This window comes from Bos grunniens, chromosome 15 (genome assembly GCF_055505025.1).
Source record: "Bos grunniens cultivar Pamir isolate PY7600 chromosome 15, Bosgru_T2T1.0, whole genome shotgun sequence".
Taxonomy (NCBI): Eukaryota; Metazoa; Chordata; class Mammalia; order Artiodactyla; family Bovidae; genus Bos; species Bos grunniens.
In genome coordinates this window covers 43842226-43894557 of record NC_141179.1, presented here as the reverse complement: position 1 = coordinate 43894557, position 52332 = coordinate 43842226, and the positions used below count along the sequence as shown (strand labels likewise).

At 38.5% G+C, this 52332-nt stretch overlaps 1 protein-coding gene and 1 pseudogene across 1 annotated transcript; one reads left to right on the top strand and one right to left on the bottom strand.

Annotated features, from left to right (window-relative positions):
• Window positions 1-8799: 8799 nt before the first annotated feature.
• Window positions 8800-36546, bottom strand: TMEM41B (transmembrane protein 41B). The gene is made up of 7 exons (XM_086340115.1): window positions 36242-36546; window positions 23488-23605; window positions 21263-21391; window positions 14708-14801; window positions 13971-14075; window positions 12700-12838; window positions 8800-11165 (listed from the first exon to the last, which is right to left on the bottom strand). Exons 1-7 carry the CDS (start codon window positions 36360-36362, stop codon window positions 10996-10998), a joined length of 876 nt encoding a protein of 291 aa, XP_086196241.1. The 5' UTR covers window positions 36363-36546; the 3' UTR covers window positions 8800-10995.
• Window positions 36547-51087: 14541 nt separating this feature from the next.
• LOC147357765 (large ribosomal subunit protein uL23 pseudogene) overlaps window positions 51088-52332 on the top strand; it is a 4898-nt pseudogene continuing 3653 nt past the window's right edge.

The window sequence follows — 52332 nt, the reverse complement described above, 5'->3', positions numbered from 1 at the left end:
GCTCCTTTGCCTTTCCATTGAAGTTGTAAAATAATCTTATCTATACCTACAAAATATCTTGCTGAGACACTAAGGACATCTGTATAATGTTGAGTCTCCCAGTCCATGGTGATGGTATGTCTCTTCTTTCTCAACAGCATTGTGTTGTTTTCGGTGTACAAGTCCTGTATACAATTTTGAGTGATTATAAATGGTATTATATTTTTAATTTCAATTTTCATGTGTTCAGTGCTAGTATATAGAAATGTAAACTTAAAAAAAAAAAAAAAAGACAGAAATGCAACCTTGCTGAACTCACTTATTAATTCTAGGCTTTTTTTTTTTTGGCCAATTCCCTTGCATTTTCTTCAGAAATTATCTTTTCATATGGAAATAGGGACAGTTTTGTTTCTTCCTTTATGATCTGTATGCTTTTTATCCCCTTTTCTACCTCATTTGACTAGCTAAATCTTCTAACACTGTTAAATAAAGTGGTGAGAGTGAGCATCCTTGCCTTGTTCCTGATCTAGGGGAAAACATTCAATCTTTCACCATAAACTGTAATAGTAACTGTATTTTTTGAGTTAGCTATTGTTTTCTATAACTTAAAGTTCCTCTTTATTATTATCTTTCTGAGAGTTTTTGTCATGACATGCTGCTGAATTTTGCCAAATGCTTTTTCTGCATCAATTGAAATGATAAATGAATTTTCTTCTTCAGACTGTAAATATAGTAGATTATGTTGATTTTTCAAATTTTAATGTTGTTTTCTGATGTAATATTTAAGTGTGTTTAATGCTCAAAATTCTCCAAGCCAGGCTTCAGCAATATGTGAACCATGAACTTCCTGATGTTCAAGCTGGTTTAGAAAAGTCAGAGGAACTAGAGATCAAATTGCCAACATCCGCTGGATCATGGAAAAAGCAAGAGAGTTCCAGAAAAACATCTACTTCTGCTTTATTGACTATGCCAAAGCCTTTGACTGTGTGGATCACAATAATCTGTGGAAAATTCTGAAAGAGATAGGAATACCAGACCACCTGACCTGCCTCTTGAGAAATTTGTATGCAGGTCAGGAAGCAACAGTTAGAACTGGACATGGAACACCAGACTGGTTCCAAATAGGAAAAGGAGTGCGTCAAGGCTGCATATTGTCACCCTGCTTATTTAACTTCTATGCAGAGTACATCATGAGAAACACTGGACTGGAAGAAACACAAGCTGGAATCAAGATTGCCGGGAGAAATATCAATAACCTCAGGTATGCAGATGACACCACCCTTATGGCAGAAAGTGAAGAGGAACTCAAAAGCCTCTTGATGAAAGTGAAAGTGGAGAGTGAAAAAGTTGGCTTAAAGCTCAACATTCAGAAAACGAAGATCATGGCATCTGGTCCCATCACTTCATGCCAAATAGATGGGAAAACAGTGGAAACAGTGTCAGACTTTATTTTTTGGGGCTCCAAAATCACTGCAGATGGTGACTGCAGCCATGAAATTAAAAGATGCTTACTCCTTGGAAGGAAAGTTATGACAAACCTAGATAGCATATTAAAAAGCAGAGACATTACTTTGCCAACAAAGGTCTGTCTAGTCAAGGCTATGGATTTTCCAGTGGTCATGTATGGATGCTAGAGATGGACCATGAAGAAAGCTGAGCGCTGAAGAATTGATGCTTTTGAACTTGTGGTGTTGGAGAAGACTCTTGAGAGTCCCTTGGACTGCAAGGAGATCCAACCAGTCCATTCTGAAGGAGATCAGCCCTGGGATTTCTTTGGAAGGAATGATGCTAAAGCTGAAACTCCAGTACTTTGGCCACCTCATGCAAAGAGTTGACTCATAGGAAAAGACTCTGATGCTGGGAGGGATTGGGGGCAGGAGGAGAAGAGGACGACAGAGGATGAGATGGCTGGATGGCATCACTGACTCGATGGACGTGAGTCTCAGTGAACTCCGGGAGTTGGTGATGGACAGGGAGGCCTGGCGTGCTGCGATTCATGGGGTTGCAAAGAGTCGGACACGACTGAGTGACTGAACTGAACTGAACTGAATCAATCTTACTTTGAGTACTATGCTTGTGTACTATGCTAATTTGTTCCACAAATTTTAACATATTTGTTGTCATTCAAGTATTTCATAATATCCTTTATGGTTTCCTTTACTACACTAATTGGATTTTTAAGTTGTCTCTTTGTTATTAATTTCTATATTCACTGCAGTATAAAGATCGTCTGATACCAATCTTTTGAAACTTACTGAAACTTCCTTTGTGGTCCTTTTTTGAAAGATTTTGCTTGTGTTCAGAAGGAATGTGTATTCTTTTTTGGGTGCACAGTTCTACATATGTATCATACATATGTGCATGCGTGTGTGCTAAGTCACTTCAATCGTGTCTGATTCTTTGCAACCCCATGGACTGTAGCCTGCCAGGCTCCTCTGTCCATGGGATTCTCCAGGCAAGAATACTGGAGACGGTTGCCTAGCCCTCCTCCAGGGGATCTTCCCAACCCAGGGATTAAACCTGTGTCTCAACTCCTGCATTGGCAGACAGGTTCTTTACGACCTAGTGCCACCTGGGAGGCCCATCATACATATATATGCTTTAATTTATTAATTTCCTTTTCATGTATTCAATGTTTGTTAATCAGTTTCTGAGAGGGATGTCTTAAAATCTCCAACCACAATTAATCTATCCATTTCCCCCACAGTTCTATAGGTGGTAGCTTTTTATGTTTTGAAACTGTTTGGTTTTTTTGAAGTTATGTTTTTAATGCATCTATGCTTAGAATCAGAAAAGGCAATGGCACCCCACTCCAGTACTCTTGCCTGGAAAATCCCATGGATGGAGGAGCCTGGTAGGCTGCAGTCCATGGTGTCGCTAAGAGTCAGGCACAACTGAGCAACTTCACTTTCACTTTTCACTTTCATGCATTGGGGAAGGAAATGGCAACCCACTCCAGTGTTCTTGCCTGGAGAATCCCAGGGACGGGGGAGCCTGGTGGGCTGCCGTCTATGGGGTCACACAGGGTCTGACACGACTGAAGTGACTTAGCAGCAGCAGCAGCATGCTTAGAATCGTTGTATGTTCCACTCTGTTCTTTTTTCCTAGCATATAATATGCTTAACAGCTATGGTATTTTTGACTTTAAGTCTGTTTCATCAAATACTCCAGCTTTACTTTTTTTTTTAAGTTATTTATTTTTAAATTGAAGGGTAATTGCTTTATGGAATTGTATTGGTTTCTCCAAATATCAACATGAATCAGCTATAGGCATTCTAACTTTCTTTTGATTTAGAATTACATGGCTTATCTTTCAATTCTTTCACTTAAACATATATTTAAGTATTCATCTATTATATTTTTATTTCAATTATTATATATCTATTTAATATTTTACCTAGTTCCTTATTTCTTATTCCTATATTAGTAATACATTTACTATTTTGAATACATTGTTTAAAATTTATCTGATCCAATAATTCTGTTTTAAGCATTATACATTGTTCAATTTTTTGTCTGTCAGTGATTTTTTTTCTTAGGTGTCTAGCTATCTTGGTTAATGATCTCATGTTCTCCTGGCATTAGTTACTCTTTCTGTTAATATTTACTGGGCAGGGACTGAAGGCCAAGTCTCAGTATCTCTCCTAGTGAATTTAAAGAGAGAGGATGGAAGAATTTCCAGGGTAGAAAGCCTTAGATACCAGGTTCCTTTAACTGCCACTTTATTCAGTTCAGTACAGTCGCTCAGTTGTGTCTGACCCATGAATCGTAGCACACCGGCCTCCCTGTCCATCACCAACTCCCAGAGTTCACTCAAACTCATGTCCATCGAGTCGGTGATGCCATCCAGCCATCTCATCCTCTGTCGTCCTCTTCTCCTCCTGCCCCCAATCCCTCCCAGCATCAGAGTCTTTTCCAATGAGTCAGCTCTTCGCATGAGGTGGCCAAAGTACTGGAGTTTCAGCTTTAGCATCAGTCCTTCCAGTGAACACCCAGGACTGATCTCCTTTAGGATCTCCCTGCAGTCCAAGAGACTCTCAAGAGTCTTCTCCAACACCACAGTTCAAAAGCATCAATTCTTCAGCGCTCAGCCTTCTTCACAGTCCAACTCTCACATCCATACATGACCACAGGAAAAACCATAGCCCCGACTAGACGGACCTTTGTTGGCAAAGTAATGTCTCTGCTTTTTAATATGCTATCTAGGTTTGTCATAATTTTCCTTCCAAGGAGTAAGCATCTTTTAATTTCATGACTGCAGTCACCATCTGCAGTGATTTTGGAGCCCAAAAAAATAGTCTGACACTGTTTCCACTGTTTTCCCATCTATTTGGCATGAAGTGATGGGACCAGATGCCATGATCTTAGTTTTCTGAATGTTGAACTTTAAGCCAACTTTTTCACTCTCCACTTTCATCAAGAGGCTTTTGAGTTCCTCTTCACTTTCTGCCATAAGGGTGGTGTCATCTGCATATCTGAGGTTATTGATATTTCTCCCGGCAATCTTGATTTCAGCTTGTGCTTCTTCCAGCCCAGCATTTCTCATGATGTACTCTGCATAGAAGTTAAATAAGCAGGCTGACAATATGCAGCCTTGACGTACTCCTTTTCCTATTTGGAACCAGCCTGTTGTTCCATGTCCAGTTCTAACTGTTGCTTCCTGTCCTGGATACAGATTTCTCAAGAGGCAGGTCAGGTGGTCTGGTATTCCCATCTCTTTCAGAATTTTCCACAGTTTATTGTGATCCACACAGTCATGACCCAGATAACCACGATGGTGTGATCACTCACCTACAGCAGACATCCTGGAATGTGAAGTCAAGTGGGCCTTAGGAAGCATCTCTATGAACAAAGCTAGTGGAAGTGATGGAATGCCAGCTGAGCTATTTCAAATCCTAAAAGATGATGCAGTGAAAGCCACATTCAATATGCCAGCAAATATGGAACACTCAGCAGTGGCCACAGGACTGGAAAAGGTCAGTTTTCATTCCAATCCCAAAGAAAGGGAATGCCAAAGAATGTTCAAACTACCGCACAAAATTATATTCATCTCAAGCGCTAACAAATGCTCAAAATTCTCCAAACTAGGCTTCAACAGTGTGTGAACTGAGAACTTTCAGATGTTCAAGCTAGATTTAGAAAAGGCAGAAGAACCAGAGATTAAATTGCCAACATCGATTGAATCATAGAAAAAGCAAGAGAATTCCATAAAAACATCTATTTCTGCTTTATTGACTATGTCAAAGCCTTTGACTGTGTGGATCACAACAAACTGTGGAAAACTTTTAAAGAGATGAGAATACCAGAACACCTTACCTGCCCCCTGAGAAAGCTTCATGCAGGTCAGGAATAACAGCAGCAGACATGAACAACAGACTGGTTCCAAGTTGCAAAAGAAGTACATCAAGGCTGTATATTGTCACCTTGCTTACTTAACTTTTATGCAGAGTACATCATGTGAAATGCCAGGCTGGATGAATCACAAGCTGGAATAAAGACTGCAGGGAGAAATATCAATAAGCTCAGAAAAGCAGATGACACCACCCTTATAGCAGAAAGTGAAGCAGAACTAAAGAGCCTCTTGATGAAAGTGAAAGAGGAGACTGAAAAAGCTGGCTTAAAACTCAACATTCAAAAAACTAAGATCATGGCATCCAGTCCCATTTCTTCATGGTGAATAGACGGGGAAACAATGGAAACAGTGACAGACGTTATTTACTTGGGCTCCAAAATCACTGCAGATTGTGACTGCAGCCATGAAATTAAAAGATGCTTGCTCCTTGGAAGAAAAGCTATGACCAACCTAGACAGCATATTAAAAAGCAGAGACATTACTTTGCCAACAAATGTCCATCTAGTCAAAGCTATGGTTTTTCCAGTAGTCATGTATGGATGTGAGAGTTGGACCATGGAGAAAGCTGAGTGCCAAAGAATTGATGCTTTTGAACTTTGGTGTTGGAAAAGACTCTTCAGAGTCCCTTGGACTGCAAGATCAAACCAGTCAATCCTAAAGGAAATTAGTCCTAAATATTCATTGGAAAGATTGATGCTGAAACTCCAATACTTTGGCCACCTGATGGGAAGAACTGACTCAGTGGAAAGGACCCAGATTCTGGGAAAGATTGAAGGCAGAAAGGGATGACAGAGGATGAGATGGTTGGATGGCATCACGGACTCGATGGACATGAGTCTGAGCAAGCTCTGGGAGTTGGTGATAGGGAAGCCTGGAGTGCTGTAGTTCATTTCGTTGCAGTCAGACACGACTGAGCAACTGAACTGAACTGAAATGAACATGACTAACAGATAAGGAATGTATTTATTTCCATTGCCCAGAACTTTACTCAGGTCTGTAAACTCAATTCCAGCTCAGATTTGAACTGATCCCTCTCTTCCCAACAAAGCTGGCTAGAACTGTTATCTAAAGATAAGGAGTGTGACATCCTGCTTCTCCACCCAAATTTGAGACCTAAGAAAGATGATTCAAGTGTCTTCCAGGCCTCAGGTTGAATGTGTTTCCACATTTAAATGTCACTAAAAATGGATCCTGTAATGTTTGCTTCCAGGTAGGCCTGATGTCCCAAAATGTATTTGACAGCACCTTTTATCACATGACTCGAGGCAAAGTCTCCCAAGTCTTACATATAGGTAGAGATTTTTCCTATTTTTGTGTAGCCATAGACATAAATTCTGACAGTTATTCACATTACCAAATATCTTACTTACCACTACCACAATTCTTCATGACCATGTATAATTCTAATTGTTTTTCTATCAATCACTATTGTTTCATCATTTCCAAATTCCACCAGGAATTCCAATTTTTCTCTGCAATACCTGTCACTATTTCTTTTCAAAACGTCTTAAGAGTGGGCACGTAGCCTCATAGCTCAGTTGGCAAAGAATCCGTCTGCAATGCAAGAGACCCCAGTTCAATTTCTGGGTTGGGAAGATCCACTGGAGAAGAGATAGGCTACCCACTCCAGTACTCTTGGACTTCCCTCATGGCTCAGCTAGTAAAGAATCTGCCTCCAATGCAGGAGACCTGGGTTAGATCCCTGGGTTGGGAAGAACTCCTGGAGAAGGGAAAGGCTACCGACTCCAGTATTCTGGCCTGGAGAATTCCATGGACTGTATAGTCCATGGGTTCGCAGTCAAACACGACTGCGTGACTTTCACTCTCACTTTTTTAACAGTAGCCTATAACCTTGTATTAGGACTCTCCAAAGTAACAGAACCAGTAGGAGACATGTATAAAGTATTGGGTCATGTGATTATGGAGACTGAGAAATCCTATGATCTGTAGTCTGCAAGTTGTAGACCCAGGAAAGTTGGTGGTATAGTTTGAAGGCCTGAGAACCAGGAGTACCCAGGGCAGACAAGTTGGCACATACAATTACACACAAACTTTGACTGCTGTTCTAACATGAATTCAAATGCAGGCCCCAGAGTGTTCATCCAGTCACCAAGAAACCCTGTCGCAAAGGTAAAAGTAAGGTAGGGGTCTTAACTCAGCACACTCATGTCTGCCTTGGGCCTGTTAGCTTTCCAGGAAAGACAGGTTTCTAGGAAAGAATCCATTTTTTTCAGGTGATGCTGGGCAAAAGACCATCTTCCATACTATGATTTTGTGATGAAGATTTTCATAGATTCACTCTAGAGAGAGAATGCTATGTGAGCGGTTTTCCATTCAAAATATAGTGTATTTCCCTCTCAGCTTCCAGTTTTATATTGATCTCAAGAGTAGTTTTCAAAAATTCCATTAGACTTTCAGGTGGCATTCCAGAGCTATCAGAGGCTAACACTGGATCAATTTCTATTCCCCAGCACCTTTATCTAACAGTTCAGTCATGATGATGAGTGCCCACTTGGCAGATCTCCAACTGCTAGATGATACTGAACTTTAAAGCTCCCCAAATGTAATATAGGAGTTCAGTGACTTCTCCCACATTTTATTCTCAAAGTATCATCCCTGCTAACTCGAAGTGGTCATCAAACTTGGGATTATGGTTTCTGTTTTTAACACCAAGTCTTTGCTAGGATGAAGACTCTTCAAAAGAGTCCTTTCAGTTCCTTTAACAATTACTATTTTACCCTGTTTTATACTACTAGTAAAGTAACCAAATGGGAATAGCTTTTGCTTTTTCTCAAGTATTTCATTACAAATGAAATGGTTAATTTATCAAAATGTGATGATGTGAAAGCATACTGTCAGCTATAAAACGAGCTAGACAAAGGATTGCTTAATTTAGTATTTTTAGTTAGAAGGGCCTATTAACATATCGCATTAATTTCAGAAAAATCCTATCATGTCTGAGCTGTAAAGAACCTGGAGTTCACTTATTCCAGATGAGAAAAATGAGGCCTAGAGCTTAAACAACATCCCTTTAAGTCACCCAGCTTAGCAAGTTTTTCCCAGGAAAGGAAGAAAAAAGGGAAAAGGCAAAAATCAGAATAGAGTATCGAAACTGCAATAAGACCCACCTTCAAACACCTAAACTACAATCAATGAACAATTATTTAAATACCAGGAAGTTTCAGCCCTTTTGACTTATTCTACTCATTTTCAAAAAGCCAAAGAGAACTTTAAAAAGATGGCTTTATAGAGAAATCATTACATATACCACTTATATAAATGTTTACTTGTACTTACCTCTACAATTTAAAATTTAAATGCTTTAAGATTCTCAAAAGCCAACTATAAAAATTAAAGGTTTAAAATTTTTTTTCTTTGTTCTTAGAGGTGAAAATGTGCATCAGAATTTCAAAAGAATATTTTTGTTCAATATAAATACTTACATGAAATAAATCCCAAGTGCTATATTTGAGGTTTTTTCAGTACAATTTATTCTTCTTACATTTTAATTTACATTTATTAAATACCTTAGAAATATTACACTCAAAGTTAATAGACTTCCAGACAGAGACCATTAACTAAGAAGGAGCAGTCTCACTAAGTCAACTTCCCTAGTTAGTTTGCTGGCCTCCTCACTATTCACATGCTCTCTGGTGCTTATTACTATGCAACTGTCTTCAAGATGTGGTTGAAGCTTGAATCTACATCTGGCATCAGGCCAAGTCTGTTAATCCATGAATATTGGCCATCAACTGCATTTAGGGTACAGCCTGCAGAAGGCTCTTTCTTGACAGTCAATGATGATGAATGTGGAAAGACTGGATATTCTCTTGGGAGAAGAAAATATACCCCACCTTAAGTGACAGCTACAGTTTCCTAACAGAAAAAACAATTAGGAAAGGGAAAAGATCAATGATAAGAATAAGGAAAATACTCTGAGAATAGAGTAAGTACATATACATAATGGAGTAAATAGGCTGCTCCTGAGTCCATATGCTTACTTTTATTTTTAAAAGTCTGATAAAAATTTACTCAATTACATTTTATACAGTAATATTTAGTGAGCTTTGTCCAAAAAGGCTATGTTTTAAGTTTGCTTGTAAAAATAACGAAAGCTTTATCAGTCTCTGGTCAATAAGAAAGGAAGAAAACCTTGCTAGAAATAACAATAAATAATTTCACACAAAAGGCCAGGTGACATAAGAATAGTATATTAATGAATATATTTTCTTTGTATTTACAATAAATCCATTTGTTAATACTGTGATAGAAAAAATAATCAGTCCACATTATACAGTAGAAACAGGCTTTGAGGCTGATCATACCTGTCACAATAAAAACATACAAGGATTTCTTCCACAGCTAAAGTACTTTTCAACATGACAGTCTTGGGTGAAGGCAAAACTGACCGAGTATTTCACGTCTTAGAATCGAGGAATCGAGGGTGTTACCATTAAGCAAGCAGCAAAAAGCTGTTTGGGTTTTCCAGGACTATTTAAATATAGTAGTTACCATATGAGAATTTAATTTTACTTTGAGATATAAAAAGTAAAAACCCTCAATAGGGAAACTGCATTAATCAAAAGCAGCCCCAAACAATAAAGCCATCAATAGAGAAATGAAACAAGGCATTCTTATGTATCATGCATAAAAAGGATAATTACATCATACATACTTTAATGACCAGATTAATAAATAAATGTGATAAATGTTACAGTCATTGGAACAAATAAACTATGTTCAACTACTTAAGTGTTATGCTGCCACTGCTTCTGTTTCAAAATATTAAGTAATATAATTAATCTAACATCTAAAAACTGCATACTTTGAATGTTTGCTTTTTTGATCCCCTCTTGAGACAGTAAAGGGGAACCATGTAATAAAATATTATCTGAATATAAATTATCAACACCAATATGATACAATTATCATGTAATTGGAATTTTTGTATATGCACAGTGTAAATATTTTGAAAACTGGAAAAAAAAAGATGAAAATAGACTGGTCAGAATTTTAAATTTCAGACTAATCCATGATAATCTAGAACAGAAGATAAAAATAAAGTTCACCAAATAGACATAACTTGATATCTTTTCCAAATTCAGTAGTCCACTGAAGATGCGACTTCTAAACAAGTCTATTGTCTCAAAGGTAAAAAGAGGAGGAAAATGTAAATCTCTTTTGAGCTTTAGTTTTCAAGTTTATGCTCTCAAAAAAGGCTTGACATTAGTCAGAATAGCAATACTATATCTTTGTTTTTGAACTTTGTATTTGCTTTTCCTATTTTAGCTATAGTACTGAACAGATAAATTATCGAGTCAAGGGTAACTATTTACGGCAAGCTCATGAAATATATTAAACTGAATTAATCAGCTGGGTCAAGAATTTCCTACTATCCTGCTATGTTTAATACCTACAGTCTTGGAACAGTAATTTAGGAGATGTCTATCATAACTACTGACAGCACTTTTCATGCTATACCAATTTCCACTTTTACTTTCTTCTCTCCTTTGCCACTTAAATGCATTATTTTAACCATCTGATAAGATATTTTATTTTACAAACTCCTGTTCCAATTACTGAAGAGGTGATTGTAACACATAAACCTGCCAATCCTGAGATGATGATGATGATGATGGTTAAATTAAAACCCAGAGGATTATTCACTCAAATTTCTGCTTTAGTTTTTTCTGGAAGATGGCTGGCAGAATAGAAAGAAGAGCCAAAATCATTAGAACAAATACTGAGTTCCAGGAAACAGCTTCCCCTGCTGTTGTAAGCTGGTATAGTGTTGTTCCTGCCTTAATTGCTACAAAAGAGGGAGGTGCAACACCTAAAATGAAAAGTAAAAACACACATTAGAAAAACAATCAATTCTCGTTAAAAATTAAAATTCTGTGTGTATAAAATTTCTTGTAAGAATACAGTGACTTACATTTTTTTAACTTTTAATTTAATTTAAAGCCCCTCAAGTTTATTTCCATATAAAGAATTCAATTTTTCATAATCACCTCTTAAGGATATTGAATTAAAAAACCCAAGGAAAGTTTCCAGAAAATAATTTTACAAAATTGATCAACAGCCTTAAAAAAAGAAATGTGCTATGATTCTCCAATTTCAACTTTAGGAGATACTAATGTATATAAGCAAAGATCTGGTCTCAAGGATGTTCATCTAAGAATTATAATTTAAAAATCTGGGAAAAAACCTCCATTGTTGAAAATAAGATTGAGTAAGTTTTCATTCACTCTTGACAGAGTACATTTAAAATAAAAATGAGTGGTAGGAGATACTCAGAAATAGAAAGATACTCAAAATATATGAGTAAAAAGGGCACTTTATACAAAAGAATGGTGAAACAACCATATTTTATTAAAAATCAGAACTGGAAAAATTACTTTAGCCAAAGCTGAAGTTAATTTTATCTCTAGGTATTTCATCTGTAAAATAAAGAGACAGTACAAAAACTCTCTCTTCTGATCCCATAAATGAAATATTATTTTACAAAATCCAAAAGTACCCCCACTAGGATATTTTTGCCACTTTTATGGAGAACCTAAGACTTTCAGCTTTGTCTATGAATTCTTCTAAAAGTAGCAAAAAAAATTAAGTATTAACTTAAAGGTTTAATGTAATACACACTCAACACTTGAGGAATCTGCTCATTTTGTTGATATCTAAACAATTCAACTTAACTTCAAAAGAAACACAGAATATTCTTAGTGAAAGAACTACCAGAATTCACAAAATACATAAATGAATCTTTACGTCCACTGATTAATTTCAAAACTAGGTGTTAGCTCCTTGAAAGCAAGAATCTTTTTGTTGATCCTTATTTCCCCTATACTTTTGGTAATGCCCATAATGAGTACTATGTCAATAAAAAGAAAGATAGGATCAATTCTTTATCGAAAATTAAAGTTCATTATTTAAGTACCTGATTAGAAGACAAAGAAGAAAGTACTCAAAAGAGGCACTTTCATTTTTTTTTCTCTCCACTGAGGGAGAGAATGGAGTTAAGAAGTTCTGCATAATTCTGTATGACTAAAAGAATATCCAGCAGACAGTGCTCTTATTTTTAAAAAGTAACAAAAAAGATGTAAATCAACACAATCCAACAAACAATTCTGAACATTAATTTACACAGACCAGGCTCTGTGACCACCAGTTATATAAACCTACTCCAGCTGGACACGGCTAGACATGTACACAATGAGTTCTGTAACGTGCATGAATTCATAGACAAAGATAAAAGTCTTAGCAGGTTCTCCATAAAAGTGGGAAAAAAATCTTAGTGGGGTACTTTTGGATTTTATAAAATAATATTACACTTATGGGATCAGAAGAATGAGAGGCCTTGGCCTTACCTAGAAAAGTGCCAATAAAGAAGACTTTCAAGGGCACATTTATCACAGGAGATGTAATATTAATAAACCAATTAGGCAGAAATGGTGTTATTCTCAAAAATATAATGTAGTTAATGAGATGTTCTCTGTGACGTTCAACCTGTGACAAGAAAGAAACAAATCAGTTTGAAGACAAAGCCAATCCTGAAAATAAACTGCTTATTATAAAATACCTTATTTCAAATTCTTATCCCTGATAGCTCAGCATTTACCCAACAGAAATTATCAAAAAAGGAATTTGGAAATGACAATGAACTAGTCATCAAATGTTCATTATCAGAGCTAAATAACATCAGATGAAAGTTTTTATGATTGTGCTTACAGCATAATGTTACACTATTAAAGATGGTTCTACATCAGCCAGATAATATGGCTCAACAACATTTTAAACCTAAAAAGGCAAAATTAAATTTATAACTATATATAAGATATCCAATGGTCAACTTTTTAATGCCTTTAACTTCCTATAAAGGAAGGGCTAGTATAGTACATCAATAAACCTAGCCTCCACTTTTTAAAAAAATTTCAGATAACCTTTGTTATTACAATTTACTTCACATTCATCACTGATAAATGAGATTAAATAAGCAAATGGAAACATTCAGCTGATTAAATAAAAGCACTGAATGCAGTTTATACTTCCTAGATCTTGCTATATAAATAATGATTTTGATTTGGGGCAAAATGCTTAATTTCTCTTAATTTCCTAACCTATAAAACAAAGGGGCAAATATCTAAAATTTCTCTGATTTAATAATCTGTTTCTTCTGCTTTTTTCTTAGAAACACTATGTTAGACTTTCCTGTGTAGTAGTGTTTATATCAATATTTATCAGTGGTAGTCTTTGCAGAGATCCTAACAGAAGATAACAGTTTTTCCCACTAATGAAATGCATTAAAGAAGTTGGCTGATCCAAGCTTTTCAGAGACCCACTGACAGCATCCTGCATCAACACAAGTGAGGTGTTTAAATACATGGATGCCTTTACATTGACACTTTGATTTTTCTGCTCTGACTAAACTTACTAGGAATACAGAATTTACTGTTATAGACACAAAAACTTCATATTTGAAATTCTTAACATTCATTATTTGCCTACCACTTAATTTTATTTTGGACAAAAGATTATTTTTATCAAAGCTCTGAGTCTGAGTTCATTTATGTAGATATTATACACTGACCTCCCAAGTAGCCAAAGAATTACATCAAATAATTTAAAAATACATGTTTACCTGCTGTGACCATTTTACTGCTTTCTCCGTTAGGTATTTATATACAACTGGCCTCCCAACTAAATAGGAGAGCATATAGCAGAATGAAGCACCAAGTCCAGAACACTAGAAAAATAACAAAAACTCATAAGCATTTTGTACTTTTCCATCTTACTCACATGGATATATTCCTCTAAGGCAAAACTCAACTAGTTTCTTTCTTTTGGGGTACAGGGAGGTTACTTTGCATAACACCTCTAATGCAGAGAGCAAGAACCCATCTAATCCAGTCCTTTCTCTCACCAAATTATAACTAAAATGAGACCAGCTAAAACAAACTGGAACTTGTGATTAAACTTACAGACTATATCCAAATAGTTCACGTTAGCCATTAGCCTATGAATAAAACCTCAAGAGCCAATATGTTTTCAATTGCTATGCTTGAAAACACCACCCCCATTGGGACTTAACTCCTTGTGCCCACCAACAACGTTCTTGGACTGTTTGAATTACAAAACAGTACTGGAAGCAAAGGCTAGAACAGAGCCTATAAATGCAATTAAGTCTGTGATATCCCTGTTCTAGAAAAGAGACAAACTATAACATCTCCTTATGGAGGGACAATTATTACTTTAACATTAAACAGCTCTTAAAACTAATTAAGTTTATGCTTCCAGAGACTAGAATGCCATCATCATTCCATCATTCTATTTAAAGTTATTTTTTTCTAGCCTCCCAATTTCATTTTAAATACTTACCAAACAAACAAGAAATAAGGCTAGTGGAAAGGGATAAAGGAACCCTGAGAGTATACTGAGAAATATAGAGCCCGGAATAGCAAATGTTTGCAAGCTGTTAACTTCTAAGTTAAGGATTAAAACATAATTAAATGGATTTTTCAACCACAAATCCAACAATCCAGAAAAAAAGCATCAATGCAGAAGTTATATGTTAATAAGATTATATCCATATTTCAATATTAAAAAATTAAGTGAAATTACACCCCAAGTTTAAAAAACACATGATTACTCAGTTGTAATACCTGTAACTTGGAGCTTACAATTTACTAACATTATCAGAAATCAATGCTAATTAGAGTGCGTTACTAAGAGAAAACCAAGACAAATGCCGAATGTGTACCGGACAGAGAAGAACTAGGCACTTTAGGGGAACAGGGACACAGAAAAAAAGAAGAAGAGAACAGAAAAGGTCTTCAGTAACCTTGTAAATAATATACTTCTCTAAATACATTGGATTTTTACTCTCAAATACTTTTAGGAAACATGATTTCTGTAGACACACAGGCACACAGAAGATTTACTATGCCTAATTCAATGTGTGGACATTTACCTCAACTTACTACTCATTAAAAAAAGGACAAGGGTCACAAAAGACAGTAAAGTTACAAACAAGTCTTATTTTTAAATTAGATCTTTTTTCTACTTCTCTGATTCCTAGTTTGGGCCTGCACCTCTGCATCAACCATAACATGATTTACTTACAAGTCAGAAAGAGTGAATTCCTTCAACATCTCTGTACTTTAAAATTTGTATCTTCACTCAACCTGTTTGTTCCCTCTAGTTTGCACTTTACTCTTATTTTTGTTTCAATCTCCTTCTTCCTGGGTTCTTTAACTTCTTGCTCTTTGACAGATTCCTCCTGCATAAAACTATTCAGATGCCTATAAACTAAAGAAAACCTGGGCTTTTTCCTTGAGCAAGGTATCCTATCCAGCTATTTCCTCTCTCATCTTCACTGCCTTAGATTCTCTCCATGTCCCTTGCCACCTGGCTTACCCATCCGCCACTCTACTGAAACCTCCTTCTGGCTGAAAGTAATGACTTTTTCTTAGTAAGAATTTTTTAGTAATTCCTGCATAAGATTCGGAGAAGGCAATGGCACCCCACTCCAGTACTCTTGCCTGGAAAATCCCAGGGACGGGGGGGCCTGGTGGGCTGCCGTCTATGGGGTCACACAGAGTCAGACACGACTGAAGCGACTTAGCAGCAGCAGCAGCATAAGATTAGATATCCTTTAATGTGAAACTCACGTCCAGTGAACTGTATTTTTCGATATTACAGATCATTCCTTCTCTAGCTTTTTTCTTCTCCTTACCCTCAAATCTGGAGATTGTTAAATCCATCTCCTCTCACTTTTGATAAATTCAGCTACTTCCACGTATATGGACGCACACATGGCTTCAAGTATATGGTCATATGAATCTATAATTTTGAATTCTCTTACCACTCTCAAATTTCCCAGCTGTTTATTAGATACCTCCACTAAAAAGTTTAAAAATTACACTTATTTATTTCAGGGCTCTTTAGAATCTTTTAATGGAAAGTCTCAAACACATATGAAAGATGAGAAACTAGTACTATATACCCATACACAGTTTTAACAATTAACATACAACCAATCTTGCTTTCTCTGTATCCCTTACACACAATTAGATTGAAGCAAATCCCAGACATACCATTACAACTACTTTAATACCTTTAAAAGATAAGGATTTCTTTTCTTAACACAACTATAATAACATTGTCAGAAATTAACTATAACTTCCAATTGGTCTAAGTAGCTATTTAGTGTGTTCACAATTCCCACATGCCTTTTTTTTTTTTGACAGTTGGTTTGTTCAAATCAGGAATGAAAGGGGTCCACACATGGTATTTGCTCACTATTAGCAAATAAATACAGATTTTTTTTTCCCCTTGCAATTTACTTATTGAAGTAATTAGGTCATTTGTGGAGAAGGCACTGGCGACCCACTCCAGTACTCTTGCCTGGAAACTCCCATGGACGGAGGAGCCTTGCGGGCTGCAGTCCATGGGGTTGCGAAGAGTCGGACAGCACTGAGCGACTTCACTTTCACTTTTCCCTTTCATGCATTGGAGAAGGAAATGGCAACCCACTCCAGTGTTCTTGCCTGGAGAATCCCAGGGACAGAGGAGCCTGGTGGGCTGCTGTCTATGGGGTTGCACAGAGTCAGACACGACTGACGTGACTTAGCAGCAGCAGCAGCAGCAGGTCATTTGTAGAATTTACCACTTTTTGAATTTTGCCTATTGTATTCCTTAGGGTGGTTTAATATGTTCCTTTGTCATTTTTTAAGATTAATCTTTGTTGGCATACACCTGATTTACAGGGACTTCCCCAGTGGCTCAGTAGTAAAAAATCTGCATGCCAATGCAGGAAACATGGGTTTGATCCTTGGGTCTGTAAGATCCCCTGGAGGAGGAAGTGGCAACCCACTGCAGTATTCTTGCTTGGACATCCAATGGACAGGGGAGCCTGACAGGTTACAGTCCATGGGGTCTCAAAGAGTTGGACACGATTAAGCAACTGAGCACGCAGGCATGCAGTTCATCTACAATGCTGCATTAGTTCCTGCTGCACAGTAAAGTGAAGCAGCTATACATACATATATTTATATATATTGTTCCTCTGTCATTTATCTTGTAGTAACAAAGCCATTTTCTGTGCACAGGGATATAATTTGACCTTAATTTCCCAGCTCTGTATGGATTGTGTATTTTTTTCTCTAACACTGAAAAATCTTGGTTCTTAATACCATAGCAAAATTAGCTATTTCCTTACATATTAATATATATATACACATATATATGTATGTGTGCATATATGGGCTTTCCTGGTGGCTCAGACACTAAAGAATTCACCTGCAATGCAGGAAACCATTAGTATTACATATTTTTAAATTTCAGAACAATACAACTGAAAAGAGTTTAAGATTTCTAATTTTTTTTTGTCCTTAAGATTTATCCCAGAAGGGACACATAACCAAATTAGTTTTTTCAAGGATATAACTAATTCCTCTTGATAGCCAAATCCATATCAACTCAATATATCGTTAAATTTATTTCATTTTGCTTTAGATTTTTTTTTTTTTGTTAAAATATACTGAACGTAAAATTTACCATCTTAACCATTTTTAATGTATGGTTCAGTAGCATTAAGTACTTTCACACTGTTGTGAAAGCAATCTCCAGAACCCATTCCTTCCTCCCCCACCCCTCTGACAACCATTCTTTCACTTTCAGTCCCTATGAATTGGGCTACTCTTACGCATGTGCCTAGTCACTGAGTCGTGTCCGACTCTTTGCAACCCCATGGACTGCAGCCCACCAGGATCCTCTGTCCATGGGGATTCTCCAAGCAAGAATACTGGAGTGGGTTGCCATGCCCTCCTCCAGGGGATCTTCCCAACCCAGGGATTGAACCCAGGTCTCCCACACTGTAGGTGGATTCTTTACCATCTGAGCCACCAGGGAAGCCCACTTTTCATGTGAGTGGAATCATACAGCATGTCTTTGTGACTGGTTTATTTCACTCAGCATAATATCCTTAAAGTTCATCTATGTTGTAATATGTTTCAAAATTTCCTTCCTTTTAAAGCTGATAATATTCCATTGCATGTACATAGCAAACTTTGTTTATCCATTCACTGGTTAAAGAACACTTGAGTTGCTTCCATTTTTTGGCTATTATGAATAATGTTGCTATGAACATGAGTATACGAATATCTCTTGAGACCCTGCTTTCAATTTTTCAGGTATATACTCAGAAATGGGACTGCTGAATCTTGTTTTTAATTTTTTGAGGTAACATCATATTGTTCTTCATAGTAGCCACACTGTTTTACACTCCCATCAACAGTGCACAGGGGTTTCAATTTCTTCACATCCTCACCAACACTTGTGACTTTCTGGGATTTTTGCTTGTTTTTTTGATTAGTAGCCATCTTAACGGGTGTGAGGGTACTTTAGATTTTAAAGATTCTTGTTTCTTTTTTCATTTTGATTTAGTTGATTTTATACCTGTGTGAAATTATTTACTTGGTTCTAAAGTCAACTTTACACAATGAAGTACACTTGAGGAAGTTCCACTTCCATCACTGTTTCATCTCTCTCTCCCCCACAGGTAAACATTTTTATTAGTTTTTAAAGATATCCTTTCTATTGTTATCCACAGCTCAAAAGTCCTCAATGACTATCCAATACCAAATAATATTCTAAATTCCTTAGCCTAGTACTCAAAGTCCTCTACAATCTGAGTGCAACGTCCAGCCTATCTTTCTAAACTTATTTCTCAAATCCTCCCCTTCTCACTTCCTATACACCAACAAAACTGGACTACTGATCACTTCCTTACCATGCCCTGTGCTTATAAGCCCTGCTCTAGACTTGCTGTGTCTAGAATGACTGTACTATATCTCTACCCATAATTCTCATTATTCCAGATGGAAACAGTTGTTTTTGCTTTTGAACACTTAAACTAGACTGTACTTAGTATATAATTAGTACTTAAAAAAAAAACCTGGCTAAATGGATGAAATCTAAGTTAAAACTAGTGATTATAACATAAAAAGTAACAGATACATGAGTTTGAATTAGGTAACACCAATGAAGGAACTAGTACTGCACGCTGAACACAATGGCTACCAGGCAAGTGTGCTGTGAAGACGAGACGCTAAAGCGTGCCTGGTCTGAACTGAGATGTGTCATGAGCGTGAAATATACACATTTCAAAGACTTGGTACCAAAAAAAAATGTGAAATACTAATAATTTTTATGTGGTTACATTTTGAAATGATATTTTTGACATTTCAGTTCAAATAAAATATATTAAGATTATTTTACTGGGGACTTCTCTGGGGGTCCATTGATTAAGACACTGTGCTTCCAATGCAGGGGACACAGATTCAATTCCTGGTTGGGAAACTAAGATTCCCACACGCTGTCTGGCCAAAAAAAAGAAGGCTATGCCAACATCATTATAATAAATATTTTTTAAAATTGTTACTTTTTCTAATGTGCTAACTAAAAAATTTTAAAACTGCATGTGGGTCACATTATACTTCTATTAATCAGCACTGTACTATTAATTATATGCCTTATATACCCTAAGATAAGTCTTCTCCTGTACACTGAATTTTAAAAAGTATCTTTTTAACACCCAGAGCTTATGATTCAAAAGTGTAAAATAAATAGAAAATTATAAGAAAATATGGAATTAACACATTATCCTATAAAAAAATCTAAAACTATGCAGAATCATTACAATTAATTATTAAGCAAATAGTTAACCATATGTTATCAAACCTGAACTGACAATATTAACCAATGATTTATTTTTATCCAATGTATTTATAGTAACAAACCTATTCCTATACTTTCAATTCACTTTCTACAAGGCACTTTATTCTTTCCTACTAATTTGCATATGAATATTAAAGACAACTAGGCTATAACATTTGTTCTCCCATAGATGATCAATATTCACTTATGCTAACTGGCTGATTTGCCATATGAGTGGGAAACCCTTTTATCCTTCAGCCATGAATCCCTCCCAAAGCTAGGGGGCAAACCGGACAGAAAAGATGATTTTCCAAAGTGAACAGAAACTGTATGTCTTGTTCACAAAAGTCTTCCAAATGAAAGGGATGAATCAAATTTGTTTCTTCTTTGGGGAAAATATTTAATTTTATGGCTAAAGTTTATAAGTGTAAAATAACCTACAAGCCTAACACTCTGGTTTTCACAAATAAGCGATGAAATGGAAAGCAAACATCAAGAGTTAATGTCTTTCATTACCCAAGAAGATATGGAAAACACACGGGACTAGAATAAAAGATACAAAAGTTAGAAACTAACATCCACAAATTGGAAGGTTCATCACCAGTTGCACAGGTGGTTTGAAAATATGTGGAAAGAATAAAGCTATTTTCCTGCCTAGTTAAATTATAACATATATTTCTATATAAAACAAAGGAATACATACTGAGAACTGTAAAAAAAAATCATATCTTTTACATGACTAATTATCCTGTTAGGATTTTTTTACAAAGAGAACCATTAAGAAAAAAATCATGACAAAAGATTCATAGCATAGTATCTACAAAAGCAAAAAATTAAATACAAACTATAACTTCAAATCTAAGAGAATTTTTAAAAATTATGGTATGGTAACTATTAATTCAAAATTATTATTTAAATTACACCATCGATTAACTAATAATCCTAAAGTAACTATCTTAATACAAAGGAAAGAAAAAAGTTTATGATAAGTGAAATAAGCAGAAAACAGAAAAACAGGTAAATATTCAGAAATGACAACTGAGTTGAACAGACAGGATTAAAATGAGAATTTTTTCATTCTCTTTTTTCAATATTTTAATGTTATACTGCGTTAGCAATTTTTAAAAGGAAAAAGTTATATATAACTGAACAGCAGATCTTTCAAAACCTTTTTCTTAAACAAAACTAAAAACCATTTTTCAGTTAAAAGGATACAAAATATATGTAGCAAAATAAGCTACAAGTACTTGTACATAAAAGGTGTCCTTATATTTGGATAAAACTTTTCCTAGAGCCTTGGCATCATCCATATCTCTGGGAACCTTCATATTCACTCTTTCTTCTCTAAAGAAATAAAATTAAAGTGAAAAAAATTTTAAATAGAAATTTGCCAAGAAAAATCATATCAAAGTCAAGTTCAAAACATGAAGTTTTATCCAAAATGATTTTGATGCCTCGATCTGTAATATGCTAAGTATAAATCCACAAAATTTAACTTCAAAGTCTATATATCATTTGCCTTTTAATGCTTTAATATAGTTTTATGAGACATATAATTCATATGAAAATTCAGGATGACCCAAATTAAAGGTTAAAAGCATTTGCTCAAACACTGGAGTAAATTTTGAACTAAGAAATGAACCACTGACGTTAGCATATTTAAAACATACTAAACATCATTTTGGGTAATTCTCATGATAAGCTACAGTAAATAATTAATTACAACCAAAATTAAATATAAATTTCAATGAATTTACAGTTCATATCTTTTCTTTAAGTATCCCAGCTTAAAGTTCAGATAAAAACTTTAACACTTGTTACTTTCTATTAATTTTACTTTATATTTGGTGCCTTGTTTGGAACTGAATGTTCTATTTATAAAAGCCCCAAATAATCACCTTTGTGTTTAACATATATTGTGCCCATTTGTTTACATAAAAAAATTTAATCTTGCGGAACAATGATAGAAAGCTCTTAAAAGTCCTATAAAAATAGCAGGTAAACTAAAAAGGGTTTTTCTCTATAAGTTTAAAAGCTAAACTTTATGGGGAGATGCATACATCTCATACATATTACACACACAGAAATAATAAGCAGAATACAGAAGATCTATAACAGCATATTATTATATAAAAGTGTTATAATTCTTAGAACAGATTGGAAGCAAACAATCTTAAATTACACTCTATATTCTTTCCCTCTTTCAGTCAGTTCTTTCTTACTCCTTTGATAAAAATGAGAAAGGATCCAGAACTGAACGACACTAGTATTAATGAAATGACATGCTATCCTCCCAAAGGCCTTTTCATTCATGTAAGAAATTAAAAGTATTAAAAATAAACATGTGCAACTATAAAATTTCAAATATAAGGAAGCGTTAATGAAAGAAATTAAGAGGAGACAGGAACTCACTGATGCCTCGAAATCACATCTCACAGTTATCCATTACCACATCAAGCTGGCCCTGGTTGAAAGTCTAACTATTTACATTTCAGTAGTCTCTCACATAATCTATGATTACCCAAGGGTGTTATTACTGTGGTTAAATAACCCAGAGATATTTCACCCTCATAAAATATGCCTCAGGTCTATAATCTTTTACCTGAAATTCAAAAAGCACTGAAAACCAAAAGTTCTTTGTAGCTTGTCAGCAAAAATTGATCCACATGTATATAAAGTTATTTATAGTCTTTTACGATACAAGTTTTTCTATGTGTTTTATTATGGGGTACTGCCCCAGACCCTGCTGGAGATACTACATAATATACAGGATTTATACCATGTTATCTTTCCAAAATAGAAAAGCTCTAAATTCTGAAATACATCTCACTCCCAAGGTTTTTGCTAAGGAACTGTGGCTGTATACTAATAGACAAGTCTTTTTACAAGGTGCATTTCACAGCAAAAAGTACTTATTCAAGCCTTATCATTTCTATATAACAGGGAACAGAAAAAGAGCCAGTAGACAGAGATGCGGGAGGGAAGTAAATGGACTGGACAGAGGCAGACAGAAACTGCCACAAGGAAAAGTAGGAAGGGAGAAAACAAGAGTGGAAAAAGGGAAAAAGCAGAGAAAAAGAACATTAGTATTTCTCAAACTGCAGGTCAATTTCTATTCTAGACTGCAAGATAAATTTACTTGGTCACTACTAGCATTAAAAAAAATAAAATGCAATAAATTAATGTGGTTTATTTTCCAAAATTGCTTGAAAGCCATTAGAAAGATGCCTTAGAGGAGAAGAGCTAGAAAAACCAGGCACAGAAAATCAAGAGACATATTTGGAAAGAAGTATTTAAAGACAGTGTCAATATGAACTTGCTACAAACCATGAGAGCTGATATACAATCATGACAGTTCTGTTGCTTAAAATTAGTTAAACTTTTAATCCACTTTAATGCCTTACAGACATTTTCTATATATATTTTTTTAGTATACTTACTCACTAAGCTGAGGAAAATTTTTATATACCAAAAACATAACAAAAGCTGCAGACAAGAAAATGGACACCAATATAAGAAGTGACATTCTTGCTGAGCCAGCTTCTGCACAGGCTTTCTCTGAAAGGGGAAACAAAAAGTTGTAATTAAGATAAATATAAAGGAAGAGAGTATTCCGAGCCAGTAAATAATTTCCTGAAAGATTTTCCTCCCGAGAAACTGTTCACACTTTTGCCCAAAACACTGTAACATAAAATTTTAAGTACTACCATATTTGATGTTTTATGAACTGGCTGTAGTTCTTCTCACTGATACATGCATTTTAAAAGCATGAAAAAACAGAATAGCAGAATTTGTAGCACTGATTTGTGGATAAGCTAAAGGGGAAAAAAGGGCATTGCTGTAAATGCTATCACTGACTTGGAATTTTATGTATCTACATTGGGAGCTGACAGCATAGGCAGAATGGCTTCATAGGAAAAATGAGCTAATGCGGCAGTTACTTCAACTCTCATAAGAAAGAACCTGGAGATTGACTAATGCAACTGGTGAATGTTACACTTTCTGTTTATATCAAGGGCTTCAGAACACAGCTGAAGCCTAGATATTTTGGGTGACTCTGTGACTCCAAGAATGGGAGAATATGTTTGTGTTCTCCAATAAGGTAATCTTAGTGTTATCTTAAAAAAAAAATCTTATGGAAGATGACCATATGAAATGAGAGCCAGGATACTGCAAGCAGAATGAGCAGGGTGTTTTTACTGCAAGCAATCAATACTGAGGAGGCAGGAATACCTTATAGTCATCACTGGGGAAGAGGCAGGAGAGGGTGGCTCAATTTGTATTACCTACATTTATCATAATCCCATGTATACACTGATGACAGTCAGGGGACTAAGAGACAAACATGTATACTATAATTCAGTTCGGTTCAGTCGCCCAGTCGTGTCCAACTCTTTGCGACCCCATGAATTGCAGCACGCCAGGCCTCCCTGTCTGCCACCAACTCCCAGAGTTCACTCAGACTCATGTCCATCGAGTCAGTGATGCCATCCAGCCATCTATCCTCTGTTGTCCTCTTCTCCTCCTGCCCTCAATCCTTCCCAGCGTCAGGATATTTTCAAATGAGTCAGCTCTTCGCATCACATGGCCAAAGTATTGGAGTTTTGGCTTCAGCATCAGTCCTTCCAATGAATATTCAGGACCGATTTCCTTTAGGATGGACTGGTTGGATCTCCTTGCAGTCCAAGGGACTCTCAAGAGTCTTCTCCAACACCACAGTTCAAAAGCATCAATTCTTCGGCGCTTAGCTTTCTTCACAGTCCAACTCTCACATCCATTCATGACCACTGGAAAAACCATAGCCTTGACTAGATGGAACTTTGTTGACAAAATAATGTCTTTTCTTTTTAATATGCTGTCTAGGGTGGTCATAACTTTCCTTCCAAGGAGTAAGCGTCTTTTAATTTCATGGCTGCAATCACCGTCTGCAGTGATTTTGGAGCCCAGAAAAATAATCAGTCACTGTTTCCACTGTTCCCATCTATTTGCCACGAAGTGATGGGACCAGATGGCATGATCTTAGTTTTCTGAACGTTGAGCTTTAAGCCAACTTTTTCACTCTCCTCTTTCACTTTCATCAAGAGGCTTTTTAGTTCTTCTTCACTTTCTGCCATAAGGGTTAGCAATATTTATAAAGGTGCATCAGGTGTCACTGCCTACTCCACTAATGCTCCCTTCTCTGAGGCCTAGCATCTTCCTCAAGTCTCCCCCACTCTTCAAAGGGGCTAATCTCAATGGCCCTATTACCACTGATGCCAACACTTCACCCGCCCAACACACAAGGCTGACTGGCCTATGGCTGGACACCTGACCCAAGTATTGGGATGGCCAAAATGTCATTTGGGTTTTTCTTAAGATGGTATGGAGAAATCCAAACAAACTTTTTGGCCAACCCAAGAGAAACAATTCGTTATTGGCTGACCACATTTTCTCTTGAGAATATGAACTAAGAAAAAGAGATATACTATTGTCAAGGTGTGGCAGATCTTGAGGCCAAAATGTCAAACAGCAAAAGGACACAGTCAAAAGACATGGCAAGCCAAAGATGTGTACCAGAAAATCCAAGAGGACAGGTTCAAAGGGAAACCCAGACAGTAGACATGAGAGGAAGCTAACCTTCTTATCGATTTTGAACTTTTCATTTCCCTTGAAGCCTGGTGAGAATTCATTTTTTGCTCCTGGATACCAGAGTGACTGTCTCATATTCTTAGAGAACAACCTTGCTTTTTATTTCTGTTGGTTTAAACTGACTCCTGTTCCTTTGAAAGGAAAAAGTTATAACTTTTTATACTCAGTTTATCCCTTAGCTCATTATGGCAGTTTTATATACATTACATCTGAATTAATAGAATTTTAATACACTCAATGTTGAACATAGAGCAATAGAAAACCATCTAGACTCTTGCTATTCCGTGTGTTTTATGAACTACATGACTAAGCACTATCAATGAGTTTGTTAGAAATATAGATTCTCAGGCTAACATCCCAGACCTACTAAATTAGAAGCTATATTCTAATTAAATGCCCAGGTGATGGTATATTAAAGAAGCAAAAATCTGACCCATCCTTCCTATTTTTTGATAAGTTATGGAGGCCCAGAGGAGACTGCACTATTTTTAAAAAGTCTTAAGTCAATGAGATAGTGTGAAGTATTAAATATATTCCCAAAGCACTTTAATATCCATTTATAAGCAACTCATAATTTCTGCTGAAATGAACTGCTTAGGTTAGTGCTTTAATATACTAAATATAAATTATTCTTATTGGTTCATTAAAGTATGCTTTCTGAAAGACAATATTAGGTTTACTGGGTTCTAGCATGTGGACACTAAAGGTAATTTTTTTTTTAAATCTTTTCTAATTTTCTGTAGTCTAAATGTATCACTAATCAGCCCAAGCTTCCAACGAGGCCCTATCATTTTAACTTTGCTTCATCTTAATCTCAAAAAGGACTTTACCTCAAAAACCAAGTCACAGATAGAAACTTATCTGTTCACATCACACTTATAAAATTTATTGCAGGAAAGAAAGGGATGATAAAACAATACAAAAGATGTCTTGAATGGAGTAATAAAGCAGTCACGTGCATGTGTATGTCAGTCGCTCAGTTGTGTCCAACTCTTTGCGATGCCATGGACTGTAGCCCACCAGGCTCCTATGTGCCTTGGACTCTCCAGGCAAGAATGCTGGAGTGGGTTGAGACATGCCCTTCTCCAGGGGATCTTCCTGACCCAGGGATCGAACCCAGATCTCCCACATGGCGGGCAGATTCTTTACTGTTTGATCTACCCGGGAAGCAATAAATAATAAAACAGTCATGCCTGCCTCTTAATACTCCAGTTCATCAACCCACTTACATATTTATATACATGCTTTGTTGCGACACAGAGAATTAAACAAAGACTTTAAACATCTGAGGTGGGTCAAAAGTGAAAAGGTCTCTTCAGAATCTTATGATAACAAACAAGTAATTTCCCATTACTTTTTTACCCTGATTATGATACCTAGTTCAATACACACCTTGAGGATTCCTAATAAATCAGATCTACTCAATCTAAAAGGAAAAAGAGTAATTAGCCAAAAGTTATAAAACTATCAGTGCACTAAAACCAATTATATGAAAAATGTAGTTTTAGTTTCTAAGTAGAAACCCTATTGAAATATAGACTACTCTTAAGGCTAAAATGGTTAGTTTCTTACTTATAAAATAAAGGAGTACTCTACTAAAAAATAAGGGTAATATATAGGTACTGAGTTTGGGGACATAGTTTTCTATAGGCTGACATCAAAGGAAAGACATGATAACATAAATGGTCTGTATAATTTTTCCAGAGTCTGATTACTTCTTAAAGATAGGAAATTAACTTGCCCCAGCCTTCATGGCACCCCACTCCAGTACTCTTGCCTGGAAAATCCCATGGACGGAGGAGCCTGGAAGGCTGCAGTCCATGGGGTCGCTGAGGGTCGGATACCACTGAGCGACTTCACTTTCACTTTTCACTTTCATGCATTGGAGAAGGAAATGGCAACCCACTCCAGTGTTCTTGCCTGGAGAATCCCAGGGACAGGGGAGCCTAGTGGGCTGCCATCTATGGGTCGCACAGAGTTGGACACGACTGAAGTGACTTAGCAGTTAGCAGTCCTCACTTTTCACTTACTTTCCTGCTAGAATCAGGTCTAGAGTACAGAAAGGACTGATGTAATATTTTAATATTATGGGCATCTTTTAAAATCTTTAAAACCATTAGTTTCTGTTTTTTCATCCTATAGATACTTGTGGACACAAGCATCACAGCTAAGACTAAATGGCTGATTTCCCCTCCTTTCTGGGAACATCTCTTCAAGATCTCTCTTATGCAAGGAAGGCACACAAAGGTAGAGCTGCATAGGACTATCTGCTGAGCATCTATATTGTACAAAATGTTTGGTCAATTTATGCTAAGAAGCTGGTAACACCATTAGCTAGAATCCCAAGGAAGAGGACAAATGGGGTTTGAGATTATAGGAAAGCAAGATTACTGGGCTGGAGGAAGGCAAGATTCACAGAACAGGTGGAAATTTAGTTGGAAAAAAGATAAGTTTACACTCCTCTAACCTGTCCTGGAGCTAAAAGTATATTTAAAGAATCCAATAGGTGACTGCTGCTGCTAAGTCACTTCAGTCGTGTCCGACTCTGTGAGACCCCATAGACGGCAGCCCACCAGGCTCCCCAGTCCCTGGGATTCTCCAGGCAAGAACACTGGAGTGGGTTGCCATTTCCTTCTCCAATGCATGAAAAGTGAAAGGTGAAAGTGAAGTCGCTCTGTCATGTCCGACTCTTAGCGACCCCATAGACTGCAGCCCACCAGGCCCCTCCGTCCATGGGATTTTCCAGGCAAGAGTACTGGAGCGGGGTGCCACTGCCTTCTCCTCCAATAGGTGACAGTCCTCCTTAAATTACACAAGACATTTTGCATAGTAACTCTAAAATTTACCTATAATATTTTTCTCCCCATCATTAATTCACCAGTCTTAAGTAAGGGATCTGAAGGGAGAAAGGTGTGAGACTTTTAAGTGGACTACAGAACACCCTGGCCTCCTGATTTCACTAGAAAAGACCCTGATGCTGGGACAGATTGAAGGCAAAAGCAGAAGGGGGTGCCAGACAATGAGATGGTTAGATGTATCACCAACTCAATGGACATGAATCTGAGCAAACTCCAGGAGATAGGACGGGAGCCTGTCGAGCTGTGGTCCATGGGGTGGCAAAGAGTCGGGAAGGACTTAACGACTGAACAACAAAAACAGAATACTATCCTGAGTCTTCCTTGCGTACAGATTTCTCTGATTGCTACTTGTTGCCTTACAGTTGGATGATGAAATATGTAAGACATTTGTTGAACAAAATTAACCTCCAGGTTTAACTCGATACCTATTTTTTCACTCTCTATAATGAAATGCTTTTTCAAGCATTGTACTCAACATAACGTAAACACAAGAAAACAGTTGATAATGCAATAAAACTAAGTGACAGTCAACTTTAAAGCTCTCCATTCTTTCACACAAAACTTGCAAGTAGAGAATGTTGCCTATTACAATTCAATAATTCTGAGTACAGTTCTAATAAATCCAGAAGCTAGCATGCAATTCACTTAGTTCTGAACCTAGATTAAAGTTATAAACTTGGGAATTCCCTGGCAATCCAGTGGTTAGGACTCTGTACTTTCACGGCCGGGGGCCTGGATCTGATCCCTGGTAAGGGAACTAAGATCCCACAAGCCTTGTGGCACAGTCAAAAAACAAGAGTCGTAAACCTTGTTTTAATGATTGTTCAACATCTAAACGTGTAGCATACATAATTACAATGCCTCTTCCTTCTGGTTGCATTAGACACATGTTATGTAGCATTTAGCGCTTCTGACAACAGTGCTCTATACATTCATTAACCTCCAAATCTTCCATTATACTAATTCCCATTCTCAATTATCCCATTATCTGTTTGCCAACCTCCTCCCAGGCCAAAGGTACTGCAAGAGAAAGATTACTGTGTTCTCTTGGCCGACAAGTTCATAGGCTTCAAGCTTTTCTATCTTCAATTAAGGTTATCACTGGTAAACAATAATGATTTTACAGTACCCTCCAAAAAGACTACTTCAAGTCTCTTCAAGCTTTTAATTCTACTTTCTCCTATTCTCAACCAGCGAGGCTGCCTCCACAGCTTACCAATCTCCATCTCAAGATCTATTCTTGAATTATCTCCCCGGGCCTCTTTCCCCTTATCTTTCCATTAAATGCCAGCACACTTCCTTCCAGATCTTGCTCTCAGAACTAACTCTTCACTGAGTATCTTCAACTCTTCCTACTAACAAGCAACTTTTCTCTAACTTCAAATATGCTTCTATTCATCCTGAAAAACCAAAACTTAACCTTAATGCCCCTGTAGTAGCTCTCTATTTCTTATTACTTTCATATCAATACTTTTTGAAGAGCAAAAAGTATTATATCTACAAGATCTCAGGAATCACTCTACTGCTCTTCTAGTACTCTAGTTCTCTACATTCAGCCTACATGATCCTACCATGGAGGAAGCAAAAGACCCATCTCTCCTGAAGACACAATTTACAGGGACTCTAACAAAAGTTTTTTTATGGTTACAAGAATCTATTATAACACTGCTGGAAGTAAATTTTATTTCAAGAGCTTAAAATTCTTTAAAATGATGTATTAATAATCAAAAATGGTAGTTTCATCTAGTATAAATTTAAACTAAAATAACTTTTTTTAATGAAATACAAAGAATTAACAACTTTAAAAATACATACAGAGAAAGCATGTTTGCAGGTAGGTGAAGAAATAGCACCACCTATTTTGTATGAAAGCTCATTCTCTGATGTTTGCGCCCTGCACATCTGCTACCATTCAACCCACAATGCTCATTCACGATCATCAACCACTTTCAGGCACTTCCCCTTAAGAGGATAATAGGCAGGAAGGCAAGGGGTCTCCAAAAGGAGGAAATAGGCTCCAAGTGTCAGACTTTTTTTTCTCTCTCCCTTAACCAGCAGGAGGAAACACTCTCCACGGATGTTTTTCTTAAGCTATGTTAATGAAACTATGTATTTGCTTTGGAATTTGCCTTTCTTCAAAATGGTCCCACCTAAGACTAACTTGACTTCCTTTTCTCAAACTTTGGGCTGATAATAGCTCAACAAACCAGTATTCATATCAATTGTTTTACAGCTGGGGGATGACACACCTCGTGCCATCCTATCTCAAAAATGCATATTATGGGAGAGGGGCCTGGTGAAACTCCCTCAGGTCTCTCTTACCTGATTCAGTTCAGTTCAGTTCAGTCGCTCACTCGTGTCCAACTCTTTGGGACCCCATGAACCGCAGCACGCCAGGCCTCCCTGTCCATCACCAACTCCCAGAGTCCGCCCAAACCCATGTCCATCGAGTCCATACCATCCAACCACCTCATCCTCTGTCGTCCCCTTCTCCTGCCCTCAATCTTTCCCAGCATCAGGGTCTTACCTGATTAATAGCTTTCTAACAGACATAAAACAACTTGCTAAAACTAGCGGGGTGGCGGGGGGGTGGGGGGGAGCACTCTCTGTCCCTCTTCTGACGTTTATGTCAAAAGATTTCTCTGTCCCTTTTTATACTTTAATAAAACTCTGCTACACAAAAGCTCTTGAGTGATCAAGACTGGTCCCTGGTCCCAAAGTTAAATCTTCTTCGGAGATCACGAACCGGACACCGTTCACCATAAGCTGTCACCCTATTCAGCAAAGACTAAGACCAAGCTTCAAGTAAACTTCATAATCCTAAAAGATACCTCCATTTAGAAGATTTACTCAGCCTCAAAATTCTTAAGACTTTCATTTCTATTCAACTTTAGCCACCCACTTCCAGAGATAAAGTTCTCACACCACCTGAGACTGCTCTACCTTCAACATTTTAAGCTTCAACATGCCATTCTTTGATCACCTCTGTTCTTTCATGAGCTTAACACCTCTATTTTCTCCCTTCTGTTGGGCTCCTCGCTTCTCTTCCTTCTATGCCCAGCCTGTGTATCCAACACCTTTGATTTAGAATCCTTACCTTTCCTTATAGCTAATCTAACCTGAAATCAGTGTTTCAGTGTTTCAGTGTTTCAAATCAGTGTTTCAAATCACTTTTTTCACTCCCATACCAAGATGGCTGAGCACAAATATAGAAAAATCATTACCCATTACAGAGATCCATGTCTTTGGGAAAACTGACTTAGCCTCATTCCTACTTCCTTGTTTAGGTATTGAATACACATCAGGCTGAGCCAATTAAGTTATTCTTACCCTCTGACAACAGTGATAGGCTCAGGGACAAGCATTTTATCTGAGGCAATCTAATCGGAGTGACTAGACTTTTATTGGTAATACTAGGAAAAATAGGCTCAAAATTATCAAGGAAGCATTTAGCTTTACCTGGACCTTCAAGAGAAATCAACCTTAAGTAAAGCTGATATCAAGCAAGCAAAACAAGATATGAAAGAAATCTGATCCTGATGATATTACTGAGCCACTGGTTCCGGACTAAAGCCAGCGAATCCCACTTAATCTCTCTACTTTTTAGTTATATGAACCAATAAACTTCCTTTCAGCAAAGGTTTCAATTGTGTACTCTACTGATTATAAGCAAAAGAATCCTGATATATAATATTTGGGTTGAGTCTGACATCAGCACATCATATTAATATACCTTGGTTGATGTCCAGTTGCCAATTTTACTCTTAGTTCCCAGTTATCAGTAATCAGTAATCAGTAATTCTTCTTCCTCTAAGCTAGTACTTAGCTCACACCAGATGCCCAAAGGATATTTGTTGAACCTAGGTTCTGCAAAGCAGAACCTAGAACAGGCATCTGAGAAGGATTTTATTATCCAAGTTCAAACAATACTGTCTTCAGAGAGCAGTAAAATCAACTTCTTTTAGTGTTTCTAAAAGAAGTTTTTAGTGTTTCTCAAACATTTTTGGCTGCATTCCACAATAAGCAATGTATTTTATACCATGATCTGATACACACAAAACTAGATGACTGAAAAATAAAATTAAAAGAATACTTACCCCTACTACATACAAAGAACTCTATTTTTCCTTCAATTTTTTTAATGGCTCATGATTACCTATCAAATTCATTTCACACTGCTTACAAGGGGATGACCTATATATTGAAAAATGTGGCCTTAGGAGTTCTCTTAAATCAAAATGGGGAACTTCGATGATTTGCTAGTAAAAAGATCAGTCAGGGCAAACAAAAGAAAATAAAACATCTGGTCCAGGTATTCTTGCACAAAGAGTAGGTCAAGAGCCTTTTAAGTATTATTACCTCTTGTGTCTCACCTTTTCTAATCATGTAAGAATTAGACTTTTAGTGTTACTGTCCTGCTCAAATCCTCACAGTGGTCTTCAGTGTCTAAGACTCAAATGTCAGACTAAAGTCAAGGTGAAAGTGAAAGTCGCTCAGTCCTGTCAAACTCTTTGTGACACCATGGACTATACAGTCCATGGAACTCTCCAGGCCAGAATACTGGAGTGGGTAGCCTTTCCCTTCTCCAGGGGATCTTCCCAATCCAGAGACCGAACTCAGGTCTCCCGCACTGCAAGTGGATTCTTTTACCAGCTGAGCCACAAGGGAAGCCCAAGTCAGGTGAGGAATCCACTAAATGTACCAAATACTGCATGTGAGGTGTAAAAGATTTCTTTTTTAATTTGGCTGCGCCAGGTCTTAGTTGTGGCATGTGGGACCTAGTTCCCTGACAAGGAATGGAACCTGTGCCCCCTGAATTGGGAGGGCAGAGTCATAACCACTGGACCACCAGAGAAGTCCCTAAAATATTTTAAACATACACACAATGACAACTACTATTCGTCAAAGTTATGTAGATGTATCAGTTAACAAAAACACAAACTTATTTAAAGTGTCATGGAATTTATAGAAATATTTAATTACTATGTATTCAAGAGTTACTGCATTTTCTTCCTCCAAAACTTTTCCTTTCTGAATACCAAGTTACCACCTACAATTAACAAAAATTATTTTTCATAATAACTTGGAAAATCAGTTGCTAAGTGGTTACTACTGACATCACATCACCAGCTAATTAGCCATGCCCTCCTCCAGGGATCTTCCTGACCCAGGGATCAAACCCACATCTCCCACATTGTAGGCGGATTCTTTACCATCTGAGCCACCAGGGAAGCCCAAGAATACTGGAATGGGTTGTCTATCCCTTCTCCAGGGGATCTTCCCAACACAGGAATTGAACCAGGGCTTCCTGTATTGCAGGCAAATTCTTTACCAGCTGAGCTACAAGGGAAGCCCAGCTAATTACCACCAGCAAGGAACTTACACCCTATCATGTAAGGGGTCCACAAAATCTTGTACACAAAGACAGAATTCCTCACACCAATTAAAAAGAGAGAGAGAGGCAGAGGAAAAGAAAAACCTGAGAATCATTAATAAGCAGATAGATCAAAAAAACATCCTTTGCCTAGGACTTAAAGCCCTTTATACTAACATCATTTTGACCATGGCCAACATTATCTCCTACTACCACCCAACAGACCTAGTCCACTCCTGACAATTTTATCTCTTTATAAACACACATGAATGGTTCACACTAACTTTCAAGCCTGTTAGTCTCCTCTGCCCAGAATCCCTCTCGGGTCTACTAATCCAAACCCTACTTCTCTATGAAGGCATACCTTCACATCTCTACCCTCTGTCTTCCTGCAGATTTGTAGTTTCTCGACAGCATCACAAAAATAACTGTGGTGGATGTGTTTTTCTAATGATAAAATAAGATGAACAATTGTAAAAGCTCTTTGGAGGTTTCAAGGTCTTATTTTTTATTTTCCGAACAGCTTTAAGTTAAAAAAAAAAGTAATAAAGCAATTGATTGCTATTCCAAACCAAATGATAATCTTTAGGGATGACTTATCTGGTAAATACTTTTTCAAAAAACCCTTGGATTACTGTCACTCTCAATCACAGCATCTTCAAAAGATTCCTGTCATTTACAGTGTATTTATACTTTGACAACAATTCATTTCTGGGTTTTTGAAGTTATTTGGCTCTATGTCTATGAGGTAGAAAAATATCCAAATATATAAAGCTGAAAGACCCAAATCAGACTGGAGGCATCTTAAAATATTTTAAAGTAAAATACCATTTTCTGCAAGACACTTTCTAAATTTTTCATATATTTTAAATTTGATTCAAAAAAAATTCAGCTGAATGTTAAACATTATCTCCATTAAAGTGTGCAATACTTTATTGTTGACTATAGTTAACAATGTTGCTGCTGCTGCCGCTGCTAAGTCACTTCAGTCATGCCCAACTCTGTGTGACCCCAAAGACAGCAGCCCATCAGTTCCCCCCATCCCTGGGATTCTCCAGGCAAGAACACTGGAGTGGGTTGCCATTTCTTTCTCCAATGCATGAAAGTGAAAAGTGAAAGTGAAGTCGCTCAGACGTGTCCTATCCTCAGCGACCCCATGGACTGCAGCCTACCAGGCTCCTCAGTCCATGGGATTTGACACTCTTAAAAGATCCTCTCTTTACCCATCACCAGTGGTGCAACACATCAGTGTGAGCTGTAGACAACTTAATTGAGACAACTAAACTAACAACTAAATGGAGACATCCATTTGCTACAATCACTCCAAGTTTACTGGACAGAGGAACCTGGTGAGCTACAGTCCATGGGGTTGCCAAACAGTCAGACACCACTTAGCAACTATACAACAACAATTCCAAGTTAATGGGCTTTAAAAGCATTTAAAGAGTTTAATCACTTCAACTGCTAAAAATTCTAGCTCAGATGGTATCAAAGTATTTAGTTTCTGGGTATGCTTTTTTCCTTAAAATAATATTTAAAGCCCTGAGAAATTCCAAGATGGAGTAGCGCAAAAAAAAAACTTAAGGATAAGAGATCTTAGCTATAATAGTAATTACTAACATTTATTCAGCCTTCACTTCAAATAAGACAAACATCACTTTAAATCCTTTATATGAATTATTCTCTTTAATCCACGCACCAACTGTAAGTAGCTATTATTACTGTTATCATCATCCCCCACTGTACAGTTCAGATACTGAACTTTTAAAGGATAACAAGTCCAAAGTCATAAGTGGTAGAGGAGGGACTCAAACTCAAGTGTTCTTGCCACCTGGAAGTGGCATCTGGACGTATTAATAGTTAACTCCTTGCTTTTAGTCACTACTTCACTAATCTGGCTCTGTGACTTTGTGTAAGTTATATATCCACTGTGGACCTCAGTTTCCTCATCTGAAAAAAATAAACCTACGAATGCTAACGTTCCTTCCAGTTCTGCCTGGCTTTAATATTATCAACATTACAATCTCCCTGAGCATCAACAAGCCAGCGTTTCATTCCTTTTTTTAGTTGAATTAAACTGAAAAAAAAAAAAAACCACACACACAAAAACATTTAGGAACGCACCCCATTTAGGTGTCTGGCCTTATGGACAGTGGGCACAAGGTGGACAGTGGCCGTAGCCGAGGTCTTCCAATATCTCTGCTCCCGGTCCTGGATGCCCCCTTTTCACCCGCAAATCCCCGGTACCCGCTGGGTTCCTTTCTCCTCCGAAACCCCTCTCGGCACACCTCCGCCTCTGGGCCAGGCCCCGCGCTGGTTCCCAGGTCTACTCACCTTTCAGGTGGTCTCTGCTGCTCGGCGTCGAGGAACCCCGCGTCCCCGTTGCCTTGTCCCCCGGAGGGGTCGAATGGAGTGCCGCCGTTTGCGATCTTTCGACCGCTCTGCCTTTCGTCATGGTTGTTTCAGGGTAGGTGGAGGAAGCGGGGTGAGGCCGCTCCCCCTTAACAACTCCGCTGCAGGATCCTTACAACACCCAGGGGCTACAGCACAGCCACTTCCGGGTCGACCACCTCACCTGAGACGACCTCAGCTCCGCGAGCAGTGACGCTGAGCTGAGATCTGCAGCGCCTACTCGGGCTAGGCTCCGCCCCGCACCGCCCCCAAGGCTCGCGCGCTCTCTCCCACCCAGTAACCGCGAGACAAGTCAGGGTCCCCGCCCGCCCCATTTGCTGCCCTACCCGGCTTCGTGACTGCGCGGAGCATGCGCAGTTATGGCACCGGCGTCAGCCGGTGTGACTCACGGGCTCAGGCTTGTAACGCGCATCTCAATCTATCCGGAAGTGCGGTCCTAGACACTTGAATCCCTTTGTCCCGGCAGCCGGAAGTGGCCAGGAGTAATTAGTTGGCGTTTCACGGCAGATGTTGATTCCAATCTGCACCAGTTAGACAACTTGTCTTGAATCTGGAGAAGCTAGACAGTGCTTTGTCTGGAGATGTTGGAAAACATAAAGGCTAAGCCGAACCCACCGAATTTCAGGAAATTAAGACTCAGCTGGCAGCTATTACCTGTGAAGGTCACAGGTGGCAGAAATGGGTTTAGAGGGACTTCCCTGGAGGTCCAGTGGTTGAGACTCCGCGCTTCCACTGCAGGGGGCATGATTGGATCCCTTATCCGGAACTAAGATCCCACATGCCCTACAGCAGGGCCAAAAAAAAAAAAAGGAAATAGGTTTTGAATCCTGTTCCCAAGCAAATGCTTTCCCACATCATTGACCTGTCACCCGTCACTTGTAAATCCAGGATGGCACATTTATCTTTTCCTTTTCCTAACCCTAAAGGTACGTTTTTTTTTTTTTATGGTTACATTTTCCACTCTTACTTCCCAGAGCGGTATTCATTTACTGGTGAGTGTATTGAAATGTCCTCTTGAAAGCAACTTGGCAATGTGTGTAAAAATACTGATTCTTCCTATCCTGTAATTCAATTGCTAAGAAACTATTCTGTGGGAATAAACCTACAGAGGGAGTTATTCCTGATGGGATTATATTTTAGTATGATAGTAAATGCAGAAGCAGTCTGAAAACCAATAGGAGATCCACTCAGTGGAACTGTTACTTTGTACACATCCTCTGCCTCCTTATACTAAGACTGTCAATGCCCTCTGTTAGGAGGTAGTGAAAACAGGAGGGAAGGGGGCAGGGCACAACCTTTGAAAGAATGACATAGCCTGAGAAAAGGACATAAACTGATTAGACTCAAATGGGTCCACGATGTCAGACAAGTCACCTTTGACTAGCCCTTGAGCCTCAATCAACACCCAGAGGTACTATGACAGTTCCAAGGTAAACCATCAAAGATCAAAAGGTGGGCAGTGGCCCAATCCCTGGAGACCCCCACCCGTTTCCCAAAAGAGTTGGAATAATACTCCCACTCATTAGCCTGTGAAATTACCCAACCCATAAAAGCTAACCACACACTCTGAGGCTGCTGCACTCACCCTCTGAGATGGCCCATGCTCTTCTGTGGAGTGTGTTTCTTCCTGAAGAATCCACCTCTTACCTATCGCTTTGTCTGTCACTGAATTCTTTCTACGATGAGACATCAGAAACCTGAGCTTTGTTAGGTGTTGAAACCAGATCTGTGATCTCAGTTGGAAGACTGTGGATCTTGGCTGGTTTAGAGTCCCAAAGGGCTTCCCTGGTGGTTCAGACAGTAAAAAATCCGGCTGCAATTCAGGAGACCTAGGTTCGGTCCCTGGGTTGGGAAGATCCCCTGGAGGAGGGCATGGCAACCCACTCCAGTATTCTTGTCTGGAGAATCCCCATGGACAGAAAAGCCTAGCTAGTTGAAAAGAGTCAGACGTGACTGAGCAACTAAGCACGGAGTCTCAAAATGGGTTTTGGCTGTTCAAGTCCCAGCCACATGGGTTCAAGTCCCAAGTAGGGTTTTGGCTGGGTTTGAGTCCCATTCTGAGGTAAATTATTTCAGCAGCTTCCCATTCAATTAATTCATGGTCATTATTAAAAGCAATATTTATTTAGATTATTTGTTTACTCTCTGCCTCTACCTCTAGAATGTAAGCTCCATTAAGAGGCCTTGCCTTCTTGTCCATTTGTATGCCCCAGCACCTGGCAGTGCCAACACCTAAGTGGGCATTCAATAAATATATTAAATAGATTTTCTTTTTGGCAGCACCAGGTAAATAGTTTCCTAATATATAATAATAATAATAGTTCCCTATTCTATTATTATTTTATAGTTCTGGGATCTTAGTTCCCTGACCAAGGATTGAACCTTGGGCACTCAGCGTGAAAGCATAGAGTTGTAACCACTGGACAACCTTGGAATTCTGTATGTTTTTCAACCATAGAAAATTACAAAGAGACTAATAATGTGGATAATGCTTCTTTAGAAACAAATGCCAAGAGGTAAGTATAAAAAGCAAAACAAATATCAAGAAGAAATACATAAGAAATTTATATCTTTAGTATAGAGGTCTTCTTGAGCAAGATGCAAAACCATTTTTAAACACTTTATATATTTTACTAAAAAAACAAAAATTTTTTTTTAGCCACAACTTGTGGGATCTCAGACCCCTGACCAGGGATTGAACCTAGGCCATGGCAATGAAAGCCCAGAATCCTGACCACTAGCCACCAGTTCACTTCAGCCTCTCAGTCGTGTCCGACTCTTTGCAACCCCATGAACTGCAGCACACCAGGCTTCCCTGTCCATCACCAACTCCTGGAGCTTACTCAAACTCATGTCCGTCGACTCAGTGATGCTATCCAACCATCTCATCCTCTGTTGTCCCCTTCTCTTCCCACCTTCAATCTTTGCCAACATCAAGATCTTTTCCAATGAGTCAGTTCTTCACATCAGGTTGCCAAAGTATTGGAGTTTCAGCTTCAGCATCAGTCCTTCCAATGAATATTCAGGACTGATTTCCTTTAGGATGGACTGGTTGGATCTCCTTGTAGTACAAGGGACTCTCAAAAGTCTTCTCCAATACCACAGTTCAAAAGCATTAATTCTTCAGCACTCAGCTTTATTTATAGTCCAACTCTCATATCCATACATGACTACTGGAAAAACCATAACTTTGACTAGATGGACCTTTGTTGGTCAAGTAATGTCTCTGCTTTTTAATATGCTGTCTAGGTTGGTCACAGCTTTTCTTCCAAGGAGCGAGCGTCTTTTAATTTCATGGCTGCAGTCACCATCTGCAGTGATTTTGGAGCCCAAGAAAATAAAGTCTGTCACTGTTTCCATTGTTTCCCCATCTATTTGCCATGAAGTGATGGGAGCAGATGCCATGATCTTAGCTTTCTGAATGTAGAGTTTTAAGCCAACTTTTTCACTCTCCTCTTTCACTTTCATCACTTTAGTTCTTCACTTTTTGCCATAAGGGTGGTATCATCTGCATATCTGAGGTTATTGATATTTCTCCCAGCAATCTTGATTCCAGCTTGTGCTTCTTCCAGCCCAGCATTTCTCATGATGTACTCTGCATATAAGTTAAATAAGCAGGGTGACAATATACAGCCTTGACGTACTCCTTTCCTGATTTGGAACCAGTCTGTTGTTCCCTGTCCAGTTCTAACTTGCTTCTTGACCTGCATACAGATTTCTCAGGAGGCAGATAAGGTGGTCTGTTATTCCCAACTCTTGAAGAATTTTCCAGTTTGTTGTGATTCACACAGTCAGTTATAAGGGCTTCCCTCATAGCTCAGTCGGTAAAGAATCTGCCTGCAATGCAGGAGAACCGGATTCTATTCCTGGGTCAGAAAGATCCCCTGGAGAAGAAAATGGCAATCCAAAATCCCATGGACAGAGGAGCCTGGCGGACTACAGTCATGGGGTCACAAAAGTCGGACACAACTTAGCGACTACACCGCCACCACACAGTCAAAGGCTTTGGCATAGTCAATAAAGCAGAAGTAGATGTTTTTCTGGAATTCTATTGCTTTTTCAACTTCCAGCTTGAACATCTGGAGGTTCACGGTTCACATACTGTTGAAGTCTGGCTTGGAGAATTTTGAGCATTACTTTGCTAGCGTGTGAGATGAGGGCAATTGTGCGATAGTTTGAACATTCTTTGGCATTGCCTTTCTTTGGGATTGGAATGAAAACTAGCCACCAGGGAACTCCCTAAAAAAAAATTTTTTTAATACCAAACAATAAACTTTAAAACCTAGGGATAGACTGAGAAAAAATATTTGCAACATAAATAATAATTACCACAAATCAATAAGACAAATACAACTCAGAAAAGTGGACAAAAGATGTAAATAGTAAATTCACAGAAGGAAAATTAAATAGCCAACATATTAGGAAAAGATGAACAGGCTTATTAATACTGTGAGATGACACTGATTGAGAGGTGCCTAGATTGCAGAAGAGAGGAGTGTCTGCATTAGAATGGAGCTGCAGTGAAGGTCTCCTAGGAAGAATGATTTTTAAACTGGTTTAAAGGATGGGAGGGAATTCACAAAGGAAAGGAGGCGAAAACAGTTTTTACCGCTTATCATATACACTAATAATGAGAAAACAGAAAGAGAAATTAAGGAAACAATTCCATTCACCATTGCAATGGAAAGAATAAAATACTTAGGAATATATCTACCTAAAGAAACTAAAGACCTATATATAGAAAACTATAAAACACTGGTGAAAGAAATCAAAGAGGACACTAATAGATGGAGAAATATACCATGTTCATGGATTGGAAGAATCAATATAGTGAAAATGAGTATACTACACAAAGCAATTTATAGATTCAATGCAATCCCTATCAAGCTACCAACAGTATTCTTCACAGAGCTAGAACAAATAATTTCACAATTTGTATGGAAATACAAAAAACCTCGAATAGCCAAAGCGATCTTGAGAAAGAAGAATGGAACTGGAGGAATCAACCTACCTGACTTCAGGCTCTACTACAAAGCCACAGTTATCAAGACAGTATGGTACTGGCACAAAGACAGAAATGTAGATCAATGGAACAAAATAGAAAGCCCAGAGATAAATCCACACACATATGGACACCTTACCTTTGACAAAGGAGGCAAGAATATACAATGGATTAAAGACAATCTCTTTAACAAGTGGTGCTGGGAAATCTGGTCAACCACTTGTAAAAGAATGAAACTAGACCACTTTCTAACACCATACACAAAAATAAACTCAAAATGGATTAAAGATCTAAACGTAAGACCAGAAACTATAAAACTCCTAGAGGAGAACATAGGCAAAACACTCTCTGACATACATCACAGCAGGATCCTCTATGACCCACCTCCCAGAATATTGGAAATAAAAGCAAAAATAAACAAATGGGACCTAATTAACCTTAAAAGCTTCTGCACATCAAAGGAAACTATTAGCAAGGTGAAAAGACAGCCTTCAGAATGGGAGAAAATAATAGAAAATGAAGCAACTGACAAACAACTAATCTCAAAAATATATAAGCAACTCCTACAGCTCAACTCCAGAAAAATAAATGACCCAATCAAAAAATGGGCCAAAGATCTAAATAGACATTTCTCCAAAGAAGACATACAGATGGCTAACAAACACATGAAAAGATGCTCAACATCACTCATTATCAGAGAAATGCAAACCAAAACCACTATGAGGTACCATTTCACACCAGTCAGAATGGCTGCGATCCAAAAGTCTACAAGCAATAAATGCTGGAGAGGGTGTGGAGAAAAGGGAACCCTCTTACACTGTTGGTGGGAATGCAAACTAGTACAGCCACTATGGAGAACAGTGTGGAGATTCCTTAAAAAACTGGAAATAGAACTGCCTTATGATCCAGCAATCCCACTGCTGGGCATACACACTGAGGAAACCAGAAGGGAAAGAGACATGTGTACCCCAATGTTCATCGCAGCACTGTTTATAATAGCCAGGACATGGAAGCAACCTAGATGCCCATCAGCAGATGAATGGATAAGAAAGCAGTGGTACATATACACAATGGAGTATTACTCAGCCATTAAAAAGAATACATTTGAATCAGTTCTAATGAGGTGGATGAAACTGGAGCCTATTACACAGAGTGAAGTAAGCCAGAAGGAAAAACACCAATACAGTATACTAACGCATAAATATGGAATTTAGAAAGATGGTAACAATAACCCGGTGTACGAGACAGCAAAAGAGACACTGATGTATAGAACAGTCTTATGGACTCTGTGGGAGAGGGAGAGGGTGGGAAGATTTGGGAGAATGGCATTGAAACATGTAAAATATCATGTATGAAACGAGATGCCAGTCCAGGTTCGATGCACGATACTGGATGCTTGGGGCTAGTGCACTGGGACGACCCAGAGGAATGGTATGGGGAGGGAGGAGGGAGGAGGGTTCAGGATGGGGAACACATGTATACCTGTGGCGGATTCATTTTGATATTTGGCAAAACTAATACAATTATGTAAAGTTTAAAAATAAAATAAAATTAAAAATTAAAAAAAAAAAAGAAAATAGGAGAAGGGGAAAAAATGAGATAAGACAAGGGCATTATCACAAAATGCTAGAAGTTTGAAGTTAATCCTCAGAGATATCTGAAGGCATTGAAGAACTTTTAACTGGAGAGAAATGTATTAAGATTTGTATTTACAAAGCTTATTCTGACTGCCCAGTGACAGAATTAGAGGAGTGCCACACTATCTACAGGAAGAGAAGGTAAGAAGTTATTGTAATAAATCTGGCTAGACCCCTGGTAGCAGACTGGAAACAAAGAGATGATGTCAGATATAAGATATGTGAGAAAAACTATTTTAAAACTTTTACTTAATTATGTGAGTAAATACTAGTTATTATATACTAGTTACAACTGGTTATACTGGTTACTAGTAAATGCTAGTTATTCCAGAAGAACACTGAAAAAGCAAATTATCAGACAGAAAAATATAAAAAGCATCTCTAATACCACAATCTATAGATTATCATGATGTCTGGGATTTATCCTTCTGGAATATTGCTGCTGCTAAGTCGCTTCAGTCATATTCGACTCTGTGCGACCCCATAGACGGCAGCCCACCAGGCTCCCCCGTCCCTGGGATTCTCCAGGCAAGAACATTGGAGTGGGTTGCCATTTCCTTCTCCAATGCATGAAAGTGAAAGAAGTATTAATTAAGGAAGTCAAATTAGGGGAGTAATGCCATAATTAGACAAGGATAATAAGTCAGAGTGAAGGGGTTAGGTGTTCAGGGAATTTTTGGCTTAGGAGGGTGAGGGGAATATCTGTGTCTAAGGTTGCAGGAAGAGGAGTCACATTGGAGAGAAAGACATTGAGTTTTGTTTGGATACTGCCTATCTATACTTCCTTGCTTCCTGCCTTCTACATCTTTTCTCACCTGAAATTCCTCTCCTTGTAGTCACTAGTGAGCTTTTCACTGGATTCAGTTTTTAGTCATTTGCTACCTCTCTCCATTGCTTAATATGGTCCCTCCTTCATGGTTTCCATGACAATTCTCTGACCACTTAGTAAAATCTTTTTGAAGGAAATGTTTCTTTTTACTTTACTTTAAATGCTGGTATTTCCCCTAGATATCCACTCTCTTCTCAGTCTACAGACTTTTTCTAGGCAATCTTGGCCATGACTTCAACAACCATGTGTAGATATATAGATGATAAATTTTTATCTCAAATACCAGAATTACACATATAAACTTATTAGACATTTATATCAGGGTATACCACAAGCACCTCAAACTCAAATATCCAAATCTGAAATCAACTTTATTCTTCCAGGGGCTTCCCTGGTGTCCAGTCATTAAGAATCTGCCCTCCAATGCAGGGGATGCAGGTTCAATCACTGGTCAGGGAACTAAGGTCCCCCGTCTGTGTGTGTGTGTGTGTGTATGTGTGTGTGTGTGTATTCTAAGTTGCTGAGTCATGTCCAATTCTTTGTGACTCCATGGACTGTAGCCCGCCAGACTCCTCTGTCCATGGAATTTTCCAGGCAAGAATACTGGGATGGATTACTATTTCCTACTCCAGGGGATCTTACTGACTCAGAGATTGAACCGTCATCTCCTGTGTCTCTTATATTGGCAGGTGGATTCTTTACCACTGTACCACCTGGGAAGCCCCAAGATCCCACATGCCAAGGGTCAACTAAACTCATGAGCCACAGCTAGCTCTGGAGACTGGGTGCTACAACTAGGGACCCTGTGAGCCACAACAAAGACCCAACAAAAATACTTCATCCTTCCAAACTTTAAACACTTGCTGTATTCATGATCTTGGGGGATGGCACCATCAGTTCCTATTTTGCTCAAGTCAGAAACCTAAGAACTCTCATTTCAGTTCAGTTTAGTCGCTCAGTCATCTCCAGCTCTTTGCGACCCCATGGACTGCAGCACGCCAGGCCTCCCTGTCCATCACCGACTCCAAGAGTTTACTCATTTAACTCAAGAACTCTCATTTAACATTCACTAATTTCAACTTGTTAAATGAATAATGAATGAATGTGAATTCCACTTGTTTTTTACTCTCCATCCAAACACTGGTCTAGTCACACCTCCATCTCCTCTTCCTTACCTTCCTCATTCAGATCTCATTATCTCTCTTCTTACTCTCCTTTAAGCAATTTTCCATATTACCACTAGACTGGTGTCTAAGAGACCATCTTGAAGCCCTTCATGATCTGACACAAGCTTAAACAGCTGACTGTGAATCCAACATGAATAAACAAATAAATGAATAAAAAGAACCATTCTGGGGGATTTCCCTGGTGGTTCAATGGTTAAGAATCCACCTGCCAATGCAGGGACACAGTTCGGTCCCCGGTCCAGGAAGATCCCACATGCTGTGAGGCAATTAGAGCCCTCTGCGACAGGAGAAGCCACCACAATGAGAAGCCTGGGAGCCGAAACTAGAGTAGCCCCCACTCACTGAAACTAGAGAAAGCACACAAGAAGCAATAAAGATTCAGTGCAGCCAAAAATAAATAAATAAAATAAAATTTTAAAAAGAAACCTTTCCAAACCACATGTAGTACCCTGAACATGCCACACTCATTTGTGCTGCTATGCCCTTGCAATAGTTGTCCTGCTGCCTTTAAGCATCTTCTCCCCAGTGTTTTCCTATGATCAATTACTGCTTATCTTTGAAGAGTTCTCCTAAAGTTAGCTACCAGCCATGACAGGGAGTCCCTCCCCTGGATTGATGCTCTTTTAGTAATTATCTAATTATATTTATTTATTCTTGTCGGGGATACACACAGCACAACATATGCGATCTTAGTTTGCCAACCAGGGATTGAACCCATACATTGAACCCTACATTGGAATTGAGGAGTCTTAACCACTGGACCACCAGGGATGTCCCCTACTTGTTTACTTATTGTCTACCACATAGACTACAAACCCCTTTGGTGATCCAGCATGCTGCCTTTCTCAATATGTTTTTGTACAGCGAATGCCTTTGAGGCACATGAAACCTCTCCAAATACATATAATTTATTGCTGTTGTTCAGTTACCTAGTTGTCTCTGACTCTTTTTGACCCCCATGAACTGCAGCATGCCATGCTTTTATATACATATATATATGCTATGCTAAGTCACTTCAGTCATGTCCGACTCTGTCCAACCCCATAGATGGCAGCCCACCAGGCTCCCCCGTCCCTGGGATTCTCCAGGCAAGAACACTGGAGTGGGTTGCCATTTCCTTCTCCGATGCATGGAAGTGAAAAGTGAAAGTGAAGTCGCTCAGTCATATCCGACTCTTAGCGACCCCATGGACTTCAGCCTACCAGGCTCCTCCGTCCATGGGATTTTCCAGGCAAGAGTACTGGAGTGGGGTGCCATTGCCTTCTCCGATATATATATATATATATATATATATATATATATATATATATATATATACACACACACACACATACATAGTTAGTTAAATGGGTAAATGAAAAAATAAGACTGAAGGGGTAGACCTGTACCAGCAAATATAAAAGATATTATAAAATAATTAAAACAGGCATGTACAGGGTTAGGAAAAATGAAGGCAAATACATGAGATCAAATAGATTCCCAAAATCATGAAGATTTGTATATAATAAAGGAGGAATTTTAAATTAGAAGAAAAAAAGGATTATTTAATAAGTGTTCTAGGATAATTATCTAACCAATTTTTAAAAATCAGATACCAATCACATCAGTTCAGCTCAGTGGCTCAGTCACATCTTGACTCTTTGCAACCCCGTGGACTGCAGCACGCCAGGCTTCCCTGTCCATCACCAACTCCTGGAGCTTACTCAAACTCATGTCCATCGAGTCAGTGATACCATCCAACCATCTCATCCTCTGTCATCCCCTTCTTGTCCCACCTTCAATCTTTCCCAGCATCAGGGTCTTTTCCAATGACCAGTTCTTTACATCAGGTGGCTAAAGTATTGGAGTTTCAGCTTCAGCATCAGTCCTTCCAATGAATATTCAGGACTGATTTCCTTTAGGTTGGACTGGTTGGATCTCCTTGCAGTCCAAGGGACTCTCAAGAGTCTTCTCCAACACCACAGTTTAAAAGCATCAATTCTTTGGTGCTCAGCTTTCTTTATAGTCCAACTCTCACATCCATACATGACTACTGGAAAAACCGTAACTTTGATAAGATGGACCTTTGTTGGAAAAGTAATGTCTCTGCTTTTTAATATGCTGGTTAATATGCTTTTTAATATGTTGGTCATAGCTTTTCTTCCCAGGAGCAAGCGTCTTTTAAGTTCATGGCTGCAATCACCATCTGCAGTGATTTTGAAGCCCCCCAAAATAAAGTGTTTCCACTGTTTCCCCATCTATTTGCCACGAAATGATGGGACCAGATGCCATGATCTTAGCTTTCTGAATGTAAAGTTTTAAGCCAACTTTTTCACTCTTCTCTTTCACTTTCATCAAGAGGCTCTTTAGTTCTTCACTTTCTTCCATAAGGGTGGTCTCATCCGCATATCTGAGGTTATTGATATTTCTCCCGGCAATCTTGATTCCAGCTTGTGCTTCATCCAGCCTGGTATTTCCCATGATGTACTCTGCATATAAGTTAAATAAGCAGGGTGACAATATACAGCCTTGATGTACTCCTTTCTCAATTTGGAACCAGTCTGTTGTTCCATGTCCAGCTCTAACTATTGCTTCTTGACCTGCATATGGATTTCTCAAGAGGCAGGTCAGGTGGTCTGGTATTCCCATCTCTTTCAGAATTTTCCACAGTTTGTTGTGATCCACACAGTCAAAGGCTTTGGTGTACTCAATAAAGCAAAAGTAGATACTTTTTTGATGATCCTGCAGATGTTGGCAATTTGATCTCTGGTGCCTCTGCCTTTTCTAAATCCAGCTTGAACATCTGGAAGTTCAAGGTTCACATACTGCTGAAGCCTGGCTTACAGAATTTTGAACATTACTTTGCTAGCATATGAGATGAGTGCAATTGTGTGGTAGTTTGAGCATTCTTTGGCATTGCCTTTCTTGGGATTGGAATGAAGACTGACCTTTTCCAGTCCTGTGGCCACTGCTGAGTTTTCCAAATTTGCTGTCATATTGATGCAGCACTTTCACAGCATTATCTTTTAAGATTTGAAATAGCTCAACTGGAATTCCATCACCTCCACTAGCTTTGTTCATAGTGATGCTTCCTAAGGCCCACTTGACTTCACATTCCAGGATGTCTGGCTCTAGGTGAGTGATCACATCATCGTGGTTATCTGGGCCATGAAGATGTTTTTTGTATAGTTCTTCTGTGTATTCTTGTCACTTCTTCTAAATATCTTCTGCTTCTGTTGGGTCCATACCATTTCTGTCCTGTAGTGTGCTCATCTTTGCATGAAATGTTCCCTTGAAGAGACCTCTAGTCATTCCCTTTCTACTGTTTTCCTCTATTTCTTTGCACTGATCACTGAGGAAGGCTTTCTTATCTCTCCTTGCTATTCTTTGGAACTCTGCATTCAAATGGATATCGTTCCTTTTCTCCTTTGCCTTTAGCTTCTCTTCTTTTCTCAGCTATTTGTAAGGCCTAGTCAGATAACTATTTGCCCTTTTTGCGTTTCTTTATCTTAGGGATGGTCTTGATCACTACCTCCTATACAATGTCACAAACCTTCGTCCATAGTTCAGTCACTCTATGAGATCTAATCCCTTGAATCTATTTGTCACTTCCACTGTATAATTGTAAGGGCTAGTGGTTTTCCCTACTTTCTTCAATTCACCTATCACATACTATATATAAAATTAATTATAGATTACATTAAAGCTTTAAATTTAATAAGAACTATGAAAGTACAGTCTGCATATTGTCACTCTGCTTATTTAACTTCTGCAGAGTACATCATGAGAAATGCTGGACTGGAAGAAGCACAAGCTGGAATCAAGATTGCCGGGAGAAACATCAATAACCTCAGATACGCAGATGACACCACCCTTATGGCAGAAAGTGAAGAGGAACTAAAAAGCCTCTTGATGAAAATGAACGAGGAGAGTGAAAAAGTTGGCTTAAAGCTCAACATTCAGAAAACGAAGATCATGGCATCCGGTCCCATCATTTCATGGGAAATAGATGGGGAAACAGTGGAAACAGTGTCAGACTTTATTTTTCTGGGCTCCAAAATCACTGCAGATGGTGATTGCAGCCATGAAATTAAAAGACACTTACTCCTTGGAAGGAAAGTTATGACCAACCTAGATAGCATTTTCAAAAGCAGAGACATTACTTGGCCAACAAAGGTCTGTCTGGTCAAGGCCTTTCCTGTGGTCATGTATGGATGTGAGAGTTGGACTGTGAAGAGGCTGAGTGCTGAAGAATTGATGCTTTTGAACTGTGGTGTTGGAGAAGACTCTTGAGAGTCCCTTGGACTGCAAGGAGATCCAACCAGTCCATTCTGAAGGAGATCAGCCCTGGGATTTCTTTGGAAGGAATGATGCTAAAGCTGAAACTCCAGTATTTTGGCCACCTCATGCGAAGAGTTGACTCATTGGAAAAGACTCTGATGCTGGTAGGGATTGGGGGCAGGAGGAGAAGGGGACGACAGAGGATGAGATGGCTGGATGGCATCACTGACTCAATGGACGTGGGTCTGGGTGAACTCCGGGAGTTGGTGATGGACAGGGAGGCCTTGGGTGCTGCGATTCATGGGGTCGCTAAGAGTCGGACACGACTGAGCGACTGAACTGAACTGATGAAAGTACAGAAAGATAAAATAGAAAAAATGTTTTTATTATCCTGAGCAAAAAGACCTTTCTTAGTAACATATAAGAAAGCCTCTGATTTTACCCCCGTGAAAACTTAAAACAGAATTTAGCACTTTGAGTGATAGTCGCTCAGTTATGTCTGATTCTTTGCAACTCCATGGACTGTAGCCTGCCAGGCTCCTCTGTCCATGAAATTATTCAGCAAGAATACTGGAGTGGCTTGCCATTTCCTTCTCTAGGATTTAGTACTTTATCACACACCCAAAGGAAAATCCACTCCACAAAACAATGATGAACAATGTAGACATTATTGAATGTTTGAAGAGAAATAGAGAGACAGTAAATTCTTTTAGACATTATTGTTCCTCCCTCTCATTGTGAGCACCTCCCTTTTTCTTCCCTCTCCTAATCTCTGGAGCAAACACAATCCTTTTCCACATTTAATCTTGACTCATAGGCCCTGGAGGTCTAGCCTCTGTGCAGGCTTTCCAAATATTTATCTAATAAAAGTTGAAGAGCTTTTTTGAGAATCTAAAACTAATATTGGAATAAGGAAGAAACTGAAGTTTTTATTATAAAGAAATGTGGGCATAATTTAAGTTTGCAATTTGCTAAATATTCACAAACTCAACAGGGGAGTCTCTAAGAGACAAAATAGTACCAATACCCAGAAAACCCCATATTACTTTCCAAGTCACTATTCACACTCCCAAAGAGACACTGGAAAAGCCTCTTAAGCAAAACCCAAAGCCAGTTTCACATTTCTCTATCAAACCATGACAAAGGAATTGGGGACTTCTCTGAAAGTCCAGTGGTTAAGAATCTGCCTGCAAGTGCAGGGGCACGGGCTCTCTCTGCTCCAGGAAGATCCCACATGCCACAGAGCAACTAAGCCCCTCGCCACAACTACTGATTCTGTTCTCTAGAGCCACAACTACTGAGCCCACGAACTTTAATTACTGAAGCCCAAGCACCCTAGAACCTGTGCTCCTCAACAAGAGAAGTCACCGAAATAAGACCGAGCAGCACAACTAAAGAGTAGCCCCTGCTCACTGCAACTAGAGAGAGCCTACACAGAGCCATAAGTAAATAAACAAAATATTGGTAAAAGTAACTTTACACCTTAAGGAGCGAGAAAAAGGAGCAAATTAAAACAATAGCTAGCAGTAGGAAAGGAATAATAAGGAATAAAACAGAGACTAATACAATACAGAATGGAAAAACAATAGAGAAAAATCAATAAAACCAAGAGCTTGTTTTCTAAAAGAAAAAAAACTAACAAAATTCACAAATATTTAGCTAAAGTAAGATACGAAGCAAGAAAAATCAAAGTATTAAAATCAGAAAATGAATCATTACAGAACAAAGCTCGTGTGCCCAACTCACAGTGAGGTCTAATAAACTGAAACACTGGAGCCAGGAACAGAGAAAGGTTTATTGAAGTAGGACATTTTTACAGATTTTACAGAAACAGAAAGGATTATAAGAGAATACTATGGCTTTTCATGAAGACGGCACCTAAAGCAGGGAAGGAAGTCCCTGCCCCTACCCAAACTGAAGCCAAAGCAAAGCGTTTGAAGACCAAGAAAGCAGTGCTGAAAGGGATCCACAGTCACAGAAAAAAGATCCGAAAGTCTCCCACCTTCCAACAACCCAAAACACTGTGGCTCAGAAGGCAGTCCAAATATGCTCAGAAGAGTACCCCTAGGAGAAACAAGCTTGACTACTATGCCACCATCAAATTCCCCCTCACCACCGAGTCAGCCAGGAAGAAAATAGAAGACAACACACTGGTGTCCTCTGTGGATGTCAAGGCTGACAAGCCCCATATCAGACCAGCTGTGAAGAAGTTCTATGACCCTAACACGGCCAAGGTAAACACCCTGATTGGGCCTGATGGGGAAAAGAAGACATCTGATCAACTGGCTCCTGACTATGATTCTTTGGCTATTGCCAACACAGTTGGGCAGAGAAGGCAATGGCACCCAACTCCAGTACTCTTGCCTGGAAAATCCCATGGACAGAGGAGCCTGGTAGGCTGCAGTCCATGGGGTCTCGAAGAGTCGGACATGACTTCTCGACTTCACTTTCACTTTTCACTTTTCACTTTCATGCATTGGAGAAGGAAATTCCAACCCACTCCAGTGTTCTTGCCTGGAGAATCCCAGGGACGGGGGAGCCTGGTGGGCTGCCGTCTATGGGGTCACACAGAGTTGGACACGACTGAAGAGACTTAGCAGCCGTAGCAGCAGCAACACAGTTGGGATCATCTAAATTGAGTCCAGCTGGCTAACTTTTCGTGTAAAAGTTTTCACTAAAAGGAAAAAGAGAGAGCCAGAAGATACTATAAATAATTCTCTTCAGGGAGAAGAACTGGGTGGCAGGGGAACAGTGAGATTTTACTTTTTAAATTTTGCCCTGTATGCATGAATAATTAACCAATAACAACAATAAACATATGAACCCAAGAACAGATAAAAATAATTTATTAAAGTGTAAATTATTTTTACTGTAAATTATTTTTACTGTATTTTCTAAAGTATTTGCAATAGGTTTATGTTATTGTCACAATTTGAAATAAAAACAAAAAAGATTTTCTAGGTGTTTGTAGTGATAGTGTGCATACAATTTTTATTGTGTATCTTTAATATCAGGTCTTACCTCTTCTTTGACTAAAGGATTTTTGGTGAAAACAGCATCTTCTTCTTGGCTGTGAGCAGGAACTGGAACCCCTAAGT

Bases quoted from the DNA above. Each gene is read 5' to 3' on its own strand.
- TMEM41B (XM_086340115.1), bottom strand. From the start codon at position 36,362: ATGACGAAAGGCAGAGCGGTCGAAAGATCGCAAACGGCGGCACTCCAT. The intron at 14,802-21,262 runs GTATCCTTTTAA...AGAAGTTAACAG, and splicing joins TATTTTGCTACATATATTTT to CTTGCAAACATTTGCTATTC. The intron at 12,839-13,970 runs GTAAACATGTAT...TTCTTGTCACAG, and splicing joins CAGTAAAATGGTCACAGCAG to GTTGAACGTCACAGAGAACA.